Source organism: Nycticebus coucang, chromosome 20, assembly GCF_027406575.1.
Source record: "Nycticebus coucang isolate mNycCou1 chromosome 20, mNycCou1.pri, whole genome shotgun sequence".
In the NCBI taxonomy this organism is placed as follows: domain Eukaryota; kingdom Metazoa; phylum Chordata; class Mammalia; order Primates; family Lorisidae; genus Nycticebus; species Nycticebus coucang.
This window is the reverse complement of record NC_069799.1, coordinates 30,587,224-30,659,312: the sequence shown is the minus strand read 5'-3', so window position 1 is coordinate 30,659,312 and position 72,089 is coordinate 30,587,224. Positions and strand designations below refer to the sequence as shown.

Sequence of the window (72,089 nt, the reverse complement as noted above, 5' to 3'; positions counted from 1 at the left end):
CTGTAATTTATAAAATAAAGAATATTAAATCAGTTCCATCATCAAAAAGAGTAGTGGTTTCTATATGTTGTATGTTATATACAGAATAGCAAGAGCCTGTCATTATATTTAACAATGTGATAGGAAAATCTTCTAATAATAAAATGATGGCAAACAATTCAGGTTTTTGAACAGACTTATATGGTGATAGTAGGACTTTATTAATAGTTCCACACATATATCCAGCTCTGCCTTCTTTGTTAGCATCAGTAAAACAATTTTGAGCTCCAGTAATAGGAGTGGGGGAAACTACCTTGGGAAGAATCCATGATGTTTTTTTAGAAATTGGATTCTTTTATCCTGAGGGTAATGAATACCAATTTCCTCTAAGCAATTGGCTAGAGCAATTTGCCAATCCTGATATAGGATAAACATATTATAGATTTGTTTATTAGTTAAAGGAACCACAATTTTTTCAGTGTCTTGACCTATAAGTTGTCTGAATCTGTGTTGGCCCTTTATAATAATGCTAGAATTTTTTTTTTTTTTGACAATGAGAAAACCACTTTATTATGAGGATTTGACTCCAGACAATAAGCAAATCAACTCAACGTGGCCTAAAGAGTAAGACATTTGCCATCTGACATACCAAGGGCTCTCCAGCTAGAAATTTTTTGAACATAAGGTTGTAGTTTTTTAGTGGCCTTATGTGGTAGGAAACACCATTCAATAAATGCAGTCTGTTGAGCCAATAATCCAGTAGGGTAATGTTCAGATGGAAAAATATATAAAATAAAATTTCTATTTTCCATAATTCTGTCTAATTGGGCACTATATACATGTTGCTCTAACCATTGTAACTCCTTTTCAGCTTCAGGGATAATAGTTCTAAGGCTGTTAAGGTCAGAATCTCCCTCTAATAATGAAAATAAATGAATTAAGGAATATGTAGGAATTCCTAAGGAAGGACGGATACAATTAATGTCTCCCAGTAATTTTTGGAACTCATTAAGTGTTTTTAAAGAATCTCTTCTAATTTGTATTTTTTATGGAATTATCTTTAGAGCTGTCGTTTTATATCCTAGATAACTCCATAGGTCTGATTTTTGAATTTTCTCATTGGAAACATGAAGATCATATTCTTCAAATAAAATGCAAGCACACTGAGTAATACAAACTCATTTGGATGGGCAAGCAAAATGTCATCCATATAATGATAATAAATGCCATCTGGAAATTGTAGAGTTAATTTTTGTAATGGTTGCTGTACAAACATTTGACACAAGGTGGAGCTGTTTAGCATTTCTTGCAGCAAAACCTTCCATTGAAATCTTTTATTGGTGGCACTATTATTTAAACAAGGGACTGTAAAAGCAAACCAGTCAGAATCTTTTTTGGGTCAATGATATGTCAAAAAAGCAATTTTTTAAATCTATTATAAAAATATGAAAATTTCTAGGAATTAAAGAGGGGTTAGGAATTCCTGGTTGAAGGGGGCCCATCAGTTGGATAATTGCATTTATTTTTCTCAAATCTATTAACATTCTCCATTTTCCAGATTTTTTCTTTAACATAAAAACTGGTGAGTTCCACTCACTGACTGAAACCTGAATATGGTTTAGTGTTAATTGTTCATTGACTAATTCATGAAACACCTCTAATTTTTCTTTTGGAAGGGACCACCGCTCCACCCAGATGGGAACATCGGATTTCCATGTTAAAGGTAAAGCAAGGTGCTCAGCAGTGGCCCCTATGGAAAATTTTCTGGAAGAACTGGATAACCAAGTCCTGTCCTATCTTTACCTGTCCTGGTTACTTCAGGTTTTTTTTTTTTTTTTTTTTTTCTTTTTTTTATTGTTGGGGATTCATTGAGGGTACAATAAGCCAGTTACACTGATTGCAATTGTTAGGTAAAGTCCCTCTTGCAATCATGTCTTGCCCCCATAAAGTGTGACACACACTAAGGCCCCACCCCCCTCCCTCCATCCCTCTTTCTGCTCCCCCCCATAACCTTAATTATCATTAATTGTCCTCATATCAAGATTGAGTACATAGGATTCATGCTTCTCCATTCTTGTGATGCTTTGCTAAGAATAATGTCTTCCACTTCAGGTTTTTTTAACTGAGGAAGGCTGGACTGGGTCGTATCCCATGTCAAGCATCATAATTATAGCAGTTGAAGAAATGGTAGGTATAGTGAGCATAGCTCCCCATTGTTTAAGAATATCTCTTCTCCATAAAATGATAGCAATAGGGGCAACATATGGTTGTATTGATGCTGGTTGGCCATCAGGCCCTTGACAGTTTAATATATTAGAACTTTGCTCTATATTGGACATGGTACCAAGACCAACAAAAGTGGCCTGGACATACCATTTAGGCCATCCCTCAGGCCAGGCAAATGAGGCAATGATAGAGATATCGGCTCCAGTGTCCACTAAACCTATGCCAAAAAACATGTGTCCCAGTGCTGCCAAAGCCTCCTGCCCTTTATATGGGAGCGGGTTTTCCTTTATAATATGGCAAAAGTAATAATTGAGTGACTCTTAGTCCAACAGCTAAATCAATGGGCTGACTAACAGAGGCCATAATGAAAATTTCACAATTATAATCAGGATCAATAAATCCCAAATGAACAATTAGCCCTTTTATGGTAGAGATGCTTCTGCCTATAACTAAGCCAACAGAGTCTTTTGGAATGGGACCATACACCCCAGTTGCCAAGGTATAAGGTACATCTCGTGGCTTTAAAGATAAGTTCTCTACTATGAGCAAGTCTAAAGCAGAACTGTTATGAGTGACATGAAATAAATCAGAAACCAAAGTTTTGGTTTGAGGCTTACTGGATGGAGAAGATGGAACAAAGCTTTGATGTAGTGGTGGAATATTTTGTTCAGGAGTGGTTTTTAATTGCTGGGAGTTGCTTTCTCAGCTGAAACTGGGACGGTCCGAACCGAGGCTCCCGCATTGTTCTCCTGGGCCCAGAAGTGGCCCACTTGGGAGTTTTTTGACTCCACAGGAGGAAAGACATTACCATCTTTGTCTTTGATAGACTGCATTCATTTGTCCAATGTCTTCCCTTTCTATACCTTCTTCAAATTCCTTGTGGTAATGGGGGATCTGGGTTTTTCTCTTCTTTCCCCTTATGGCAGTCCTTTTTAACATGCCCAATTTTCCCACAATTATAGCATTTAGGAATATTATTTATCAAGGCTGCTGCCATATGAGCATCAATCTGATCACCAATTAAGGCTGCTTAGAAGGAACTAGAGCCAACATTCTTACATGCTCTCATGAATTTATCTATGGAAGCATTTTCCTCATTCCTGATACTGGCTAAAACTTTCCAACAATGTTCATTGGCATTTTCATAGGCAAGGGTTAAAAGTAACATGTCCTGCATCTCTGGTCCCGGAATTGCCTGCTTGATGGCGGCACAGAGCTTTGCAAGAAACTCAACATAAGGCTCATTGGGACCTTGAATGATCTTGGTAAATAATTTTCTCTCCCCAGGCTCATCTAACTGTGCCCAGGCATGGAGACAAATGTCCCTAATTACAATCAGTTCCAGCTGTCTGTAATGCCATCTGTACTCTCCATTACCTGTCATCTGATCAAAAGAAAGATCTGGATTACTGTGATGCCTTGATTTAGCCTCTTTATTCCACCTTGAAACAAACTGTAAATATTGGGCTGGAGAAAGAGCCATTTCAGCCAATCTTTCCCAGTCTCTTGGTGTCAGAACCGATCTCCACAGTATGATCTAAGCAGCCCTTGAGTGTATGGTGCATTAGGTCCATATGTTATAACAGTATCTTTCAAAGTTTTAAGAAATTTAAGATCTGCCTCTGCATAGTGGACCTGGCTGGCTGGGGCAGGACCAGCTTGAGCAGCTTCACCCACTTTCCTGGTGGCCGCTCGAGTCACCAGCGTAATGATTCCTACATCTTGGTCAAAAGAGGAACTGGGACAAGATATATCTGGCTCGTGAAGAATGCTTAAATCTCATGGGCTAGGAAAATTAACTCTATGCACCATTCTGGAAGTCTCCACACTCCAATATGCATAAGGAGGGGCAGATGGAAATTGGTTACAGACAGGATAAAGCTGTTTAGATATATCCAGAAATGCAGGTCAAGACTGCAAAGATTTAGGTCCTTCATGAAAAGATTTTGGCCCTTCAGTCACAAGAGTAGGTGGTGGAGAAATAGGAGGGAGCGATGGTAAAGCCATGTCACTAGATGGTGCCAGAGGCACAGAAGGTTTATGTTGAGCCCCTTCAATTAACTCATTACATTCTCTAATGAAATCCCTTAAATTAGACATTTTTTTTTGTAAAGACTGCCATGAGGTAGAAAGAAGCAAATTGCCCTCTCCCACTTCTCCCTAAGAAGGGGAAACGTCATCCCCACTGTTAATTTCAATTTTGTCCTCCTCAATAGACAATTTAGACAAATCAGGTTCTGTTGGCTCACCCTCAGGTTTAAGAACACCAGAAAAATCACCATCAACTTGTGTTTGTGTTCTTTGATTAGACAATTTAGACAAATCAGGTTCTGTTGGCTCACCCTCAGGTTTAAGAACACCAGAAAAATCACCATCAACTTGTGTTTGTGTTCTTTGATATTAACAAAGGTCTGCAAAGCAATTTTGATGAGATTATACTCCATCCAAACTTCTGTACTAATAATATTGCCCTGCTAGTGAAATCTTTTCATTTCCTCCCCTACGTTCTCCCGTGTGGAGAGATTTAACTGATGGTGAGACTCAGGAGAAAACCAATAACAACATTCATGAGCAGTTAAAAAAAGACGGAGAAAAGTTTGATTTTTAACATAAACTCCCATAAAGTCTAACAAAGATTTCAACAAATGAATATACTCTTCCTCTTTAGAATGTGTATTGTCTTTCTCATTTTCAATGTCCCTTTCAAAAGTAAATTTCGAAAGTCCTGGGTATTTACAGCCCAGTGGTAACTTTTCCATTTTGTGCGTTCCCAGTGATTCTTATCATAAGGTCGGTGAACCGAAGTTCTGGGACAAATCGACCAGGCTCGGTCCAGCTGAAGACCCTGCGAAGACCCTGCTCACTGCACCAGATGTCGTTCTCCTCAGAACTAGATGCTCAGAGACACAGAGAAAAACACTGCACATAGAATGAATAAGAAAGGGAGACCAAGGCTCACTCAGGCTCTTGATGATTACCCACTTTATTGGGTGTTTTTATACACAGTCAAAAGAAAAAAAAAGTATAGAAATAGAAAAAGGAACATATAATGGTGAAATCATAAAGACTGCTAAAAAATTCTTTGTTCAGCACACATACTGCTAGACACATACATAGTTAATCTAATCAAGAACATTTTGCTCAACACTCTGCTCAAGGCTTAAGCACAACGGTGCCTAGCTGTCTGTTCTGTTTGATTAGTTCCTTAAAACTTCAGAAAGGATAATTTGCTAAAAGGAGAATAGAACAGAGTACCTTCCGCAGGTGCCCAGCCCCCAGCTGCAACCATGCAAAGCCCTCCGGTAACTTTCCTTTCTGTGAACATTTAACTAATTGTTTCTACTAGCCCAGGCATGTCCACAAAGAAAGGAGTGTTTCCATCTTATGGCAATGTTCCTTGGGGAGCACATGAGGCCACGTCACTTTCTTTGGTTGGGTGGGGGCTGGTACCCCTCCACAGGTAAAGTGACTAAAATCTGTAATCCTACCTTTCTTTTAGGCCAAGGCAGGTGGACTGCCTGAGCTCAGGAGAATTAGAGACCAGAATGAGCAAGAGTGAGCCCTCTCTGTAAAAAATAGGTGGGTCAGTCATGGAAAGTGCCTGTTGTTCAAACTACTTGAAGGCTGAAGCAAGTATCACTTGAGTGCAATAGTTTGAAGTTGCAGCAAGTTATAATGCCACAGCACTCTATGGATTTTAACAAAGTGAGACTATCTCATTAAAAAAAAAAAAAAAGGAAAATTCCCCCAAAAAGAGGAAATTAAACATTCTCTTGAAAAAAATTCTAGGTCCAAGATTGGATAATTTCATTTTGTTACAATGGCTATTTTACCTACAGTGATGAACAAATTTAGCACAACCTTTATCCAGATCCCAATGGTACATTTTCTGCCAATTATTAAAAATTTCTAAATTTTGTTTAGAAACTATGACTAGCCAAATGCTATTTATAAAGATCAAAGAAGTGATGGCAGTGTAGTTCACACATATAATCCTAGCACTCTGTCAGGGTGGAGTGGGAGGATCACTTGAACTCAGGAGTTCAACATAGTCCTCAGCAAGAATAAGACTCCATCTCTACAAAAAAAAATAGAAAAAAACCCAGACATGGGACCACACACCTTTATTCACAGCTACACTGGAGGCTGTGGCAGAAGGATTACTTGATCCCATAATTTTCACAATGCAGTGAGCTATGATGATGCCACTGCACTCTAGTTGGTGTGATAGGCAAAACCTCTGCCTCAAAGAAAAAAAATAAAGAAAACATATTTCTTCATTTCAAAATGTATTACAAAGCTACAAAAATAAAAGCAATGTGGTATTGGCACAGATACAGACAAGTAGATGATGGAAAACAAGAGTGTGACCACAAATAAATTCTTAGGTATATGCTCACATGATTTTATATGAGGTGGTCATGAACGCAGAACAGAGAAAAGATTTTCTTCAAGAAATGAGGTTGGAAACTACCTATTCAGACAACAAAATAGATTTGGACTTTTTCTTGCACTGTATACCTTTTTTTTTCTTCTTTGAGACCGAGTCTCACTATGTCACCCTAGTAAAGTGCAGTGGTATCGCAGCAACCTCAAAGTCTTGGGCTTAAGTGATTCTCTTGTCTCAGCTTCTGAAGTAGCTGGGACTACACTTGTACTGTATACAAAATATATTTTAAAAGGATTAAATATGTATAACAGAAGAGATATATATAACTAAAAAAACTGTTAGAAGAACAAATAGGAAACTAGATCATGACACTGATCTTGGCACTGTTTTCTCTTTCATATGGCATCAAATGAAATGAAATGCATTGAAAAACAGAAAAATGAGACTACATAATATTCCAGCATTGGCAGATATCAAAGAAAACATTCAAAAGAGTAAAAATGCCACCTTAGAAATGGGTGAAAATAATTCTAAATCAGATGTATGATAGGAAATAATATTCAGAATGTGTATATATATGTAACATATGTACATAAACAACTCCTAAAACACAACAGTAAAAAGTTAATATTTTGATTTAAAAATTGACAAAGGGGCTCGGCGCCTGTAGCTCAAGTGGCTAAGGTGCCAGCCACATACACCAGAATCCAGGCTGGGCCTGCCAAAACAACAATGACAACTATAACCAAAAAATAGCCAGGCTTTGTGGCGGGTGCCTGTAGTTCCAGCTACAGTTCTCTCTGAGGCAAGAGAAACGCTTAAGCCCAGGTGTTGGAGATTTCTGTAAGCTGTGATGCCACGGCACTGTACCCAGGGTGACAACTTAAGGCTCTGTCTCCAAAAAAAAAAAAAAAAAAAAAAAAACAATTGACAAAGGATTAAACTGACAATTTCCAAAGAAGATATGTAAATGGCTAACAAGCATTTGATAGTGTCCTCAAATTAACAAATTATTGAAGAAATGCAAAGCAAAATTACAATAAAGTAGTACGTCATGCTCAGAGAATGAACCCTAAAAATGTCTGTCCCTCTGAGAATTCTGAAGTGATTATGTGGGCATCTCAAACTTCTCCCACCCATGATCTGAGTGTGGTCCTACTCATCCAGACACTTGGAGGAAAATGCTCACTCATGATCATGGAGACAGGCCTGCAGACCTTGGCACTTTTGTGTATATGTTTATATATCTCCTTGTTTGTATATATACACATAAAACACAGTAGAACTTCCATATTTACCACCTCCCTACAATGACTTCCTCAAGTTGACCTAAACATAGGTGGGACATGCACCACTTGTACATATCAGTATACTATCCCAAGTTCCTTATGCTAACCACCTCTGTAGGTTGACAAGTTTCTTACACTCCCTTGAGTGGTCAACTGACAGAAGTTCTTTTTTTTTTTTTTTGAGACAGAGTCTCAAAGCTGTCGCCCTGGGTAGAGTGCTGGGGCATCACCGCTCACAGATACCTCCAACTCTTAGGCTTAAGTGATTGTCTTGCCTCAGCCTCCCAAGTAGTTGAGACTACAGGCACCTGCCAAAATGCCCTGCTGTTTTTTGGTTGCAGTTGTTGTTGCTTAGCAGGCCTGGGCTGGGTTCGAACCTGCCACTCTACATGTATGTGGCCATCATCCTGCTGACTGAGCTACAGGCACTGCCCAACTGACAGAAGTTCTACCGTGTGTGCATCTGTGTGTGCATGTATGAATAATACAGTCTGGATAAGCATATCCTAACAGATAATTATAATAGTTACTTACAGCAGGCATGGTGGCTCACACCTGTAATCTTTGCACTTTAGGAGGCCAAGGCAGGGAAATCACTTGACCTCAGGATTTCTACACCAGCCTGAACAGGACTGAGATACCCTCTCTACTAAAAACAGAAAAACTAGCCAGACATTGTGGCAGAGAAGCCTTTAATCCCAGCTACTGGGGATGCTAAAAAAGAGAGGATCTACTGAAAACAAAGAGCTTGAGGTTGCTGTGATCTGACACCAATGAAATTAACCTCAGGGTGATAAAGTGAGACACTGTCACAAAATAAAAATAAACAAATAAAATAAATAAGAGGTCCAGGTGCAGTGGCTCACGCCTGTAATCCCAGCACTCTGGGAGGCTGAGGTAGGTGGATTTCCTGAGCTCATGAGTTCAAGACCAGACTGAGCCAGAGTAAGACAGTCTATAAAAATAGCTGGGCATTGTGGTGGGCACCTGTAATCCCAGCTACTCAGGAGGCTTAGGCAAGAGAATCACTTAGGCCCAGGAGCTGGAGTTTGCTATGAGCTGTGTGACGCCATGGCACTCTACCGTGGGTGACAAAGTGAGACTCTGTCTCTTAAAAACAAACAAACGAAAAAACTATGTGCATGGGGGAACCACAAAAATGATTACCAAAGACTCAATGAACGCCAGAGACCTTTGTACATGCCTTTTGGAAGGAAGGGGGTAGAATGTGGAAAGTATAGGCACAGTAAGTGGTTGCTGGGTTGGGGATGTGTTGATGGAGGGAAACAGATTGATTTGTAAATTAACCTTAAGAGGTCGGGTGCTTCAAATGATCTTGGAGCTAGGTTGCAGTTTGGCTACAGTTTTTTGTTGCCAGGGCCGGGTTTGAACCCGTCACTGGTATATGGGCCAGTGCCCTAATCACTGAGCCACAGGCGTCACCCACACATGATATTTTTAAATAAACCTTTCTCTTATTAATCTAATGCAGTTGTGAGTTGATCTTTCAGCAAACCAACCAAAAGGGAAAAGGCAGACTTTGCCACGATTCCTACACTAACAATATGTATCATCCAGAACCTCATGGGAAGGTAAAAGTACTCGAGCTTTTACAGGAACTGTCCTCAAAGATTATTGGAATTCCTTACTGGGCTCCAATAAGCTAAAACATGTAATTGTAGCTCTAGGTCTTCAGGCTAAGTCTAGCTCCTAAAACTAAAGTCCATTCATTCCATACTCATAATGTTTATTATAAGTTTATCTTCCCAGGTGTAGCACAGAGACAAGGCCAATTGTTCTATCTATCCAGGGACATCCACATAACTGATTCTTTCCTCACCCCTTTTCTGTTCAGACATTTACCTTATCCTAAGCAAAATGTAAATTTCTGAAGCTTCACAAGAATTTTGCTTCAGTACTCCTGGCTCTAATTCTTTTTCTTTTTTTTGAGACTGAGCCTCAGGCTGTTACTCTGGGTAGAGTACTGTAGCCTCACAATTTACAGCAACCTCCAACTCCTGGGCTTAAGCGGTTGATTCTCTTGCCTCAGCCTCCGAAGTAGCTGGGACTACAGGCGCTCACCACATGCCTGGCTATGTTTTTGGTCATAGTTGTCATTGTTGTTTGGCAGGCCTGGGCTGGATTCGAACCCACCAGCTCTGGTGTATGTGGTTGGCGCCTTAGCTGCTTGAACTACAGGCATCAAGCCCGGGCTCTAATTCTTTATCCCTCTGTATGCCTTGTCATGTTTAAGTACCCAAGTTCCCAAATTCCCTTTAAGAACAATCAAAGATGTATCTGTGCTTTGTTTTGTTCCAGTAATGACTACAACCTTTGTGTTGATAAATGTTTATTGATTTTTATCTTTGACTTACTCAATTCTTTGGTGGGCCAGTGGTAGAGATAACAGCTCAGGCTACGACATGCATGCTCTGGCTTATTTCTGTTCCATGGATTAAAATGAGGTTATCACTGGGTGGGTGAGAAGCTTGGGTTATGAAGGGCCAGGTTGCTAGTACTGGGGCTAGAGATAAGCCAGGTGTCTTCTGGGCCCAGGTGTGGAGTCTTGCTGGGACACTCTGAAAATACAGATGCTGTGGGCTGGAATCCAGAGGGGGGAGCCTTGCCTAGCAGGGCTATGAGTACATAACTGTCTAGGGCGCATGTGCATAAAAGAGTGGGTCTCTCAGTCTGTCCCTGTAGCTCAGTGGATAGGGCACCGGCCACATATACTGAAGCTAGCGGGTTTGAACCCAGCCCAGTCCATCTAAAATAATAATGACAACTGCAACAACAACAACAAAAAAAATAGCCAGGCTCTGTGCCAAGCACCTGTAGTACTAGGTAGTTGGAAGGCTGAGGCAAGAGAATTGCTTAAGCTCAGAGTTAGAGGTTGCTGTGAGCAGTGACGACACCGCACTCTACTGAGGGTGACATAGTGACACTCTATCTTAAAAAAAAAAAGAAGAAGAAGAAGAAATGATTCTTCCACATGAGAAGTGACAGGAGAAGGGTTAGTACAGTATCCCCTGAAGAGGAAACTGAAAGCTCTTTGTCAGCCAGAACCTCGCAGATTCTAGACTCTGCTAAAAATAAGAATCAACTTTTGTTTACAACTTCAGCTCCTGATTATCTAGACTAGATTAGGACTTCTAAGGTATTGGCTTAGAGGTCCTCACTCAAAAATTCATTTTTCTGGTTGGCGCCAGTGGCTGAGTGAGTAGGGTGCCGGCCCCATATACTGAGGGTGATGAGTTTGTAGTGGCCCTGGTCAAAATGCAACAAAAAATAGCCGGGTGTTGTGGCAGGCGCCTGTAGTCCCAGCTACTCGGGAGGCTGAGGCAAGAGAATCGCCAAAGCCCAAGAGCTGGAGGTTGCTGTGAGCTGTTATGCCACAACACTCTACCAAGGGCAACAAAGTGAGACTCTGTCTCTAAAAAACAAGCAAACGAATAAACAAACAAACAAATGTTTCTGCTTTTGTTTGCCCTGGGGACTTAAAAACAGATAACAGGGAATTTTGCGTGGGGTTCTTGTTATGGTGTTATAAAACAATTTCCATCTGACTGCTGGCTCAGTTTTTCCACAGAAGTATTGAAGACCCTGCCCAGATTTCAAGATGCAGAATTAAGCATTCTGTTATTGACACATGTATGTACATTGTATGTGAAGAAAATATTGAGTGTTAAAAGTCGTCTACATAGATGTTATAATTTACAAATGCTTGGAAGTGACTAATATTAAATTATATTGGATATGCACATATGTAGTAACGATGGAGGGAAAAGTAAAAACAAAATGAAATGACCTTACCCGTCTAGGAACTGACAGAGATAATTAGATCAAATGATATTGCTTTGACTTCATTAGAACCAGTGCTACCAGGTGGCACCTGTGGCTCAGTGAATAGGGTGGTAGGTTTGAACCCGGCCCCAGCCAAACTACAACAACAAGAAAATAGCCAGGCATTGTGGTAGGTGCTGATAGTCCCAGCTACTCATGAGGCTGAGACAAGAGAATCGCCTAAGCCCAAGAGCTGGAGGTTGCTGTGAGCTGTGACACGACAAGGGTGACAATGTGAAAATGCGTCTAGAAGCAAAAAACAAACAAACGAAAAATAACCAGTGCTACCTAAAATGACTGCCGATTCTAGAGGCAGCAAAAAGTCCAGCTGGAGAGGGAACTTCCCCTCTACCTCACTTCAGCCAACCTGGGAGTTCCACTGTGTTCTGTAGAATTTATTCAGCATCCACAATCTCAGCAGATAAATTCAGCTGGATCATTATCATCCCCCGTACACCTTTTGATTCCTTTTTTGTTTTCATTTAAAATGGGCTGTGGGATGGCGCCTGTGGCTCACAGGAGTAGGGCATTTACCCCATATGCCAGAGGTGGCGGGTTCAAACCCAGCCCCAGCCAAAAACTGCAAGAAAACAATGGGCTGTGGATAAAAGTATTCATCATGAGTTTCCAGTCACCTAATGAACCACTTGCCTATGTCATGCCAAAGAATAATAATAATGATAAAATCAAATTTAAAAGACATTATGTTATGGCTTGGTGCCCACAGCTCAGTGAGTAGCACGCCAGCCACATATACTGAGGCTGGAGAGTTCAAACAAGCTCTGGGCCTGCTGAACAGCCATGACAACTGGACCCCCCCCAATAGTCAGGTGTTGTGGTGGGCAGCTGTAGTGCCAGCCACTGGGGAGACTGATGCAAGAGAATTGCTTAAGCCCAAGAGTTTGAGGTTGCTGTGACTCTCCCCGGGCGACATAGTGAGACTCTGTCTAAGTAAATAAAATAAGATAAAATAAGATAAAATGAAAGAAAATAAGTTAGGGCAGGAGTAGTGGCTCATGCCTGTAATCCTGTGGAAGGCTGACACCACAGCATCCATTTTGTAGGCCAAGCGCCATTTCCTATACTAACAGACTTAAGTTTCTATTTCCCTGCAGACACTAGGCCTCTTCTTGTAAATCACATGAGCGAAACTTGGAAACTTGCCGGTGGGAATTTTCCGCTGCGGCCGGGTTGCTTGGATACCTGGTGATGCAAACTTCCTCTTTCACCTACCCTTATATAACCTGAAAGAACATTGTAACAAATGAGACTTGATCAGACTCCTGTCTTATCTCCATTCTTCACGCCTCTTGCCCCTTCCCATTCTCACACCCTCCTCCAGGTATCCCTGTTGACTGACCCGTGGGCCGGGTCATGTGGCGCCCGAACAGGGCCCTGGACACGAGGGAAAACAGTGAAGAAGCTACTGGAGCCAACTAGCTCGAGAAACACCGGGACCTGACCACTTGGTAGCCAGCTGTGTTGGAACGAGGATCTTGGTGAGTAGTAGTAATCATGGGACAAGAAGTCAGTCAGCATGAGTTATTTGTGGAACAGTTAAGAGATGCACTCAAGACGCGAGGAGTAAAGGTCAAAATTAAACAGCTATTTCAATTTTTTGACTTCTTAAAAGAAGTCTGTCCTTGGTTTCCTCAAGAATGAACCATAGACGAGAAAAGATGGAAAAAAGTAGGTGATGCTTTAAATGATTTTTATCAGACATTTGGACCTGAAAAAATACCAGTCACTGCTTTCTCCTACTGGAATCTCATTAATGATATTATTAGTTGTCGCAGTGTTTGTCCCGTGGTGAGGATGTCATAAAAAAGGGAGAAAAACTGTTACATCACCACAAAGAAAAGGATATTAAATCCCAAGATCTGTCCCAGGATGTCGGGGCTGCTGGGGGCACTCCTCCTAGCTGTCAGCTTAATGAGCAAGAAGATCTTATCTCACTAGAGAGTGATGAGGAACCAAACAGAGAGGAAAAAAAGGCTCCTGCTGTCCGGCCAAATGTTAAGCTGGAGAACAAACCGAAAGTAAAACAGCCTAAGGTCAAAGTCCCAGAGCCAAAACGAAGGTTCTACCCAGACTTGAAAGTTTTCAAAATAGACCCTGATGATAAGCTTTCAGATGAGGAATGGAATGAGTTAGAGGAGGAGATGGCCAAGTATCATAATCCAGATTGGCCCCCACTTGGAAAACGGCCTCCCCCATATAGCACAGCACCCTCCGCGCCGTCTGTGGCAATGGCTGCTATAGACCCAAAAAGGGATCTAGAGAACAAAATTGCACATTTACAAGAACAAATAAAAGTCAAGAGGGAACATCAGGAGCTAATCAGTGAATTAGAAAAGCTTAAAACAGGCAAATTGGACTTCAAGGAGCAGAGGCCTCGAACACAAGAATCCATTGGACCCATATCCCAATCTCCCATTAGGGGTGTAGTCATGAGGAGGCCCCCTGTTAACCAGGAGAGAACAGAGGCATTCCCAGTCATGGAGACCACGGACAATCAGGGTCAAGCATGGAGACATCACAGTGGATTTGATTTTCAGGTGGTTAAGGAATTAAAAATGGCAGTGGCCCAATATGGAGCCACCGCTCCCTATACACTAGCTATACTAGAATCAGAAGCAGAGAAATGGCTCACCCCTGGCAACTGGCATACTCTAGCCAGGGCTGCCTTATCCAGGGAAAATTACCTATTATGGAAATCTGAATATGCTGAATTTTGCAAAGACACTGCTAAAACAAATGCTCAGGCGGGAAATGGCTGGACTTATGATATGCTTCTTGGTGAGGGGCATTTTGCTAGTACAATGCTCAAATGCAATATGATCCAGGTCTGTATGCGCAAATCCAAGCTGTGGGAACCTGGACTTGGAGAAAACCCCCAGCGAAAGGGGATTTTATCTCTTCCCTCACCACAGTAAAGCAGGGCCCTGATGAGCCATTTTCAGAGTTTGTCCACAGACTTTTGACAGCTGCAGGCAGGATTTTTGGTAATGCAGAAGCTGGAATGGACTTTGTCAAACAATTGGCTTATGAAAATGCCAATGTGGCATGCCAGGCAGCTATCCGTCCTTACAAAAAAACAGATCTATTGGGATATATTCGCCTTTGCTCTGACATTGGCATACTAGCAAGGCTTGGCAATGGCTGCAGCTTTACAGGGCTATATTGTTAAAGATTTCCTAGCTCAAAAAGCTAAGGGTCGGTGTTTTAATTGTTGAGAACCAGGGCATTTTGCCAAAGACTGTAAAAAGGAGAGGTCCCTTAATCCAAAGAGGCCCCAGCCTCCAGGCCTATGCCCCAAATGTCATAGGAGCCGTCATTGGGCCAATGAGTGTAAATCTAAAACAGATAATCAAGGAAATCCCCTTTTCTCTCAGCAGGGAAATGGAGAGAGGGGCCAGCCCCAGGCCCTGAAACCCAAACAAGTTTATGGGGCAGTCAGCTTTGTTCCAGCCAGCAGCAATCCATTTCAGACCTCTGCAGAGCCACCCCAGGAAGTGCAGGATTGGACCTCTGTTACACCTCCCACACAGTACTAACCCCTGAAATGGGAGTGCAAATTTTACCCACAGGTGTGTTTGGTCCTCTACCCCCAAACACCTTTGGGCTAATTATTGGACGCAGCAGTAGTGCCATTCAAGGACTCCAGATTTTCCCAGGTGTAATTGACGATGATTATGAGGGGGAAATTAAATTAATCGCTGCTTCCCCCCAAAATATCTCCACTGTACCCCATGGCCAAAGAATAGCCCAGTTATTACTATTACCCTTCTTGTCAACTAATAATAAGATTAAAATAAAGCACCGAGGTGCGGGAGGCTTTGGTTCCTCCGATGTTTACTGGGCTCAGCCTATCTCACCCCAAAAATCAATGCTCACTCTAAGCCTAGAAGGCAAGGAATTTCAAGGCCTTGTGGACACTGGGGCTGATGTCACTATAATTAACAAAGAACTATGGCCCAGCCAGTGGTCCCTTTCCCCAACCTTAACTCATTTAACAGGAATCAGTCAAAGCCAAAACCCTGAGAAAAGCACCAAGATACTTACTTGGAAAGATAAAGATGGCAGACAGGGAACCATACAGCCTTTTGTCATACCTGGCCTCCCTGTCAACCTTTGGGGATGAGATCTCTTGTCCCAAATGGGACTCATAATGTGTAGCCCTAATGATGTAGTGATAGCACAAATGCTTGCCCAGGGTTTTCAACCAGGAAAAAAATTAGGAAAAGAGGAATCAGGCATTCCCAGCCCTCTACAAATTACCGGAAAAACAGACAAGAAAGGACTAGGAAATTTATCTTAAGGGCTATTGACATTCCTGCACGCCATGCAGATAGGATCACTTGGAAAAGTGATGAGCCTGTATGGGTTGATCAATGGCCCCTCTCAAAAGAAAAATTAGAGGCCACTCAGCAGTTAGTGCAGGAACAACTAGAAGCTGGGCATATAGAGGAAAGCAACTCCCCATGGAACACTCCAATCTTTGTCATAAAAAAGAAATCAGGGCGATGGAGACTATTACAAGATTTGAGAGCTGTAAACTCCAGTATGGTCCTCATGGGGGCAATGCAACCAGGATTGCCCACTCCTGTGGCCATCCCTCTTGGTTACTATAAAATTATCATTGATCTTAAAGACTGTTTTTTCACTATACCATTCCATCCATTAGATCAAAAAAGATTTGCATTCAGTCTCCCCTCTTTCAACTTCAAGGAACCTATGAAAAGATTCCAATGGAAAGTTTTACCACAGGGCATGGCCAACAGCCCCACCTTATGCCAGAAATTTGTTGCTGCAGCTATTCAGGAAACTAGGTTTCGCTGGAACTCCATGTACATCATTCATTATATGGATGATATTCTTGTCGCTGGACAGAATGCTCAGCAGGTTTTACTATGTTACAGTGACTTATCATCCTCCCTCACAAACCAGGGACTTCAAATAGCCCCGGAAAAAGTTCAGCTAAAAGATCCCTACCTTTACCTTGGTTTCCACCTAACTGGACCCAGAATTACTAATACTCAAGCTGCCCTCAGATTGGACAAATTAAAAACACTAAATGATTTTCAAAAGCTCTTAGGGGATATAAACTGGCTTAGACCTTACTTGAAACTAACCACAGGGGATTTAAAACCTTTATTTGCAATTTTACAAGGCGATAGCAATCCCAATTCCCCTAGAACATTAACAGAAGAAGGCCGTCAGGCTTTAGGATTAGTGCAACAAGCTATTCATTCACAATTTGTTACAGCCATAGATTACACTCAGCCCCTGAGCTACATCATTTGTAAAACTTCTCTTACGCCCACAGCAGTATTCTGGCAAACTGCCCCTATAATGTGGATCCACTTACCTGCTTCTCCCATGAAGGTTATTTCCCTCTATTATCAAGCTGTCGTGGATTTCATCATTATAGGAAGGGAAAATAGTTCAAAAATACTTTGGTAAAGAACCAGATATCATTATACAGCCTTATTCTCAGACACAAATTAATTGGTTATTTCAAACTACAGAACATTGGCCTGTTGCTTGTGCTTCTTATTCAGGTAAACTTGACAATCATTATCCACCCAATAAATTATTACAGTTCATTAGTACACATGACTTTGTATTTCCCACAAGAACCTCCAACTCCCCATTGCCCAATGCCTTATTAGTTTTCACAGATGGCTCCTCTTCTGGTCATGCAGCTTACACCTTTAATACAGAGATTGTACTATTTCAGGTAAAATTAAATTCTGCACAAATTGTAGAACTTCAAGCAATTATCGCAGTTTTCTCCACATTCCCCAATCGAGCTTTAAATATTTATACTGATAGTGCTTATTTAGCTCATTCAGTTACCTTATGAGAGACAGCAGCGCAAGTCAGGCATGTATCAGAAACCTCTACCTTTTTCTTACAACTCCAAAATCTTATACACCAAAGGACCCTCCCCTTTTTCATTGGACACCTTAGGGCTCACTCCAATTTACGTGGCCCCCTAACTGATGGTAACCACAGAGCGGATGGAGCCACTCACTTAGTCTGTACTGCCCAAACCACCACAGAGCCTGATCGGATCGCATTAGCCTCCGCTGCTCACCAATTACATCATCTAAATGCTCACACCCTTAGACTCATGTTTCAAATTACCCGAGAACAAGCTCGCCACATCATAAAGCAATGCCCTTCTTGTGTAATTCTACTCCCTACTCCCCATCTAGGAGTAAATCCTCGAGGTCTCATACCCAATGCCATCTGGCAAATGGATATTACTCACCTACCTGAATTTGGAAAACTCAAGTATGTTCAGGTAACCATAGATAGCTTCAGTGGATTCATTCATGCCACTGGCCAGTCAGGGGAGGCCAGCAAACATGTCATTGCCCATGTACTAGCCACCATGGCTGTACTAGGCACCCCTAAACAAATTAAAACTGATAATGGTCCAGGATACACAGGACATGCATTTAACACCTTCTGTAAACACCTCAATATCAAACACATCACTGGAATACCATATAACCCACAAGGACAAGGCATAGTAAAACATGCCCACCTATCCCTTAAAAACACTCTAGAAAAAATAAAGAAGGAGGAATGGTACCCTGTTAAGGGATCCCCAAGAAATCTCTTATCCCATTCATTACTCATTTAAAATTTTTTCACACTGGACCAAGGCGGCCAGTCTGCAGCAGACCGCTTCTGGCACCCAGATACTAAATGGGATTTTGCTACTGCCCTGTGGAAAGACCCATTAGATAATAAATGGCAAGGCCCCGATCCGGTTCTAATTTGGGGTAGAGGTGCCGTATGCATATATTCCCAGGAGATGGAAGCAGCACGATGGTTACCTGAACGACTGGTCAAACAAGTAGATAACATCATCACCTCTAAATCCAGGGAGCAAGAGACCCCCTGAGAAGGCTTTCTTTCCTTTTCTTTGCAGGTAAAGAGCACTTGGATGTGGCTACTGCTGGGGATCTCTCTCCTGATATGAAAAAATGAAGGTGGTTTCGGTAGTCCCCATGAGGCTCGGGCACTCTTACAAAAATTAACTGGTACTCCTTGAGAGTGCCGTGTTGGCACCTGGGATGGTGAGACGACCCCTCTCCAAAATGTAGATTGTGGTGATAAGACAGCATACTTAGTAATGAAACAAGGTGTTCATGGAGCACAGGCATGGGTCTGTAGCAAAAAGGCTAAAACTATCCCTACCTCTAATAACAAGCCTGGACCATGCCCTTGTATAGAATTCCATCCATCTGTACATAATACCTGTTATGAGCAGGTTCAACTATGCACTGGTACAGATAATAATACCTATTTTACAGCAATCTTGACCAGACATTTTTCGGGGACATTTGGAGGTGAGTGGCACACAGTCCCCCAGGTCCGGGGGACCTCAAATAAATATGCCCGATCTGGCTGTCCCGATACAGTAGGAAAAACAGTTTGCTGGAATAAGACTCCACCTGTGCACGTCTCTGATGGAGGTGGACCCCACGATCAGGTGAGACAGAGAATAGTTCAGAAGCAACTAGAAAACATTGTAAACCACATGTCTCCTAAACCTAACTACCACATCCAATAGCTTTACCCAAAAACAGGGATGTGAGTCTAGACCCCCAAACCCTGAAAATGCTAGACATCACACATAGGTTACTTAATCAATCCAACCCTTCCTTGGCTCAAAATGGCTGGTTATGCCTTCATTTAGGACAACCTATGCCTATTGCTATCAATGTCAATTCCATTGAATTATTTTCTAATAACTGCATGCCCATTATGCCTTCACCAGTACAACCTGTTTTTTCTGAAGCACCCTGTATTGTCTCCCCTTATAGAAACGACAGTTATGCTATTGATATTGGCATACTCTCTTTGACCAATTGCACTGACATCATCAATATTACTTATTCCCCATGTGCTCCCAATGACACGGTATTTGTGGCAATAACTTGGCATATACCATTCTGCCCACTAATTGGACAGGATTATGTTCTATCGCCCTCCTGTTACCCAGTATAGATATAGTCAATGGAAATGAATCTTTACCTATACCATCCTTCGATTATATATCTATATATATATATAGAAGGGCTATCCAATTTTTCTCCCTCTTGGCCACTCTGGGAATCACCGCTGGCGTGGCCACTTGTTCCGCCGGTATGGATGGGCATCGCTCTACATAAATATACTGAACTATCTCAACTTATGGCAGAAGATATACAAGCTTTATTAGGCACAGTTAAAGATCTTCAAGATCAATTAGATTCCTTAGCTGAAGTAGTGCTACAGAATAGAAGAGGTTTAGATCTTCTAACGGCTAACCAAGGAGGCATCTGCTTAGCATTACAGGAAAAATGCTGCTTTTATGCAAATAAATCAGGAATTGTTCGAGACAAAATAAAGAAATTACAAGATAATCTAGAGGAAGGAAGAAGAAAAATTATGGACAACCCGTTTTGGAATGGGCAAATGGCTTTCTACCTTATCTCCTTCCATTTTTAGGGCCCCTCCTTGGCTTACTAATATTACTGTCGTTAGGACCTTTTCTTTTTAACAAAGTCACGGCCTTTATAAAACAACAAATTGATGCTATTAAAATGCAGCCCCTCCATGTTCATTATCACAGACTGGCTATGGAAGATGAACATATACCCACAACCACTTAGGGGACTGGCTAGTCAATGACAGGTAACGAGGACCCTCATCTCAGACTTTGCTTATCCTACCAACCTAAGACAGGAACCCATTCAGATAGCTGCCATGTATCCCATGACGGGTAAGTAGGATCAGCTGAGATGGTAAGGCGGTCCCAACCTAAGACAGACACAGTCACCCTGCCCTCTCGGTTGAGAGCTGGCAAAACTTTAAGAGTAAAATGTACATTCAAAAATATTATTAAAAAGGGGGACCTGTGGAAGGCAGACACCACAGCATCCATTTCGTAGGCCAAGCACCATTTCCTATACTAACAGACTTAAGTTTCTATTTCCCTGCAGACACTAGGCCTCTTCTTGTAAATCACATGAGCGAAACTTGGAAACTTGCCAGTGGGAATTTTCTGCTGCGGCCGGGTTGCTTGGATACCCGGTGATGTAAACTTCCTCTTTCACCTACCCTTATATAACCTGAAGGAACATTGTAATAAATGAGACTTGATCAGACTCCTGTCTTGTCTCCATTCTTCGCGCCTCTTGCCCCTTCCCATTCTCACCCCCTCCTCCAGGTATCCCTGTTGACTGACCCGCAGGCTGGGTCATCATCCTATCATTCTTAGAGGTAAAGCAGGTTGATTGCCTGAGCTCAAGAGTTTGAGACCAGCCTGAACCAGAGCAAAACCCTGGCTCTAAAATAATTAGCTGGCTGGGTGCTTGTACCTAAGTGGTTAGATCACTGACTCCATTCACTTGGTCACTGTGGGGACCACCTTTCAGAAGGCACCATCTGGCAGTGGGCAGTGGTAAGTCCTTGAGCCCTGGAAGCATGCCCTGCCACAGCCTGCTGGGCTGCCTCTTTCTGTGTAGATCATGAATTCTAAACTATCCCTGGAGTATAAAAGAAACTGTTGAAGTTAAAAAGCCATTCTGTGCCATGGAACTTCCACTCAATTGCCATATCTAACTTATTATTCATCTCAGTTGTGTCTCACTCACTCCTGTGTTTCTCTTGCACCTTCTTCCTTTGCTGATAAAATGTCCTCATAGTCAGGGCTTAGTTGGAAAACACAGTTCCTGAAAGAGCCCTTCCTTAAATCTGGGGCTACATGTCTCTCTATAGTTTCCCTCTTTGATAGATGCTCCATTCCACCCTGTAGTTGTTCAGCTATTGTGCCAGATTGTAAATTTGTTGGTGGTGGAATGTGTCATTTTTTGTTACTATTGTGTCTTCATTCCCTAGGACAGCACTTGTCACTTAAGTTTTCCATAAATATTTGCAATGAGTGAATTACTATTGAACGTTAAATAAGCACTTGAATCACTGTGATGCCAGGAATTGTATGTTGCGATAACACAAGGGAAATATTACCATGAGTGAAAAGTGAAAAATTTGCCCCAATCCCCATATTTTTGTCATTATGTAAAATGAAATGAAGTCTTTAATGGAACGACCATTATACCCTCAATATGTATGACGACATTTGAAAATGAGAGCCTTTATGTGGTTCATACCTGTTACAGAAAACTTTACAAAAATATATTTAAACAGGTGGCATGCATAGCACAGTGGTTACAGTGCTGACCACATGCACCAATGGTGATGGGTTCAAACCCAACCCGGGCCAGCTAAACAGCAAAGACAGCTGCAACAAAAAATAGCCAGAGATTGTGGTGGGCATCTATGGTCCCAGCTACTTGGGAGGCTGAAGCAGGAGAATTGCTTAAGCCCAAAGAAGTTTGAGGTTGCTTTGAGTTGTGGCACCACAGCACTCTACCAAGGTTGACAGCTTGAGGCTCTGTCTTAAAAAATATATATATACACATATATATATTTAAACAAATTAAATCCTTAGAAGGAAGTAATTATGTGGATTTTTTTGCATTTTAAAACTAAGTTGGGGGGAATCAGGCAAGATGGAAGCCTAGTAACAGCTTCCTTGCATCTGGGCACCGTGAGTCTGGGGATATAGGACTACAGGTATCTCTGGCTGGTGGGATTTGCCTATCATCACCCCTGAGAGGATACAGGGAGTCAGCGAGAGACTTCTGGACCCCAAGAGGAGGACTAAAAAGGTGGAAAACCAGCAAATGGTAGCGTGTGTTCAATCCGTCTAAACCCGCCCGCAACTGTAAGTTCAGTAGCAGCGAGACTGCAAACCAGAAAGGCCTTACCTGTGAACTGTTTTGGTGTCTTTGGACTTGGCACTGAGTTGAACTGCCTTGGGGAGAGCATGAGCGGGAGTGCGGAGAACTTTGGCCTTTGTCTAGGACCCCAGTCTGAGCTGCTGAGCCAGACAGAGCTAATAGTCTTTGACTCTGGGCCACAGGCAGACATTGTGAGCGATCTGCCCCGGCAAGCTCCACCCTAAGGGTTGCAGAGCTGGAATTGGGTGGGAGCTGGTAACCCAGTGACCAAGTAGCCTAAGGGCGGGGTCTGAGCCGCCTTGCAGCCCTAACCCTCGGGGGCATAGGGAGACCAGTTTTGACACACAGGGTAAGTGGATAGCCACTTCAGCAGTGATTCCAGCGACAAGCACTTCCCTGAGAAAGCTTCTGCTCACTAAGTGAACAAGTTCAAAGTGCCTTTTAAGTGGGCTGAAGAGAGATTTAGGGTGTCTACCTGCAGAGGTTTGAGAAACTAGCAGCCTCCAGTCATATCAGAACTGTGATTAACATCTCATACCCCAGAAGACCACGTGTTGCCCAGACAATATTCAATAACATATACATAGTGCTTTCTTTTTGGTTGTGTTTTTTTTTTTTTTTTTCGGTTTGGTTGGTATTTTTGTTTATTTTGATGTTGTGGATTGTTGTTTTCTTTTTTAAGTTCAACCTTTTCCATACAGATCCTTTTTCTTTCTCAATTTTTCTAGTTTATTATAATTTCCACTTGCTGCCTATTTCAATTATTAGAACTTCATTTTTGTCAGTGTTTCTACTGCTATTATTTGTTTTTTACAGCCAATTTTATCAGATAAAGTTTTCTGTTTGCTTGTTTTGGTTTGATTTATAGCATTTTTGTCTTTCCTCTCTACTTGGTGGAGGTGGGGTACTGTGTCTGATCAGGTTAGCAAAGAGCTGCTGACCTCAAGGGAACCACCCAACTGGGCAAACCCAGAAGGTGGTTTTTTTTTAAGGTTGTATCAAAGTAACCTACTGTACACCTATATTGCTCTGTCTCCCTCTTTCTGTGACTCTCTTCTTTTTGTCAATATCCCTTTTACCCACCCCCTCTCCTTTCTCTATTTTTCTCTTTTTTTTTTTCTTACCAGTTGGTCCTCCTTTCTTTCATTCCCTATTTTGCTCTTAAACCTTCTCAACATTCTGGTCCTGTAAACCTTAGTCCACAGGCACAAGAACTTAAAGAGCAAGAGGAAGTGAAAGGAAAATTAGGGAAAGGAAACAGATAAAAGAAATCACCAATGAGGAAGAATCAGCAGAAAACTCCAGGCAACATGAAGAAACAGTCCAGAACAACCCCGCCAAGGGACCATGAGTTAGCTACTGCAGAGGATTCCACCTATACAGAAATGTTAGGAATGACAGAAAGGGAATTTAGAATGCACATGTTGAAAACAATGAAAGAAATGATGGAAACAATGAAGGAAACTGCTAATAAAGTGGAAAATAACCAAAAGGAAATTCAAAAACAGAATCAAATCAGAGATGAACGATATGAAGAATATAAAAAGGATATAGCAGAGCTGAAGGAAATGAAACAGTCAATCATGGAACTTAAAGATGCAATGGAAAGTATCAGCAACAGGTTAGACCATGCAGAAGAAAGAATTTCAGAGGTAGAAGACAAAGTTTTTGAGATAACTCAGATAGTAAAAGAGGCAGAAAGGAAGAGAGAGAAAGCAGAATGTTCACTGTCAGAATTATGGGACTTTATGAAGCGTTCCAACATACGAGTTATAGGAATTCCAGAAGGGGAAGAAGAATGCCCCAGAGGAATGGAAGCCATACTAGAGAATATTATAAAAGAAAATTTCCCAAATATCACCAAAGATTCTGACACACTGCTTTCAGAGGGATATCGGATCCCAGGTCGCCTCAACTCTAACCGAGCTTCTCCAAGACACATTGTGATGAACCTGTCCAAAGTCAAGACAAAAGAAAAGATTCTGCAAGCTGGCAGGAGTAAGCACCAGTTGACCTACAGGGGCAAATCCATCAGAGTGACCGCAGACTTCTCTAATGAAACTTTTGAAGCAAGAAGACAATGGTCATCTACCTTTAATCTACTTAAACAGAACAATTTCCAGCCCAGAATCCTGTACCCTGCTAAGCTAAGCTTCAAAATTGACGGAGAAATCAAGTCATTTACGGATATACAAACATTGAGGAAATTCGCCACAACAAGACCAGCTCTATAGGAAATACTTCAACCTGTTCTGCACACTGACCACCACAATGGATCAGCAGGAAAGTAAGAACTCAGAAATTAAAGGACAGAACCAAACCTCCACACTGATGCAAAAGATAAAACTAAGCAATGGACTCTCACAAAATAAGACGAATAGAATACTACCACACTTATCAATTATCTCAATAAGTGTTAATGACTTGAATTCCCCCCTGAAGAGACACAGATTGGTTGACTGGATTAAAAAACACAAGCCATCCATTTGCTGTCTGCAAGAAACACACCTGGCTTCAAAAGACAAATTAAAGCTCTGAGTCAAGGGTTGGAAGACAATTTTTCAGGCAAATGGAATTCAGAAGAAAAGAGGAGTTGCAATCATATTTTCAGATACATGTGGATTTAAAGCAACTAAAGTCAAAAAAGACAAAGATGGTCCACTTTATATTGGTCAAGGGAAAAATACAACAAGAAGACATTTCAATTCTAAATATATATACACCCAATTCAAATGCTCCCAGATTCTTGACACAGACCTTACTCGGTCTGAGCAATATGATATCTGATAATACCATAATAACAGGGGACCTTAGCACTCCTCTTATAGAGCTGGACAGATCCTCTAAACAGAAATTAAACAAGGATATAAGAGACTTAAATGAGACCCCAGAACAACTGTGCTTGATAGACGCATATAGAACACTCCATCCCAAAGATAAAGAATATACATTCTTCTCATCACCCCATGGAACATTCTCCAAAATTGATCATATCCTGGGACAGAAAACAAATATCAACAGAATCAAAAGAATTGAAATTTTACCTTGTATCTTCTCAGACCATAAGGCACTAAAGGTGGAACTCAACTCTAACAAAAATGCTCGACCCCACCCAAAGGCATGGAAACTAAACAATCTTCTGTTGAATAACAGATGGGTGAAGGAAGAAATAAAACAGGAAATCATTAACTTCCTTGAGCATAACAACAATGAAGACACAAGCTACCAAAACCTGTGGGATACTGCAAAAGCAGTTTTGAGATGAAAATTCATCGCTTTAGATGCCTACATTCGAAAAACAGAAAGAGAGCACATCAACAATCTCACAAGAGATCTTATGGAATTGGAAAAAGAAGAACAATCAAGCCTAAACTCAGTAGAAGAAAAGAAATATCCAAAATCAAATCAGAGATCAATGAAATTGAAAATGAAAGAATCATTCAGAAAATTAATGAAACAAGGAGTTGGTTTTTTGAAAAAATAAATAAAATAGATAAACCATTGGCCAGACTAACTAGAAATAGAAAAGTAAAATCTCTAGTAACCTCAATCAAAAATGATAAAGGGGAAATAACAACTGATCCCACAGAGATACAAGAGATCATCTCTGAATACTACCAGAAACTCTATGCCCAGAAATTCGACAGTGTGAAAGAAATGGATCAATATTTGGAATCACACCATCTCCCTAGACTCAGCCAGGAAGAAATAGAGCTTCTGAACAGACCAATTTCAAGCACTGAGATCAAAGAAACAATAAAAAATCTTCCAACCAAAAACTGCCGTGGTCCAGATGGCTTCACTCCAGAATTCTATCAAACCTTCAAGGAAGAGCTTATTCCTGTACAGCAGAAATTATTCCAAAAAATTGACGAAGAAGGAATATTCCCCAACACATTCTATGAAGCAAACATCACCCTGATACCAAAACCAGGAAAAGACCCAAACAAAAAGGAGAACTTCAGACCAATCTCACTCATGAACATAGACGCAAAAATTCTCAACAAAATCCTAGCCAATAGATTACAGCTTATCATCAAAAAAGTCATTCATCATGATCAAGTAGGCTTCATCCCAGGGATGCAAGGCTGGTTTAACATACGCAAGTCTATAAACGTCATCCACCATATTAACAGAGGCAAAAATAAAGATCACATGATCCTCTCAATAGATGCAGAAAAAGCATTTGATAAAATCCAGCATCCTTTTCTAATTAGAACACTGAAGACTATAGGCATAGGTGGCACATTTCTAAAACTGATTGAAGCTATCTATGACAAACCCACAGCCAATATTTTACTGAATGGAGTAAAACTCAAAGCTTTTCCTCTTAGAACTGGAACCAGACAAGGTTGTCCTCTGTCACCTTTACTATTCAACGTAGTGCTGGAAGTTCTAGCCAATACAATTAGGCAAGACAAGGAAATAAAGGGAATCCAAATGGGAGCAGAGGAGGTCAAACTCTCCCTCTTTGCTGACGACATGATATTATACTTAGAGAACCCCAAAGACTCAACCACAAGACTCCTAGAAGTCATCAAAAAATACAGTAATGTTTCAGGATATAAAATCAATGTCCACGAGTCAGTAACCTTTGTGTACACCAGTAACAGTCAGGATGAGAAGCTAATTAAGAACACAACTCCCTTCACCATAGTCTCAAAGAAAATGAAATACCTAGGAGTATACCTAACGAAGGAGGTGAAGGACCTCTATAAAGAAAACTATGAAATCCTCAGAAAGGAAATAGCAGAGGATATTAACAAATGGAAGAACATACCATGCTCCTGGATGAGAAGAATCAACATTGTTAAAATGTCTATACTTCCCAAAGCAATCTACCTATTCAGTGCCATTCCTATCAAAATACCAACATCGTACTTTCAAGATTTGGAAAAAATGATTCTGCATTTTGTATGGAACTGGAAAAAAACCCGTATAGCTAAGGCAGTTCTCTGTAACAAAAATAAAGCTGGGGGCATCAGCATACCAGATTTTAGGCTGTACTACAAAGCCATAGTGCTCAAGACAGCATGGTACTGGCACAAAAACAGAGACATAGACACTTGGAATCTAATTGAAAACCAAGAAATGAAACTAACATTTTACAACCACCTAAACTTTGATAAACCAAACAAGAACATACTTTGGGGGAAAGACTCCCTATTCAATAAATGGTGTTGGGAGAACTGGATGTCTACATGTAAAAGACTGAAACTGGATCCACAACTTTCCCCACTCACAAAAATTGATTCAAGATGGATAAAGGATTTAAACTTAAGGCATGAAACAATAAAAATCCTCCAAGAAAGCATAGGAAAAACACTGGAAGATATTTGCCTGGGGAAAGACTTCATGAAGAAGACTGCCATGGCAATTGCAACAACAACAAAAATATACAAATGGGACTTCATTAAACTGAAAAGCTTCTGTACCGCTAAGGAGACAATAACCAAAGCAAAGAGACAACCTACACAATGGGAAAGGATATTTGCATATTTTCAATCAGACAAAAGCTTGATAACTAGGATCTATAGAGAACTCAAATTAATGCACATGAAAAAAGCCAACAATCCCTTATATAAATGGGCAAGAGACATGAATAGAACTTTCTCTGAAGACAACAGACGAATGGCTAACAAACACATGAAAAAATGTTCATCATCTCTGTATATTAGAGAAATGCAAATCAAAACAACCCTGAGATATCATCTAACCCCAGTGAGAATGGCCCACATCTCAAAATCTCAAAACTGCAGATGCTGGCATGGATGTGGAGAGAAGGGAACACTTTTACACTGCTGGTGGGACAGCAAACTAGTACAACCTTTCTGGAAGGAAGTATGGAGAAACCTCAAAGCACTCAAGCTAGACCTCCCATTTGATCCTGCAATCCCATTACTGGGCATCTACCCAGAAGGAAAAAAATCCTTTTATCATAAGGACACTTGAACTAGACTGTTTATTGCAGCTGAATTTACAATCGCCAAAATGTGGAAACAGCCTAAATGCCCACCAACCCAGAAATGGATTAACAAGCTGTGGTATATGTGTACCATGGAATACTATTCAGCCATTAATAAAAATGGAGACTTTACATCCTTCGTATTAACCTGGATGGACGTGGAAGACATTATTCTTAGTAAAGCATCACAAGAATGGAGAAGCATGAATCCTATGTACTCAATTTTGATATGAGGACAATTAATAACAATTATGGTTATGGGGGGGGAACAGAATGAGGGAAGGAGGGAGGTGGGTGGGGCCTTGTTGTGTGTCACACTTTATGGGGGCAAGACATGATTGCAAGAGGGACTTTACCTAACAATTGCAATCAGTGTAACCTGGCTTTTTGTACTCTCAATGAATCCCCAACAATAAAAAAAAAAAAAAAAGACAAACTAAGTTGAGATATGGATGCTTTTCTCAAAGTATAACTGGCTTCTGGTTTCTTCCTTTTTCTGTCTTTTTTAACATGTTTCTGTTATCCAATTATAATATGTTATGTCATGTAGAATTTTAACTATGCTTCAAACATAGTTTTCTTCTGCCATATTACATGTTGTCTGCATTGCTGTTCTTTCTGGTCATACAGGAATCAGTGCTGTAATTCTTACTTCATACATTCCAAAATATTCATTAAATACAGATATCTTTTATCTTGGAGGGAATAGAACTTCTTAGAAAATGAGTAATGGGGCTCGGGGCCCATAGCACAGTGGTAATTGCACCAGCCACATATACCGAAGGTGGCGGGTTTGAAACCTGCCTGTGCCAGCTAAACAACTGCAACATAAAAATACCTGGGTGTTATGGGGGGTGCCTGTAGTCCCAGCTACTTTGGAGGCTGAGGCAGGAGAATCACTTAAGCCACAAAGTTTGAGGTTGCTGTGAGCTGTGACACCATAGCACCCTACCAGGAGCAACATAGTGAGACTCTATCTCAGAAAAAAAAAAAAAGAAAAAGATAAAGAAAATGAGCAATAGCCTCCTTCTTTGGGTATCTCATTTACAATATGCTCCTGATCTGTGTGGGCCTGCCAAACAACAATGACAACAAAAACAACAACGACAAATAGCTAGGTGCTGTGGTGGGTACCAGTAGTCCCAGCTACTTGGGAGGCTGATGCAAGAGAATCACTTAAGTCCAGGAGTTTGAGGCTGCTGTAAGCTATTATGCCATGGCAGTCTGCCAAGTATGAAAAAGTGAGATTCTGTCTCAAAAAATAACTAACGAAATAAATTAAATAAATAATCATTGTCTATGAACTTTTATCAGCAATAAATATCTTCAATTTTATCACTTGAAATTTGTAAGCTAATTTTTTTTTATGTAATGTGTAACGTAGATCAGGTAATTTCTATGTTTGTAGAACTCTAGAATTTTAATTACAAAAATTAATGAAAATATAATAATATTTGATTGGTTTTTATTTCATATGAAGAAATCATTTAGGCTGGGCACAGTGGCTCTTGCCTGTTGGGCCCTGCCATGTGCCTGAGGACTAGTGCAACTTCCCGAGCTTGACTAGAAGTAGATCCATCGAGCTACTTCCGCGTAGCAATGACAGCAAGGCCCGGCCTGAAACTGCCTCTACCTAGATACAGCCAACGTGGTACCATGCCATTGGCCCAACCCTGTTATACCACCCATCACACCATTTCACGTACCTCATGCCCCCCCCCTTCCTTTCCCGGCACCTTCCTCACGCTCTATATAAGCAGCTGCTTGAGGCAATAAAGTTGAGATCCTGCTTCGACAGCCTCCCGGCTCCGTGTGGTTTTCTTCGAGCCACCGACACTCGCCATCCCGCTCAGCCCCTGGGACGAGGTCGGGCTGGCCCTGATCTTCCCTCAACTGCGACTGCCAGAGGACCCGGCACATGCCCATAATCCTACCACTCTGGGAGGCTGAGGCTGGTGGATTGCCTGAGCCTAGAAGTTCAAGACCAGCCTAAAGAAGAGTGAGACCCTGTCTCTACTAAAAATAGAAATACTTGTCATGCATAGTGGTGCACACTTAGAGTTGCAGCTACTAAGGAGGCTAAGGAAGGTGGGTAGCTTGAGGCCAAGAGTTTGAGGTTGCTGTGAGCTATGACAGCACAGTGCTCTGCCAAGTGTGACAGAGTAAGTCTTTGTCTAAAAAAGAAATAGAAATTACTTATTTTTGTAGATATGATAACATTGTTTTCCATAAGAATTTTTGAAATCGTTAGATACAGTGAAATATCTACTAACTAAATAATTTTGCCTGTTATACTTACTTTAAAATGTGACTAGGGAGAGTAAAGTTGGTTTTTCCAATTAATATCAAGATGATAAAATTGTGAAAACATGGGTGGCACCTATAGCTCAGTGGGTAGGGCGCCAGATACATACACCGAGGAAGGTGGGTTTAAACCTGGCCTGGGCCAGCTAAAACAACAATACAATTGCAACAAAAAAATAGTCGAGTGTTGTGGAGGGCACCTGGAGTCCTAGCTATTTGGGAGGCTGAGGTAAAAGAATCACTTAAACCCAAGAGTTTGAGGTTGCTGTGAGCTGTGATGCCATGGCACTCTACCGAGAGTCACATTGTGAAACTGTGTCTCAAAAAAAAAAAATTCTTTACCTATCAAATGTAATCAGTGTAACCTCGTTTATTGTACCCTCAATGAATCTCCAACAATAAAAATAAAATTGTAGAAGCATCTTGATTGGTATTAGTTGTGATGGGTTTTATTATATAATTATTCCCACTATTGTGGAAATGTGTGCAGGTCTATCATAATGCTCAAGTAAAGAAAATTAAGTGTTTAGATAAAAAAGTGTAACAGAGTGCTCATCATCTGTTTTACCAATAATTTCTTTCTTGGAACATTGTAATAGTAAATTTTGGTGTTTTATCACCAGATCAGGTTGTGACAATTGCAGGTGAATTAGTAGGAGACAATTTGGCATTAGCATTGAGAGGAAAGATTGTCTATGTGGGTGGTACTGAGAAATATCATTCTTACCATGGTGACCCATTATATTTTCCTAAGAATCTGTGAGTTAGGCTCTGTGTCTATAGCTCAAGCTGTTAGGGACCACCCACATACACCAGAGCTGGCAGGTTCGAATCTAGCCCATGCCTGCCAAACAATAACTACAACCAAAAAATAGCCAGGCATTGTGGCAGGTGCCTGTAGGCCCAGTTACTTGGGAGACTGAGGCAAGAGAATCGCTTAAGCCCCCTTAAGTTGGAGGTAGCTGTGAGCTGTGATGCTACGGCACTCTGTCTTAAAAAGGGCAATAGCTTAAGGCTCTGTCTAAAAAAAACAAAACAAAACAAAACAAAAACTCTGAGTTTTTTTTAACTCACACTGTGAGTTAGAACAGTGTATCTTCTAGAAGGTAAAGTAGAAAGACCCCTGTGATGGGTTAGTCGCACACCAAGGTGCTGAGCCCTGGCCAGGTGCAGGGCCAGCCCAGCCTTTACCTGTCACTTCTCCTGGCTCTCCATCCCTGCTTAGCCAGCTCAGCCCCCAAGTGTCTGCTGCTTGGTGCCATCCACAGGAAAAGAAGAATCTGTTGCTGTGCCCATCAATAATCAATTTTGGGACTCAAAGCCTGGAAGTGACTTAAATAGTGAAAATGACTAATTTCCGGAGGTTGTAGATGTGCTTATCAGACTTCAGGTATCTCTCAGAAACCTAGATCTCACCCCCAACCTGCCCTTTAGTCACAGGGATGACAAGTCTTATGTGTATAACCCAGGCTTTGTAGTGTATTTGCAGAGTTATGTAACCAAAATACTGAGATTCCTTCTTGGAGTGTCACTAACATTAGTTCAGTGTATGATTTCTGGAAGACAGATAGGCATCCATCAAGCAGTGTATGAAGTGTGTGTCTACCGGTAGACACTTTTTGCACTGAGGCCCCTTCTTTCCATTGAGACAATATTTCTCCCACCTTTGGGCTTGAGGAGAGATGATAGGGAGTAGAATGTTCCCTTATTTCTGACAACAAAATAGTATGGCTCCCACCAGTGATGTCTCTGAGTTTAGTAGAGTCAGAGCCCTTAGAGCTGCACTGCAATGTGGCAGCAACTGGCCACATGGTGTTCTGAATTTAGCTATGCTCTACACTTAGTACATAGAATGAATTTTAAAGTTATATAACAAAAGTAATTAATTTTTTGAATGATCAATTATGAGAACAAAATTGTTTTTGGATATATTGGGTTAAGTAAACAGCAATCAATTTAACCTTTTCTTTTATCTTTTCTTTTATGTGGGTTCTAGAAAATTGGAAAAGGCACACATGTCTCTCATTTAATTTCTTTTTTTTTTTTTTTTTTTTTGTAGAGACAGAGTCTCACTTTATGGCCCTCGGTAGAGTGCCGTGGCCTCACACAGCTCACAGCAACCTCCAACTCCTGGGCTTAAAGCGATTCTCTTGCCTCAGCCTCCCGAGTAGCTGGGACTACAGGCACCCGCCACAACGCCTGGCTATTTTTTGGTTGCAGTTTTGGCCGGGACCGGGTTTGAACCCGCAACCCTCGGTATATGGGGCCGGCGCCCTACCGACTGAGCCACAGGTGTCGCCCTCTCATTTAATTTCCTATGGACAGGGTCCTTTAGAGGACTGCCTCCCCTTTCAAAGCTCAGGCTGCCTCATCATCAGACTAGAATTCAGAAAAATTAAACAGAATCTCAAACTTTAAAATAATTTTGCTTTTCACAAGATGGTGCTGAAGGTGAAGAAGGAAGCTCCTCCCCCTCCCAAAGCCAAAGTCAAAGGAAAGGCATTGAAGGCCAAAAAGCAGTACCAAAAGGCAACCAGAGACACACGAAAAAGAGTATTTGTACATCACCCACATTTTGGTGGCTGAAGACACTGTGGCTCCTCCAGAGGCAGTGCAAATATCGTAAGAAGAGCTCCCCCAGGAGAAACAAGCTTGACCACTGTGCCATTATCAAGTTCTCCCTCACCACTAAGTTCATTGTGTAGAAGAGAGAAGAAAACACCACACTTGTGTTCACTGTGGATATCAAAGCCAACAAGCACCAGGTCAAACAGGTTGTAAAAAAGCTCTGTGACATTTCTGTGGTCAAGGTCAATACCCTGACCAGGCCTGATAGAGAGAAGAAGACATATGTGCCACTGGCTCATGTTTATGATACTTTGGATGTTGCCCACCAAATCGGGATTATCTATATCAGGTGCAGCTGGATAGTTCTAAATACAGGGTAGACTTAAAGTTCATGTGCAATTTATATAATTAACTATTTTAAATTAAAAATAAAATATAATTACATGTAAATTTAAATAGTAAAGTTTTAAGTTTAAATAGGAAACTATTTTAAATTGCACATAAACTTTATGTCCACCCTGTATATAACTTTCACCATAAAAAATACACATAATTGTTAATATGTTGTTTCCAGGAGTGGAAACCCTGTATTTACTGTGTGTGTATATATAAACACATACGTGTATGTATATAATTAAAATGGATAAATGGATATAATTTATATTAAGGATTAAATACAAATATCCCTCTGGCAGAGCTGTAACCCAGAGATAGTACAAAGCTCTGTGTAAAAAGAGCCACAGAGTTGGTTAGCTAAAGCCCACGTTGTAGCTGAGCCCTTCATCTGGGAGGTGCATGGTGTACTCCTAAGTTGTGCCTGTGAGTTAAGAGGTCATATGCCACCTCCTGCACGAAGCCTCCTGCAATGCCGCCCCACTGACCAGAGACTAGAGGTAATTTCACCCTGCTCTGAACCGTTATGGCCTGTCCTTTTGTGACTCCCAACGTCATTTAATCTATTAGGTTACTAAGTGACTTATGTGCATGTTTTTAGCTAGACATCAATGTATATTGAAAACGCCTTCAAAGCAAACTCTAACTCCTATTGAAATAATAAGTGTCCAATCCTAGCGCAGAGTAAACACTAAGTAAGTAATTTTTGATTCCTTTAGTCGAAATTTGTTAAACAGCTACTCTGTGGCAAGTATGGTGTTCCTGGAATGTCAAAATGAATAAAGTTATTGTCCATGTACCTAATTAAAAAAAAAAAATGTTGGGGGGTTGTAGTGAAGAAACTGTTAGCGTTCTTGCCTCTTTCCAGCCTCTTGTTGGACGGCATTCCTGTCTCTCAAGGTTAGGGAGGTGGGGCCTGAGGCCCTGTCCAATCAGGGATGCTCCAAAATGAACTGTCCAATCAGATGCACAGCCAGAAAGAAGAAGGCGTCTCCGGGAATCCTGAGCAGCATTCCTCTTTTTCACTGGCCACTGATCTGGGGTACCCTCTTCAGCTTTTGGTTGTCCTGGAGAATCCAGATGTCTCTAGAGCCGCCTCTGTCACCCTGTGACCTGCAGGTGCCGGAAGATTTGTAGGGACGACACCGGGACATCCCAGAAGCTGGGAAATGGTGAGTACAGGAGACTGGGTGTCCTGAGGGGGGAGGGGCGTGGTTGGTGCCAGAAGTGACTGTGGCGGAACCGGCAATTTCTCTTCAGTTTTACAGTCTTCAGGGTGAAGTTTGCCTCTGGTACCTTTGGCCCTCAGACCCCGTGAGCAAAAGGTGGAGGGGCAGGCAGCGGGGACTCTGTTTCTCCAGCCCCTTACCGGATTGGTTAATTAGACCACACCCCAGAGCTCTCTTGGAGCAGCTGTGTGCCTGGAGCGCCGGGTGTTCCTTCCACTTGGCCTCAGGAAGAATCCCAACCGCGTGTGTGGGGCTTGTTCCCAGGAGGGGCTGTAGTACCTTGGGCCCTAATCCCTCCATTCTGTTAAAAATAAATTTAGGGCCGGGCACGGTGGGTCAAGCTGTTGCCAAACCAAAAGTGGCTCGGTTGCCTGTAATCCTAGTTAAACACAGAGACAGGAAGTGGATTCTGAAAAGGCTTCATTATCTGAAAGGCTGGCAATTGTGGAGAGCAGTGAGAGAAATTTTTAAAAATGGTTTGTCTAGGGCGGCGCCTGTGGCTCAGTGAGTAGGGCGCCGGCCCCATATGCCGAGGGTGGCGGGTTCGGACCCAGCCCCGGCCAAACTGCAACAGAAAAATAGCCGGGTGTTGTGGCGGGCGCCTGTAGTCCCAGCTGCTCGGGAGGCTGAGGCAAGAGAATCGCGTAAACCCAAGAGTTAGAGGTTGCTGTGAGCCGTGTGACGCCACGGCACTCTACCGAGGGCGGTACAGTGAGACTCTGTCTCTACAAAAAAAAAAAAAAAAAAAAAAAAAAAAAAAAAAAAAATGGTTTGTCTATGTAACACATTTTAAGAATTTGTATAGGGGATAATTTCCAAAGTATATTAAAAATCTACTTATGTGATTAACAGCATGTAGGCAAGTTAAAAATATGTACCAATCAAAAACTAATCAAAAAACATCATCAAAAAAAATCATTAAACATGCTATGAACTTGTTCTATAGTGCCTCATTACTTCGTCGGTTTTTTTTTTTCAAGTTTTTTTTTTTTTTTTTTTAAATCTTTATTCCCTATTTCTGGTTTAGCCTGACTTACTGTTCCTGTTTTCAAGTGCATTCTCAGTTCACAAATAGCTAAGAAAGGTTGTGGGGGTGTCTGTGCCTATCACATTCTCTACTTTTATTATTTAATTTTTTGCACTTTTTTGCCGGGGTCGGGTTTGAACCCGCCACCTCCGGTATATGGGGCCCTACTCCGTTGAGCCGCCCTCCCTTTTTTAAATTTATTTTCATGTCTATGAAATTGATTTCAAATGGAAATAGTTTCTCGGGACCCAGTGCGAGGAGGAGGAGATAACCTGAGTGGAAATGGTGGGAAATTAGAAAGAAAGACACACAAGAAATATGCTAGTGAAATATATAAAACACAGAGGAAGGTAGAGATAGGATAGGGTCAGAAGGTCTGTCTGCAGCCAGCACCGAACTGTGGAAGCAGCTTTTATAAAGTATCTTTAACAAGGTAAATATATTTTTTTTTTTTTTGTGGTGCTGTCCAGTTATCTTTGTGTTTTTTTTTTCTTTTTTTTTTATTAAATCATAACTGTATACATTGTAACAAGGTAAATATTAACATCTGGGGTGAGGATTAACGTTAAAGAGGAAAAGCTGTAGTAAGAAAAGTATGTAGGAGCCATGTGACTTCTGGTAGTTGCAAAGAATGTTAATCTAGGAGGAGAAGTGGCTGGGGTGGGGGTGGGGTGGCGTATTCTTCCGTAAAGGCTTCTCCTGGCTGTGATAGGCCCTGCCACGTCACAGCCCCAGGGCCCCTCACAGCCCCTTCCCCACAATAATTGTTATGGTTAGTTAAATTCACATGAGTATTGTGCTTTTAATTTTGTTTTTTGAAATTTGTGAAACAGTGGGTACATATGAATGGTATGCAATGTATTTTGTAACATAGTACAAAGCTTGCAACGTATAACATAAGATTAACTGTAGGCTAAAAGGCATCCACAGTCACAAAAAAAAGATCCATACATCACCCACCTTCCAACGGCCAAAGACTGAGACTCCGGAGGCAGCCCAAATATCCTCGGAAGAGCACCCCCAGGAGAAATAAGCTTGACCACTATGACATCATCAAGTTCCCCTTGACCACTGAGTCTGCCATGAAGAAGATAGAAGACAACACACTCATGTTCATTGTGGATCAAACAGGCTGTGAAGAAGCTTTATGACATTGATGTGGCCAAGCTCAACATCCTGATCAGGCCTGATGGAGAGAAGAAGGCATATGTTCAACTGGCTCCTGATTATGATGCTTTGGATATTGCCAACAAAAGTGGGATCATCAAACCAAGTACAGCTGGCCAATTCTAAATATATAACTTTTCACCGTATTAAAAAAAAAAAAAAAAGATTAACTGTAAAGATTTAGATTCAGGTAATGTTGGGTTATTATGAGAATACTTTAGATAGGAAGTGTTGGATATTCTGAAAAATGTTATTTGTTGTATTTTTTCTACTCTGTCTTGTTTACACTTTAACTTATTTTTATTTTTAGAGACAGAGCCTCAAGATGTTGCCCTGGGTAGACTGCCGTGGCATCATAGCTCACAGCAACCTCCAACTCTTGGGCTTAAGCAATTCTCTTACCTCAGTCTCTAAAGTAGCTGGGACTACAGGTGCCTGCCACAGTGCCAGTTTTGGTTGTTTTTTTTTTTTTTTTGGTTGTAGTTGTCATTGTTGTTTGGTAGGCCCAGGATTTGAACTTGCTGGCTCTGGTGTATGTGGCTGGTGCCTTAGCCTCTTGAGCAGGGGTCCTCAAACTTTTTAAGCAGGGGGCCCGTTCACTGTTGGAGGGATGGACTATAGTTTTAAAAAAAACTATGAACAAATTCCTATGCACACTGCACATATCGTATTTTGAAGTAAAAAAACAAAATGGGAACAAATACAATATTTAAAATGAAGAACAAGTAAAGTTACATCAACAAACTTACCAGTATTTCAATGGAAACTATGGGCCTGCTTTTGGCTAATGAGATGGTCAATGTTTGGTTTCATATTTGTCACTATTAGTCATAACAAGTGATGCAAGTGTGCATCCGTTAGTCTAGATCTGGTTGGAGATTTCAGATGTTTCATTCTGGAAAAAGTCTGTTCACGGACATTAAGTGCTACCAAAGATGATTGCCATTTTGAGTGCATGGTTCCTGAGATTACAATATGTCTCAGAGGGAAGAGATGCATAGAAATTAGGAAGGCTGCTTGACTTGAATACATCTTTCAGAGAGTCACAATTCTGCAGTTCAGCCAGTTCCATTTGGTAAATGGTATCCACATTTTCAATGTCAATAGAAAATGGGTTACGGAAAAGCTGTATGTCCTGTTCATGGAGATGAAGCTCTTTAAATTGGAACTCCTTTTGCAACTTTTCCAGTGAATTCACACATGTTTTATTTGGGAATGCAACCAGTGGATTTTCCACTAACAGATTTTGAGTTGTGGGGAGATGGCAGAAATTTTCCTCCTTCACTTGTTTAATGAGGAGGCCTAATTTTAATTGAAATGCTTTCATATGTGATTGCATAGTACGGATGAGCTTCCTCTTTCCTTGAAGTTGCACATTGAAACTGTTGAGTAGCTCTGTTACATCTGTCAGAAAGGCAAGGTGCCATTTCCATTCTGCATCATTGAGCTCTGGTACTTGTTTTTTGAAAGCAGAAAGGCTGTAATCTGTGGAAGTAGGTCATAGAAATGTTTCAAAATTCTCCCTTGACTCAGCCAATGGACTTCTGTGTGGTAAGGAACATCTTCACAGGCAACATTTAGCTCAGACAGAAGTTCCTGAAATTGTCTTGTGGTTTAGTGTATTACCTCTAATGAAGTTAATACAAGATACCACAGTTTTCATAACAGAGTCCCACTTCAGTGATTTACTACACAGCGCTTGTTGGTGGATGAGGAAATGTATGGCTATTGGATGAGAATGGTTATGTTTGTCCATCTCTTGGTTAATGTGAGCAATTACTCCTTTCTTAGACCCCACCATGCTAGGAGCACCATTGGTTGTCACACTGGCTAGTTTTGCCCAGTCCAGCTCCAAACTATTCATGGTTTGGCAAACCTTTTCATAAATATCCTCTTCTGTAATTGTACCTTTGATGCTTAGCAGTGCAGAAAGCTCTTCTGTGACTTTGAAATAGTCATTCGTAACACAAATAAAAATTAATAGTTGTGCAAAATCACGAACATCATTACTTTTATCAAGTGCCAAGAAAAATAGGAAAGGTTTTTTGTGGAGTTTTGCAAATGCTGATGCAAATTATCTCCCATTTCTTCAATCCTTCGTGTAATTGAGGGTCCTGAAAGACTCACTGTACTAAATAAATCGGCCTTCTTTGGACACATCTCTTTGGCAACAGAAAGAAGGCATTCTTTAACAAATTCTCCCTCCACGAATAGTCTGCCAGTGCATGCTATTATCTTGGCAACTTGAAAAGTTGCTCACAGTGATGAAGTATTTAGCTGTTTCTGCTTCACAAAAGTATTTTGCTGAGTTGTCAATGTATGTTTCAGTTTTAATATTTTATCTTTTCTTACTTCTCTGACCAAACTATCATATTTATCTTTATGTTGATTTTGATAATGTCGACCCAAATTGTATTCTTTGAACACAGATGCTATATTCTGGCATATCAAACACACAGCTCTTTCCTTGTACTGCATAAAGAAGTATTCATAAGTCCACTGTTCTTTGAATATCCTACACTCTGAGTCAATTTTTTTCTTTCTTGATATCATTGTTTCCTAGGGATTCCAAATTGCTATTAGTAAAATACATATATATATATGGTGCTCCAAAAACAGTATACCAGCAATAACTTTGCCCACATAGAGACATATAGACTGCACTGCCCATCAATGCAGTCTGATCAGTGCCCATCAATGCAGTCTGATCAGCGTCCATCAATGCAGCCTTGCCAGTCCACATTATTTCAACCTTACCAGTGCCCATATGGTGGAACTCTGCTTTTACCTCAGGCTCACACTGGTGTGGTGAGGGAACAGGCATGATTACAGAGCCAGTTCCTCCACCACCTTTCCAGTTCACACTACCCTGTGCGAGCTGCACTGCGATCTGTGAACTCACACAGGAATCTCATTACAAGAGTGAGAAGACCCATGTGATCGGATTCCACTGCAAAAAAAAGAAGGCATATATGCCTTTTTTCTTCCGAATCTAATGCGAGTTCAGCCATACAAGCATATGGCTGAACTCACACTGCTCAGAGGTTGCAACAGTGTGAACCGGGGCTTACACAGCACAGAATATACAACATCATACACAATTGAATAGCAATCAGAATATAAATGCACTTACTGGCAATTAAATTGGGTTTCTTACTCCTCAGCTGTCTGCAGAGCTGGATTAATTTCCCATGGGACCCTAGGCAGATTAACAGTTTGGGGCCCCCGTGAGATAACACCGAGCATTGACCATTTGCATTAACATTGACCACTGACCATTTGTGATAACACTTGACTGCTGACAATTTGCATTAATACCAAGCACTTACAATGATCATAATCACTGAGCACTGACTATTTGCATTACCTCTGAGCTCTGACCATTGCTCTGTTCCCACTGAGCACTGACAATTTGCATTAGCACTGAGCCTTGACTATTTGCTTTATCACTGTGATGCAACCCCTCTAGAAACTACGCCCAACCAACTAACCAACTTAAAAAAAAACGGTTTTCCTAACTTCAAAAAAAAGGCTCTTCTAACCTCAAAAAAAGGTGCCCCATCTGCAAAAAAAAAAAGACCTCCTAACTTTAGGAAAAAAAGGCCCCACTGTACTGCAAAAAAGGCCCTACTACCAGCAAAAAAAAAGATCCTAACTTGTTCTTACCTCTGTCCTTAGGCAGCAACAGGCTCCAATTACACCAGAGACTGAGATGAGGAGTCCAGAGACAGAGAGAAGGAGCAAAGTCGGAGAGTAGGAGGGGAATTGGAGAGTGTGGGGCACATTCCACACATGCACACTGCAGCCCAGACAGTGGGTTGCTAAGCAGGACGGCAGTAACACCTGGCAGGGAGAGACAGAGGGAAGGAATGGAGTTGGAGAGTTGGCACACATTCCACACAAGTGCACTGGGGCCTGGGACAAGTCCACTACTAAGCAGGACAGGAAGCTGTGGCAAAAACACGTGGAGGGCCAGATAAATGTTCTCAGAGGGCCGCATGTGGCCTGCTGGCCATAGTTTGAGAACCCCTGCTCTTGAGCTACAGGCGCTGAGCGTTTTATTTTATTTTTTTAATTAATCAATTTATTTTTGCAGTTTTGGGCTGGAGCCGGGTTTGAACCTGCCACTTCCTGTATATGGCCGGCGTCTCAGTTCTTGGAGACACAGGCGCCACCCCCAGCGTTTTTTGTTTGTTTGTTTGTTTTTGAGACAGAGTCACACCGTGTCACCCTTGGTAGAGTGCTGTGGCATCATAGCTCACAACAACCTCAAACTCTTGGGCTTATGCGATTCTTTTGCCTAAGCCTCCCGAAGGCCGGGACTACAGGCGACTGCCCCAACCCAGCTACTTTTTGTTGCAGTTGACATTGTTGTGTAGCTGGCCCAAGCTGGGTTCGAACCCACCACCCTCGATTTATGTGGCTGGTGCTGTAGCCACTATGTTACGGGTGCTCAGCCCATTTCACCTTATTTTTAATGAGTTGGTAACTGTTAGATAAATTGAAGCAGTATATATATTGACGCTACAGCACTCTACCAAGGGCGACAGAGTGAGACTCTTGTCTCTAAAAATAAAAAGTAAAAAAAAGGTCTTAAATAACTCAGCCTCTGGGCTTGACCTCTGCTTTTGTATAAAGATTTGGTTCTAAGATTTTTTAGTTTCTTTTACAGGCCAATGGCTCAACCAATACTTGAACAAACTCTGCGCTCTCTCATGGGTCCGTGATAGCTCCTGTCTTCTGATTATTTTCGTTCCATAAAACGTCTTTCATGCTGTCTCTGTGGTGGCTGTCAGTGTCTCATGAAATTATGTCCAGGAGTTTAAGGAAGTGGCCCTAGACCTGTGTGATGTAAGAGCAGATGGAAATTAGAAATACCAGACGAATACCCCAATTTGAATGTAAAGATTTAGCTCTATCCTTTTTCTTTTCTTTCTTTCTTTTTTTTTTTTTTATTGTTGGGGTTTCATTGAGGGTACAATAAGCCAGGTTACACTGATTGCATTTGTTAGGTAAAGTCCCTCTTGCAATCATGTTGAGCAGAAGGTGTGGCACACACCAAGGCCCTACCCCCCACCCTCCTACTCTCTCCCTTTTTCTTAAAGATTTTAATTTAGAAAATTTTGTATGTATTTTTTTCTGCCTCTTTGAAATATAAGTATATAATTTTATCAGATAAATAATCTTCTTAAAGCCTTTTCAAATTCAGGTCAAATTCAGGTTCCAGGATTCATTGCTTTGGAATATAAACAGTCCAGGAGATAGTGACCTTTTTGAGAGCTCCTGTTGTGGTGCAGGACTTCCCAGTAGTGTGCCCCTGGCTCCTTGTTTGAAACTATCTTCCATCATGTAGACAAGTGAAGATTTTTCTGTCCTTTGAATATAGTCCAGTACAAACACAAAAGGCCTTTCCAAGTATAAGGTGAAATTTAGGGTGAACTATATATAACCAATGGTGCTGTCAAGTCTTCCAAGTGAGGACTATAATACGGTGACTTCGTTGATCTTTACAATCTCGGAGATGAACATCACACTTTGTTTTAATTATGTAATGTGGCAGTTCTTTTTCTGTCTACCATTTTGAAGGCTATTGGAATTGCGAATAATTCTCTTTGTAATTATAAAGTATTTTTACATACCATCCAGAGTTACCACATATGATATAAACACAGAAGAGTCCCATGGAGTGTTACTCTAGGGGGCGCTTTTCATCTCAGCCTTCCTGTCACAGCTCACAATTGTACAGCAGAGTGCATGGTGTCCCAAATAATGAAGCCACAATGGTCCATCTGCCTATTTCCAATATCTATTCTTGAGCAGTTATAGTACACAGTGTTACAAAAAGTGCCCCTACAGTCACAATAGATAGGGAAAATGCAAAATTACAGCTCTATGTTATATCTTTATTTACAAAATAGTTGTTAAAAAATGTCACAAGATAGGCTGGGCTCACACCTGTAATCTTAGCACTCTGGGAGGCAAAGGAGAATGGATTGCTTGAGCTCATGAGTTTGAGACCAGCTTGAACACAAAATGAGATTCTATCTCTAGTAAAAATAGAAAAACTGAGGCAAGAGGATCACTTGAGCCCCAATTGCAGGTTGCTGTGAGCCATGATGCCACCACACTCTATCCAGGGCAACGGCTTGAGTCTCTGTCTCAAAAATTCCACAAAATGTTTACACAGTGTTCTGTATGGCTTGGCCACCTCTTTGTTAAATTGATATTATTAGACTTGCAACTGATCCAGAGAGTATGAGGCTACAAACTCAAGCTGGATCACATATGTGCATGGAGTACACTTAAAGAATTTCCACTTCCCCATTTCTCCGTTTCCATACTTCCCATGTATGTACACAGAGTTCTAGCTGCATCCATATGTGACCAAGACTCAAATTTGCAGTTTGCAATTTTCAATTCAGGTTTTTATTCAGATACTACTTCCTTCAGTTGGCATTAGAAACTTTAAAGGGTCAGCATAGAATGCTATGTTTCAAGACTGGTGGGTGGTCTTCCCTGGAAAAAGAGGATTTATGTTATTACAAAAGTGCTGGGAAAAATAAATAAATAATTAAACGCTGTTGGCCAGCGAGGTGGCTCACACCTGTAATGCTCACACTGTGGGAGGCTGAAGGTGGTGGATTGCTTGAGGCCAGGAATTCCAGACCAACCTCAGCAAGATCCAGACCCTGTCTCTGGCCTCTGTAGTCCCAACTACTCAGGAGGCTGAGACAAGAAGATCATTTGAGTGCAGGAGTTGGAGGTTGCTATGGTGGCCAAGGCACTCTATGGAGGGTGACAAAGTGAGACTCATTCTCAAAAAATTAAATAAATAAAAGTGTTGAGCAGAAGGGAATCTATGGTGTGTTTACTTTCTCCAGCTGAGTGTTACTATAGTCTAGGAGAAGTAACACCAGCAATATGTGAAATTGTCAAAGAAGCCACTTCATACACACTTAAAACCAGCAAAATCTGAGGCAAACCCAAGGTTTACAAATCATTTCTGAAACCAAACTCAACATACAAGAGTTGATGGAAGAAAATGCAGTTTATTCAAGAGCAACATGGGGAGATGGCTGAAAACTGTTGGAAAGACCACCCCATGTTTCTCAGCTGAAAGAGTTTACCACTTTCTTTTACCAAAAGGTGGTAAAAGAAACAAAACCTTGGGAAACTGTGCAGGAGCTTTCTATGTGTAGGTCCCCCTGGCCTGTTACAAAGGTTACTTGCCATCTGTCAGTCTGCTGGACGAGGACAGAAGTGGAGGTTAAGTGCTCAGCATTTTCCTTCACCAGTAGTTCTGTAATCTTGGTTCTTTGGTCAATTGCTAAACACCCATTCCTGAAATTGTTAACAAGTGCATACATAGCCATTGTAAAAAAAACTATTTGCTTCTAGATAGAGTAATTGCTGCTCTTGCGGGATCACATACTTAGAGGGGCCCAGAATGTGGAATACCTTGTGTGGGTAATAAAGCCTGGGAGGTGATACTTACCTGAGTGGTTATCAGCCCAGGCTTCCAGGTAGGATTCCATGGCCAGTTGCAAGAAATGCCATCATCTGTGATTCCACCTTCCCAGATTCTATTAGTCTGGATTGTGTCATCCACATGGTTTTAATTATTACCCCCATGTGATGCTAAGGTTAGACCAGTGTCAAGCATGAAGTTTTAAAATGTGTTGAGCCTTTTCTCCCAAAGGAGGTCACAGGGCATGCCCTGCTTGTGCTTCATGGGGACAGGACAGCACCACCAACATTCCATTGCCATAGCCGAAATTGCTAGCAGGGGAGGGCACCTGAGGGCAAGAAATAGGAAAGTCACACTTTGGTCTTTATGTGGAAGCTCCTTGTTCCCGATTGTCTCCTGTAATAAAGAACAGGAAAGGGTAGAGATGTGTATATATTTCTTTTGCTTCAAGGTTTCTCAGCCTGTGGATGTGGTGGGAGCAGGTGAAGGGGTTGTGCTGATGCCTTTAAAGCCGTATTATCAAGATGCAGGTGGAATATACATCCGGGTAATCTCACCTGAGAAGGAAATCAAGGCCAGGCAGGGAAAGAGGAAGAACCGGTTGCTTCTCAGCTAAATGTGTCCTAACACAGGGCTGTGACTGCCTTTTCTCCTGCAATGTCTCGTGTTTCAAAGTTAGAAATCTTCTCTACTTGTGATGTTCCTGCCTAATGAGCTTGTTTCAAACACTCGTTTGCCCAGTGAAGAGGCTCTGAGAAATCCTCCTCCTTCCCTCCCTATACAGCAGTGTCTGCTCTCCATTCTCTCCATCCAGATTCCCATGTGCCCTGGAGAATTTTCATCACAAATTTATGTTTATAAAAAATTATGTCCTGTAATTCTGCAAATGTTCCCTTGTGCCTATTTTAAATGGAAATAAGTGTATCCCCACATTACCCGGTGTGGATGATGTTGGGTCAGTCCAGAAGCCCCCTCGGTGCTGTGTAAAATAAGGTGACACACATGCATATTACAGAAGATGGCATGAACGGCCTAAAGTGACTCAAGGTTCTCAAAATCAGAATTATTAGAAAAGCCTTGCTTTCACGGATGCTAAAGAAGAGTTTTTAAAGATAGCATTAGAGATTAGAAGGTAGGACAGATATCTGTACCTTCAGCGGGTTTTTTTTTTTTTTTGAGACAGAGTCTCAAGGTGTCACCCTGGGTAGAGTGCCTTGGTGTCACAGCTCAGAGCAACCTCTAACTCTTGGGCTTAAGCGATTCTCTTGCCTCAGCCTCCCAAGTAGCTGGGACTGCAGGCGCCTGCCACAATTTTTTGGTTGTAGTTGTCATTGTTGTGTAGCAGGCTCAGGCTGGATTTGAACCCACCAGTTCTGGTGTGTGTGGCTGGTGCTCTTGCCACTGAGCTACAGGTCACAAGCCTGTACTTTCAACTTTGAAAAAATAATTTTTTTTTTTTGAAAAAAAAGTTTTTTTAAGTGGTTTTTATCAGAATATGATTAAGTACTTAGGGGAAGAGCATCAACTCATATGCACCTTGTGAAATTTTCTTTTTATACATTGTTTGGAAAATAAATGCTCTAATGGTTGTTTACTGGGCGAACACTCCACTGGTATAAATCCAGTCTCACGTGTGATTAAAATAATATCATGGGACAGAAATTTTGGCATCCCTGTTGAGCTTGTTGGAAATTCAAAAATAAAGCCTCACCTAATATCTTCTGAATAAAAAACTGCATTTGAGGCTTGGCGCCCATAGCACAGTGGTTACTCACCAGCCACATGCACTAAGGCTGGCTGGTTGGTGCCCGGCTCAGGCCAGCTAAACAACAGTGACAACTGCAAGAAGAAAATAGCCAGGCATTGTGGTGGGTGCCTGGAGTCCCAGCTACTTGGGAAGCTTAGGCAAGAGAATTGCTGAAGCCCAAGAGGTGGAAGTTACTGTGAGCTATGACGCCATTGCACTCTACTGAGAATGACATAGTGAGACTATGTCTCAAAAAAAACACAAAAAACTGCATTTGACAAGATCTCCAGTTCATGCTTTCACACGTTAAAATCTTCCATTTACCTCACCATGATATTTTCACGTAAGAAATACGCACAGCTTATAGTGTGTGATGTAAGTAGGCGCAAGAATCCACATGCCTGTATCGGTGGCCTTATTTTTGCATTGTAAAGCCAAAAAGCAGTGTCTACACTGGGGTTGTAGATGTTATCCCATCATCTTTCCTCATTGTTAGAGAGCACATGAGTGACTATCTCTCTGCTACACTTATCATATAATACCATTCAGTCATGTAAGTCAAAAGAAGTTCTCACCCACTCATTTAGGTAAAAATGAAATTAAGTCTTCCCATGGCATCATGATATTGGTTTTTTTAAATTTCTAGTTTTTTTTTTTTTTTTTTTCAGGAACTCTTGACATTCAGAGATGTGTCTATAGAATTCTCTATGGATGAGTGGGACTGCTTGGACCCTGCTCAGCAGAATTTGTATTGGGATGTCATGTTGGAGACCTACAGACACCTGGTCTTCCTTGGTGAGGATAACTTACATACACATTTCTTAACTGCACACTAAACATTTCATATTATTTCTCTGTAGGTGGGTTTTGTGGAGATATTTCTTTGACTGCATTAGTTTGAGATTGTTGTTTCTAAGAAAAACATAAATTCTTGGTATAGAAAAGAAAATATTTCAGATGTTATCTTGGCATTAATCTTAGTCTTTCTTGAGCTGATAAATATCCTTCCCTACACTGATGGTAATTTCAAAAATGTAGAGGCTTATAATTGTTGCCCATACCTTTAAGTCTAGTTTCTAGCCCCAAATTTTATTTCCATTATACTGGGTAGTGAAGCTCTTAAAATGTTGTAAAGTTTCTGTCAGAAACCTCTATTTTTAGATTATTCTTTTAGGATCTCTAAAATGTTGTGTTCTCTACTCTATGAAGGTTCTAGATTATTAACTGGTGAAGCCCAGTAAGTGTCATGTTATCTTTTTTTTTCCTAATGAAACAGGGCTTGCTGTCTCCAAGCCAGAGCTCATCACCTGTCTGGAGCAAAGGAAAGAACCCTGGATGGTGAAGACTCACCAGACAGTGGTCAAGCACCCAGGTACGTTGGAGTGAATGAAGCAGATAACACTGGTCAGAGGTCCAAAGTTGAAGGAGGAAACCACACAATACAATGTAATTAGCGAAGCTCAGCTTAATTGAAAATGAGTTCTGGGAAGCCTTGGTTTCTTTCTCTTGTTACATAAAGGCAATTCTGTTCTTTTTTTTCAGTTCTTATGTTTATTTGCTCATTGAGACAAAGGCTCACTGTGTTGCCATCAGACCAGTGTGCCATAGCATCAGCTTAGCACAGAGCAATCTTAACCATCTTGGTTCAAGTTATTTTTCAGTCTCAGCTTCTGAAGTACCTTGGATTACAGGTTTCTCCACAAGGCCTGGCTAATATTTTTCCTGTTTTTTATAGAATCAGAGTCTTGCTCTTGCTCAGGCTTGTCTCAAACTCATAAACTCAAGCAATCCTCTTACCTTGGCTCTTAGGTGCTGGGTCTACATGTGTGAGCCACCATGCCTGGCCCTAGACTTCTTTTAAGTAAAATTAAAATTAAATTAAATTAATTTATTAATTTATTAAATTAATTAAATTAAATTTTAATTTAATCCAAATTTATGTTTGGAACAGAGTCTCACTTTGTCACCCCGGGTAGAGTTCTGTGGTATCATAGCTCACAGCAACCTCAAACTTTTGCGCTCAAGGAATCCTCTCGCTTCAACCTCCCAAGTAGCTGGGACTACAGGTTCCTGCTACAATGACCAGCTAGTTTTTCTTTATAAGAGATGTAGTCTTGCCATTGCTTGGACTGGACTCCTACTGGTTAAGCTCAAGCAATCCACCTACCTTGCCTTTCCAGAGTGCTAGGATTATAGCTGCTTGAACTTTTCTTTTTAATTTTTAGAAGAAGTTTAGTTTTTGGTGATGTTCTTTCTAGTTTATAGTGAAAAGAAAGAACTTTCCATTGCTTATCCAGTACTGCAAAATCTGCCTGCTGTTTGGTTGATTTTCAGAACATAAAAATACTTGTATATTTTTGAGGATCTCTGAAACATTTTTAAAAATTTTTCTTTAGGCTCAGTGCCTATAGCTGAAGCGGGTAAAGAGCCAGCCACATACACAAGAGCTGGCATGTTTAAATACACAGCTCTGGTGTATGTGGTTGACCCCCTAGCCACCGGACTGGAGGCAGTGAGCCCAATTTCTCAGCTTTTTTTATTTTGAAACAGATCCTCAAGTGGTCACCCTGGGTAGAGTGCCCTGGCATCATAGCTGACAGCAACCTCCAACTCCTGGGCTTAAGCAATTCTCTTGTCTCAGCCTCCCAAGTAGCTAGGACTAAAGGCCCCTGCCACAATGCCCAGCTATTTTTTGTTTGTAGTTGTCATTGTTGTTTGGCAGGCCCTGGCTGGATTCGAACCTGCCACCTCTGGTATTTGTGGCTGGTGCCTTAGCCAATTGATCTACAGGTGCTGAGCCCCAATTTCTCAACTTTAATATAGTTAAAGGTATCTACTCTGTACATTTCTTATGTGTACTATGTCATTGGGAGTTACAGAATTCCCAAGCATGTATTAAATTCTCTCTTGTTACAAAATCACTCTTGGAAACTTTTCTGAGACAGTTTCTCACTCTATCACCCTGGGGTTAAATTCAGAGGCATTGTTTATCACAGCAACGCCAAACTCTTGGTACAAGTGATCCTCTCTTTTCAGCCTCCCTAGTAGGTAGGACTAGAGGCATCAACCACAGTGCCTGGGTAGTTTTTCTGTTTTTAGTAGAGAAGGGGTCTTGATCTTTCTCAGGCTGGTCTGGAACGCCTGAGCTCAGGTGATCCACCTGCCTTGGCCTCCTGAGGTGATTAAGATTAACAGATATGGGCCATCATACCTGTCATAAAATACCCTTATTTTATAGCTATCTTTTGCTTAGGTTATGCTTATCAGCACTGTATTATGCACACACATAACACGGAAACACAGGAGATCTTTATAAGTTAACCACTCAAGGGATTGTAAAAATCTTGTCGACACACATAGGTGGTTAGCATAAGGAACCTGGCCTAGTGTACTGATACGTACTTGTGGTGCATGCCCAGTCTGTGTACATTAGGTGAACTTGGGGAGGTGGTCATTATATATACTATATACAGACAATATATGGTGTCTGTATATATGTACGTATACACACAAATAGGTATATAAACATATATACACACACAAAAAAAAGTGCCAAGGTCTTCAGGCCTGTCTCCTTTGTCATGAGTAAGTATCTCCCTTCACATCTCTGGATAGGTGGGACCAGCCCCAGATTATGGCTGGGAGAAGTTGGAGATGCCCACATAATCACTTCAGAATTCTCAGTGGGGCTTGTTGCCCGTAGCCTAATGGTTATGGTGTTGGCTATGCACACCAAGGCTGGCGGGTTTGAACCCACCCCAGGCCAGCTAAACAACAACTGCAACAAAAAAATATCCAGGCATTGTGGGAGGTGCCTGTTGTCCCAGCTACTTGGTAAGCTGAGGCAAGAGAATCATTGAATTCCAAGCGTTGAAGGTTGCTGTAAGCTGTGACGCTGTAGTACTCTACCTAGCACAGCATATTGAGACTCCATCCCCCCCCAAAAAAAAAATTGTCAGTGGGAGAATTTTATTTTATTGTTCATTCTGAGTATGATGTATTATGATATTTCATTGTGATTTTACTTTTCATTTCTTCAGTAGTTACTAATTTTGAGTACCCTTTCTAATACTTGTTGGCTATTTATATATCTTCTTTGAGAAATGTCAGTTCAATCCTTTGTCACTTTTCTGTTTTTATTCATTTATTTTTTTTATGAGATAGAGTGTCACTTTCTCACCCTTGCTATAAAGTCCTGTGTCATTACAGCTCACAGCAACCTCCATCTCTTGGGCTTATTCGATTCTCTTCCCTCAGTCTCCGGAGTACCTGGGATTACAGGCACCTGTCACAATGCCCGGCTACTTTTTTTTTGTTGTTGTTGTTGTTGTTATTGCAATTTACCTGGGGCTGGGTTTGAACCCGCCAGCCTCGGTATATGGGGCTAGCTCCCTACTCACTGAGACACTGGCGCCACCCTTTCATTTTTTTTTTTTTTTATTCACACAGAGTCTCAGTGTTGCTCTCGGTAGAATGCCATGTCATCGTAGTTCACAGCAACCTCAAACTCCTGGGATAAAGCGAGTTCCGCCTCCCAAATACCTGGAAGTACAGGTGCCCGCCACAATGTCCAGCTATTTTTTAGTGAGGACTGTCTCACTTTTGCTCAGGCTCTTCACAAACTCTCCTGGCCTCAAGCAATCCGCTAGCCTCATCCTTCAAGAGTGCTAGGATTACAGCCCTGAGACAATGTGCCCAGCTTTATTTTGCTACTTTTGACTAGAGAGTTCTGTCATGTTTGTTAGGTATAAGTAATACACAATGTTCAAGTCGTCTGTTATCTTATTACTCTTTTTTCTAATCTTTCAATTGATTATTAAAAATGGTATCTTATGTAAGGGAATATGACACATCTCCTGGGTGAGAGACAAAAGTATAAGTGGGACATTACCTAACAAATGGAAACATTGTAACCTAATTTTTTTTTTTTTTTTTGAGACAGAGTCTCAAGCTGTTGCCCTGGTAGAGTGCTGTAGTGTCTTAGCTCACAGCAACCTCCAATTCTTCAGCTCAAGTGATTCTTTTGCCACAGTTATTCTGGTTTTTTTTTTTTTAATTTTTTTTCTTTTTTTTTTTTTGAGACAGAGCCTCGAGCTGTCACCCTGGGTAGAGTGCCATGGCATCACAGCTCACAGCAACCTCCAACTCCTGGGCTCAAGAATTCTCCTGTCTGACTCCCCAGTACCTGGAACTACTGGTGCCTGCCACAATGCCCGACGATTTTTTGGTTGCAGCCGCCATTGTTGTTTGGTGGTTCTGGGCTAGATTCAAACCCCCCAACTCAGGTGTATGTGGCTGGCGCCTTAGCCACTTGAGCTATAGGCACCGAGCCCAGTTATTCTATTTTTAGTAGAGATAGGGGTCTCACTCTGCTCCGGCTGGTCTGGAACACATGAGTTCAAGGTATCCACCCTCCCAGAGTAGTATGATTCTAGGTGTGAGCCACTGTGCCTGGCGTGTGATCTAATTGTTTGTACCCTCATATTAATCTGAAATTTTAAAAAAGAGAGAAGAAAAACCTAGGGTCTAAAATTAAAATGACCATGTGGCTGTTTCTTCCTTTGCTTTTGCCAGGATTTATTTCTTACGTTTGGAATCATTGATGTTATACGTACTTGTTTATATTGTACAAGATATGTAATATACCTAAATGAGGTTTGTGAGTATATGTAATAAATAGTGAAAATTCTTTGTAAAGAGGCCTGTTCTATTAGTAGTACATTTTTCTCTTGTCTATTTAGGTCACAAGTGTATATTGTCTGATATAATAATAGCTACTTCACCCACTTTGAGTTACTATTTGCTTGGCATACAGATTTTTTGTGTTTTTACTTTTAGCCTATTTGAGTCCATAAAACTACAAGGAGTTTTCTCTAGACCTAATATTGTAGAAACTCATTTATTGTAAGTCTATTCAGCCATATCATCTTTTTAGATTATTGAGTTAATTACATTAAATATAAATGAGTTAAAGTTACTTTTACTTTATTTGTTCAAGATATTTTCTCCTCATTTCTTCTCTTGCTACCTTCATTTCTATTTTATTGATTTTTGTAATTAGTCTGATTGCTTTCTTAGTTTACTTCACATGAATTTATAGATATTTTCTTTCTGAACACCTTGAGGAATGGAAATTATAAAAAGTTCTTAAAGATATAACAATATTATTAATATTCAGACTCATATGAAGCTAACTTCAGTTGAATGCAAAAATTATAACTCATTATATTCCTGATTTTGTTATTCTATGGTTTTTGTTTTGTTTTGTTTTTTGTCAGAGTCTCAGTCTGTGTCCCTGAGTAGAGTGCTGTGGCATTGTCATAGCTCACAACAACCTCAAACTCTGTAATTAAAGGGATCGTCTTGCTTCAAGTCTCTCCAATAGCTAGAAGTACAGGGGCCTGCCACAATGCCTGGCTAGTTTTTTTGTTTTGTGTTGTTTTGTTTTCTTTTTTGAGACAAAATCTCACTTTTCTCATCCTTTATTAGAGTGTCTGGCGTAGCAACCTACAACTCTTGGGTTAAAGCAGTTCTCTTGCCTCAGACTCCCTAGTAGCTGGGACTACAGGTGCTAGCCACAGTGCCCGGCTATTTTAGAGATGAGGTCTCTCTATGGCTCAGACTGGTGTGGAACCTGGGAGCTCAGAAAATCAGCAGCCTTGACATCCCATGTGCTAGGATTATAGGAGTGAGCCACTCACCCAGCCTTTTTTTCAACTTAGTGATGTCGCCAATTTCATCTTGTTACATTGAACACCTATACCATTAACAGAAGTTTCATGTTAAGATTCTGTTTTTGTCTTTGAATTTTAAAGCATGATTAAAAGAGCTTTCTGGGCTCATTGCATAGCTCAGCAGCTAGGGCATCAGCCACATACACTGGAACTGGCAGGTTTGAATCCAGCCCTGACCTCCCAAACAACAATGAAAAATACAACCAAAACATAGCCTGGTTTTGTGGCACGTGCCTGTAGTCCCAGCTACTTGGGAAACTGAAGCAGGGGAATCGCTTAAGCCCCAGAGTTTGAGGTTGCTGTGAGCTGTTATGCCATGGCACTCTACCCAGGGCAACAGCTTAAGATTCTGTCTCAAAAACAAAAAATAGGGTGGCACCTGTGGCTCAGTGGATATGGCGCTGGCACCATATACCAAGGGTAGTGGGTTCAAACAAGGCCCTGGCCAAAGTGCAATGAAAAAATAGTTGGGGACGGAACCTGTGGCTCAAAGGTGTAGGGCTCTGGTCCTAAATGCTGGAGGTGGTGGGTTCAAGCCCAGCCCTGGCCAAAAACCACAAAAAAAAAAAAAGAAAAAGAAAAAAGCGTTGGGTGTTGTGTCCGGGCCTATAGTCCCAGCTTTTTGGGAGGCTGAGGCAAAGAGAATCACCTAACCCCAGTAGTTGGAGATTGCTGTGAACTGTGTGACACCATGGCACTGTACTGAGGGCAATAATGTGAGACTCTGTCTCTACAAAATAAATAAATAAATAAATAAATAAATAAATAAATAAATAAAAATAAAAGTGCTTTCAGCCTTGTCATTATATAATACAATATTTTACTTAAATGTATTTAGTTTTTGTTTTAGATTTACTTATTTTTACCTATTTTAGCTTTGTTATAAAGCATAATATCATTTCCAATGAAAGGGACTTCCTTTGACAATTCTTCCTTGCCAGTTTTCAGCATTCATTTATCTTGATAAATGTTTATTTTTTTCTTTATCTTGAAGGGATGTTTTGGTGGATACAGTGTATGTGTTCTGAAATTTTTGTTCTTTCAGCACTTTGACTTTATCATCCAACTCTTTGATAGAGAATGTGTGTGTTGAAACATCCACTAGTGATCTCAGAACAGCATGCTTTGAGATGACACATCTGTTTACTCTCATGGCTTTCAAGATGCTCTTATGTGGCTTTCAAATCTTTGATCTTCACATGTCTTTTTATGGGTTCTTTGTGTTTCTCCTACCTGAAGTGTGGTGAGCTCGATGTTCTGTATTGTTTTTCTTACCTTTGAAAATTTCTCAGTCTTCCCCCCCACCCCCCATGTTCGTTGACTTAGGAATTTCTCTTTTTTTAAAGCTTGTCTTTTTTTGTTGATGTCTCCATTTTTATTACTTTACTTAGTTGTTTGTATCATTTCCATTTCACCCAACTACCATCATAAAGATAAAACTCAAGTAATTTAAACATCTTTTTTTTTTTTTTTCAGTTTTTGGCCATGGCTGGGTTTTAACCCGCCACTTCCAGCACATAGGGCCAGCACCATACTCCTTTGAGCCACAGGTGCCACCCAGACATCTTTATTTTTTATGGTTGATTCTACAGTATTTATTTTCTTTCTTCAGGTTATGTCTCCCTATTATTGTTTGCATGTTCTAATCTTTCATTGACTTTTGAAGATCACAAAAGGCACCTTTCTTTTTTTTTTTTTTTTTTGAGACAGAGTCTCACTTTATTACCCTGGACAGAGTGATGTGGTGTCAGAGCTCACCGCAACCTCAAACACTAGGCCTTAAGGGATTCTCTTGCGTCAGCCTCCCCGGTAGGTGGGACTATGGGCACCCAGCACAATGCCTGGCTATTTTTTTGTTATAGTTGTCATTGTTGTTAAGCTGGATCAGGCTGGGTTCTAACCCGCCAGCCTCGGTGTGTGTAGCTGACACCATAATCACTGTGCTATGGGCACCGAGCCGAGCCACATAAGGCACCTTTCATAAAATTCATGATGTGGCTTTACCTTACAAGACTCTGAACCAAATTATACTAAAGACTTGAGGCAATTCAGTATACATTCTGAAATTGTTTTGCCTGTGGAGTTGTGTGGCTATTTTCTAGCTGAAGCATTTTCCCCCCATTTCCTCCTAAGAGCTTGTAATCACTTGCTAGACCTGAATCTGTCTGTTGTCTTGGAGTCTCTCTGGTGCTGTAACAATATTTCGCCTTTGGTTTCAGCTCCCCCCATCAGTTTTATAAAAACTGCACCATTCTCTGGCAGCGCCTGTGGCTCAAAGGCATAGGGCGCCAGCCCCATATGCTGGAGGTGGCGGGTTCAAACCCAGCCCATGGCAAAAACTGCACCATTCCCTTCAGCACTCTCCCTCTTGGGAGACATAATCTATCTTTAGAAAAATCCTGAAAAGCCAGTAGAGTTAATGCAGGTCTCTATTTTTCTTTTGAGGAAAAAGTTTACTTTCATATGGACAATGCTGTTTTTAGATGGGGGAATGTCTGTGGTCTATAAGTAGAACAAACTTTTTTTCCCATATTTTGCACCTTTTGTCATTATCATTTTTTTCTTATTTGATTTTATATAGTTATATATTTTTGAGACAGAATGTCTTTCACCACAAATAGAGTGCTGTGGTATTATAGTTAACAACAACTTCAACCTCCTGGGCTCAAGAGATACTCTTGCCTGAGCTTCCTGAGTTGCATGGACTACACGTGTCTGCCACTCACCTCACTAATTTTTTCTATTTGTGGTATAAACAGGGTTTCACTCTGGTTCATGCTGCTCTCAAATGCCTGTGTTGAAGCAATCCACCCACTCACTCTTCCAGAGTGCTACATTAACCACTGTACCTGGCCTTTATATGACACTTTACATTGTGCTCACCTGGTGAGCTGAAAATTCTCACTTCGTTTTTATAATCCCTAAAATGCAGTATATATTACTTACTTATATGTATCTCAAAAATTATTAGGGCATTTGTGCTGTCCTATGCCATCTTGCTACTGTGCTGGGCATAATTTTCTAGACAAAATTTGTAATGTATATTTATTCAACTGTGATGAAACTCAATGGAATAATTTTGTATTTTTAAATTTCTTTCAGTTATATCTAATGATTCTACCCAGAGTAATTCACAAGTGCTGGGCATGAATATTTTATTACCAGAGATAACCCTGAGAAGATATGAAAATGATAGCCCTGAGAATTTCAACTCAATAAAAGACTGGGATAGGGTATATGAATATAAACAGCAGAGAGTATGTTACAATGGACTAAACGTAAGTTTAACAGCTATGCATGGTGAAATCTACCAATGCAGTAAACATTTCAAAGTTGTCAGAAAATTATCAAATGTAAATACACATAAGATGATATATACCAGGGAAATAACATTGGAATGTAAAAAATATGGGAAAGCCTTACAACTATGCTCAAACGTTGATAAACATAAGATAACCCATTTTGTGGAAAAGCAGTACAAATGTAAAGAATGTTGTAGAGTCTTTAAATCTTGCTCAAGACTATCTAAGCACAGGGGACCTCATACTGCAGAGAAAATCTACCATTGTGAGAATGATGACAAGTGTCTTAGCCACAGCTCAAAATATTCTAACTATAGGACAATTTATAATGTAGAGAAACCCTACAAATGTAAAGAATGTGACAAATTCTTTAACCATTACTCATCCCTTTCTGTACATAAAAGAATTCATTCTGGGGAAAAACCCTACAAATGTGAAGAATGCGGCAAAGCCTTTAATCAGTACTCATCCCTTTCTAGACATAAAAGAATTCATTCTGGAGAGAAACCCTACAAATGTGAAGAATGTAGCAAAGCCTTTAAGGATTCCTCAACCCTTTCTGTACATAAAAGTATTCATTCTGCAGAGAAACCCTACAAATGTGAAGAATGTGGCAAAGACTTTAAGAATTCCTCAAACCTCTCTGCACACATGAGAATTCATTCTGGAGAGAAACCCTACAAATGTGAAGAATGTGGCAAAGACTTTAAAGATTCCTCAAACCTCTCTGTACACAAGAGAACTCATTCTGGAGAGAAACCCTACAAATGTGAAGAATGTGGCAAAGCCTTTAACCGGTCCTCAACCCTTTCTGTACATAAAAGAATTCATTCTGGAGAGAAACCCTACAAATGTGCAGAATGTGGAAAAGCCTTTAAGAATTCCTCAGCCCTTTCTGTACATAAAAGAATTCATTCTGGAGAGAAACCCTACAAATGTGAAGAATGTGGAAAACTCTTCAATCAGTACTCATCCATTTCTGTACATAAAAGAATTCATTCTGGAGAGAAACCCTACAAATGTGAAGAATGTGGAAAAGCTTTTAACCAGTACTCAAACTTTTCTGTACATAAAAGAATTCATTCTGGAGAGAAACCCTACAAATGTGAAGAATGTGGAAAATCATTTAAGGATTTCTCACACCTTTCTGTACATAAGAGAATTCATTCTGGAGAGAAACCCTACAAATGTGAAGAATGTGGAAAAGCCTTTAACCGGTCCTCAACCCTTTCTTTACATAAAAGAATTCATTCTGGAGAGAAACCCTACAAATGTGAAAAATGTGGAAAAGCCTTTAAGAATTCCTCAGTCCTTTCTGTACATGAAAGAATTCATTCTGGAGAGAAACCCTACAAATGTGCAGAATGTGGAAAAGCCTTTAAGAATTCCTCAGCCCTTTCTGTACATAAAAGAATTCATTCTGGAGAGAAACCCTACAAATGTGAAGAATGTGGAAAACTCTTCAATCAGTACTCATCCATTTCTGTACATAAAAGAATTCATTCTGGAGAGAAACCCTACAAATGTGAAGAATGTGGAAAAGCTTTTAACCAGTACTCAAACTTTTCTGTACATAAAAGAATTCATTCTGGAGAGAAACCCTACAAATGTGAAGAATGTGGAAAATCATTTAAGGATTTCTCACACCTTTCTGTACATAAGAGAATTCATTCTGGAGAGAAACCCTACAAATGTGAAGAATGTGGAAAAGCCTTTAACCGGTCCTCAACCCTTTCTTTACATAAAAGAATTCATTCTGGAGAGAAACCCTACCAATGTGAAAAATGTGGAAAAGCCTTTAAGAATTCCTCAGTCCTTTCTGTACATAAAAGAATTCATTCTGGAGAGAAACCCTACAAATGTGCAGAATGTGGAAAAGCCTTTAAGAATTCCTCAGCCCTTTCTGTACATAAAAGAATTCATTCTGGAGAGAAACCCTACAAATGTGAAGAATGTGGAAAACTCTTCAATCAGTACTTATCCATTTCTGTACATAAAAGAATTCATTCTGGAGAGAAACCCTACAAATGTGAAGAATGTGGAAAAGCTTTTAACCAGTACTCAAACTTTTCTGTACATAAAAGAATTCATTCTGGAGAGAAACCCTACAAATGTGAAGAATGTGGAAAATCATTTAAGGATTTCTCACACCTTTCTGTACATAAGAGAATTCATTCTGGAGAGAAACCCTACAAATGTGAAGAATGTGGAAAAGCCTTTAACCGGTCCTCAACCCTTTCTTTACATAAAAGAATTCATTCTGGAGAGAAACCCTACAAATGTGAAGAATGTGGAAAAGCCTTTAAGAATTCCTCAGTCCTTTCTGTACATAAAAGAATTCATTCTGGAGAGAAACCCTACAAATGTGCAGAATGTGGAAAAGCCTTTAAGAATTCCTCAGCCCTTTCTGTACATAAAAGAATTCATTCTGGAGAGAAACCCTACAAATGTGAAGAATGTGGAAAACTCTTCAATCAGTACTCATCCATTTCTGTACATAAAAGAATTCATTCTGGAGAGAAACCCTACAAATGTGAAGAATGTGGAAAAGCTTTTAACCAGTACTCAAACTTTTCTGTACATAAAAGAATTCATTCTGGAGAGAAACCCTACAAATGTGAAGAATGTGGAAAAGCCTTTAACCGGTCCTCAACCCTTTCTTTACATAAAAGAATTCATTCTGGAGAGAAACCCTACAAATGTGAAGAATGTGGAAAAGCCTTTAAGAATTCCTCAGTCCTTTCTGTACATAAAAGAATTCATTCTGGAGAGAAACCCTACAAATGTGAAGAATGTGGAAAAGCCTTTAAGAATTCCTCAGCCCTTTCTGTACATAAAAGAATTCATTCTGGAGAGAAACCCTACAAATGTGAGGAATGTGGAAAACTCTTCAATCAGTACTCATCCATTTCTGCACATAAAAGAACTCATTCTGGAGAGAAACCCTACAAATGTGAAGAATGTGGAAAACTCTTCAATCAGTACTCATCCATTTCTGTACATAAAAGAGTTCATTCTGGAGAGAAACCCTACAAATGTGAAGAATGTGGAAAATCCTTTAACCAGTACTCAAACCTTTCTGTACATAAAAGAATTCATTCTGGAGCGAAACCCTACAAATGTGAAGAATGTGGAAAAGCATTTAACCAGTACTCAAACTTTTCTGTACATAAAAGAATTCATTCTGGAGAGAAACCCTACAAATGTGAAGAATGTGGAAAATCCTTTAAGGATTTCTCACACCTTTCTGTACATAAGAGAATTCATTCTGGAGAGAAACCCTACAAATGTGAAGAATGTGGAAAAGCCTTTAACCGGTCTTCAACCCTTTCTGTACATAAAAGAATTCATTCTGGGTAGAAACCCTATGAATGGGATCGGTGTGGCAAAGCCTTTAACCAGTACTCACACCTTTCTGTACATAAAAAAAACAAAATTATTCTGGAGAGAAACGTTACAAATATGAATAGTGTGGGAAACCATTTAACTCAGGGTCAAACCAGCCTGTATATTAAAAAATAATGAGATAACATGGAAACCCTAGAAATGTGAAGAATGTGTCAGTACCTTACTTGGTGTTCATAACTTATGAAGCTTATAGGAATTTATTCAGGAGAGAAATCCTACAACTGTGAAGGGTGTGGTGATGCACTTTATCAGAGCTCAAACTTAACTACACGTAAGAAAATTCATATTGGAATGAAATCTTACAAATGAGAATAATATGGCAAACGTTTTAACTGATTCTTGGCCCTTACTAAACATAAGAGAAAACATGTCAGAGAAAAATCACAATATGAAGGTGTGTGGAAGCTTTATGTCAGAAATCACAGTTTTCTGTACACAGTAGAATTCATGTTGAACAGAAAGGCTATAAATGTGAAGAAGGTGACAAGGGTTTAACCTCTACTCAAACATTTCTCTATGAAATTTATGACAGAGGAAACCCCTACAACTGTGAAGACAGTGTCGAATCCTATAACCAGGATTCACACATTTTAGTACAGAACAGAATTCACAGAGATACTCCACATATGTGAAGAATATGACAGTGTCTTTAAATATTTCTCATACTTTTCTAATCATAATTCATATGGAAGAAATTCTCTACAAATTTCAATGATGTCTTAAAGTTGTGTTTATCCTCTTTGATAGGGCTGGAGAGAGATAGGGGCAGATGATTCTAAGGCATCCCTTGTCCATAATAATAAGGAACAAAAATGCCAGAGTGGGCTGCCAAGGAAGAAAAGCATTTCAGGAAGGCTTTCAAAAACTGAACTGATGTTTGCTCTACAAAAATGACTGTCATTTGTAGAGAGACGCCAGTGTGGAGATACGGCCAAGGTCACAAAAGTGGGTCTTTGCAGCATGCATACAAGTAAGATGACAATAACCTGAAGGGACCCATTTTTATAAACACAGTAAAATATTCACCACTTTTATCACAGTTTAGAAATAGAAATTGCTTTACAGGGATAGAAATTGGAGGATTCTCCATCTCTCCATTTGAGAATTTTCCCGTTTCCAGTAAAAATAGTAAATATATTACCCCCGCCACCACTTAACATAGATTTGGAAAATTATCATGAAGGGGAAAAAATCTCACTAACCCAGGGTGTTCCCCACTTGATAAGGTAGATGTCTCCCTTCTCTGGAGTGTACTGTGCTTTAATAAACTTTGACCTTTTGCTCACTTGTACCTACTTGTTCTGCCCATTTGTTCCACTGTCTTGGTACCAGTAACTATGCTGTGTCACCTGGAACCAAAAACCAGGGATCACACACTTGACATCTGTTCCCCGTATGTGACATTTTAGTTCCAAAATCTGAGAGGGAAGTGTACATTTTCAGCAAGATAAGGTAATGGAACATTAGACATTCTGAATTCACGCTGCCTGACGCACAGTACTTATCACACTTACAGCTCTCACTCTCTTTGCTTTCCAGGTAATGTAGCTCCTTACCTACCCCTGATCCATTTCCTTCTTTTTTTTTTTTTTTTTTTTATCTCCACAATGCACATCATCCCCCAGTTCATCCTGATATTCAAAAACATACAAAAGGGTGTCTGGCTCCACAAGGAGAACATTAAACCAGACTTTTAAGGTCTTGATAAGGAGAATTGGGATGAAGAGAGAGCAAGAGAAAGCCAGGCCAGCATCAGTGCCCAAGAACAGAAGGAAGCTTTTGAAATGGTTGCTGCCACTAGGGAAGAAGGTTGTCAGGGAGAGAGTTACTCTAGGGTCAGGCAAGAAACCACCAGGACAGAGCCCTTCCCGCACCATGACTATGGGTTCCTAGAATCAGGAATGGCTCAGGAAGCAGCCTGTGCTGGGACCATCACCTCACTACTAGAGAGATGCCCTGGAAGTGACATTTCCCTCTCCTGAAGATGGAGGATCAAACTTCCATTCTAGACCCTGTGAAATCTTGGAACCAGCTCTGACTCTCTGGAACTCTTTTGATTTGGTGGACACACTGCAGCTTCTGAACAAGGTCCACTTTCAGACTCTGGGAAGGCTGGTTTTTGGGTAGCTGTCTCTCTGTGTCACAGTAAATAAACTGATGTTCATAACATGAAAGCCACCCCTCTGCTCTCTCCGAATATTCAGGGCTTCTCCTTCCCTCTCATATCTTTCATAAAATGGAAGGTAAAATATAAGCCTACAGGGTGCTATAAATTCCCTGTGGTCCCTGGTTGATGATGACTTGTTTATTTTTTTTAGTGCTAAAACCACCTTCCCAGGCCTTTTAATAGAAAAGACTTAACTGGGATCGCATTTACTTTCAAAATAACAAAAAAACTTAAAGCAAGGAGGAACAAGTATGTAGGAGAGAGATGTGAAGAAACTCATGAATATGAAGAAACATTGGTGGCAAGGAACACTAAAAGGAAAGAGAATGATTTTGTGTAGGACAAAACTTAATGACAATATTTCTCTTAAAATAAGTGATGACTTAAAAAATAAATATGCCTTTTTGTTTTTTTGAGACAGTCTCAAGCTGTCACCCTGGGTACAGTGCCATGACGTCACTACTCATAGCAACCTCAAACTCTTGGTCTGAAGCGATCCTCTATCCTCGGCCTTTTAAGTAGCTGGAACTAAGACCCTCACCACAACACCCAGATATTTTCGGGTTATAGTTGTCATTGTTCGGCAGGCCCAGGTTTGATTTGAATCCGCCATCTCTGGTGTATGTGGCTGGCACCTTAGCCGCTTGAGCTACAGGCGCTGATCCAAGAAGAAAATTTTCTGACAAACAGAACTTCAGCATGTCAAAAATGGTCTATGTAAGGGATAACATTTGCAAAGGCAAATTTATGAAAAATTTTGTATGCGAACAGGTTGGCCTAACTGAAAAGGGAATGTCCAGGTAAGTGTTAGTTTTGTTTTGATAATTTGTTTAAAACCTCATCAGATTTCTGTGTATTTGCTGAAAGTGACAAACATCAATTACTCAGCATCAGTCTGCCACAATAGTGTTAAATCTGCTGCTCTGTATTTTCTTCTGCCTGCCTGAAGCTGTATTTCCTTAGTTATGGGTTTTGAGATCACTACTCAAGGTTATGAGTCACTCCTTTGAAAATGAAGCAAATTAAAACTGGAGCCAACTTTATCCTTTAAAGCACTAGCCTCTTTTTCTTACTGCCTGACATTTTCACTTCTTCCTGTGTATCTTTAATTCACTCCGCACACCTCTTGGCTTTTTGTTGCTAAGATAAGGTGACGGACTATGTATGTGTGACTGCTGCCACCCTTGAACAACACATTTTTTCTTTGACAAGAAATGGCCAAACTGGACCATTTCTGGTTGTGGTACAAACTGGGGACTGCCTGCTCTTCTTGCTGCCCTTTTTGTGTTGTGACTTTCTCAATCAAGTAACATGTTACAAATGGATTTTTCCCTGCTGCATCAGTGGTGTCTCTTACAAACCTGTGGCTTTCATCTGCTCTTGGCTTAAAGCTCTAGTTTGCCACCCCTCAAGTGGAGGCATATGGTCCATGTAAACCTCCTCACAGACTCCCTGAAAAGATCCAAGAAGACACCCCAGATTCCTCTCAGGCTGAATCAATGGGCAGCTCTTTCACTGTGGTCAGTAGTAAAACTCCAGGAAGAGAGAGAGGTCGTGTGACCAAGAGGACTTATTGAAGCAAAAGCCAAAAAGAGGTACCCAGGCAGAGGTAAGTCTGAAACTCGGGAATTGAGGGTAGAAAGTGGGTGCATGCTTGTGAAGAGATACCACCTCCCACTGACCTTGGGACTTTGAGAAAATGCAGATCTCAGCCCACTCTGGCAACCTGAGATGGGTACAACATTGTCCACAGGTAATACTTGGTTCATGACAATAATGCCTTCATGGGCAGCCAACTGTTCTGTACAATGTCTCTAGGGATGCCCAGCACAAAGGGTAGTCTAAAATCTCTACCTATGGAAAGCTGTGGGCCAAGGCTTTGTAGTAAATACTGGGGCTACGTATTCATTGCTTAATACTTCACTCTCCCCTCTGACTAAACAAGCTGGTTCTGTAGCAGCAGTGACAGGACAGCTGGAACACAAATACTTTCTTTAACCTCTTACAAGCTAGATTGGAGAAAAAGTTGAGTCATCAGTTCCTTTCAATGCCTTATTCCTTGTCTATTGTTGGGGAGAGAATTATTGTCTAAATTAAATACTCAGGATTACGGATTCTCTAGAAAACAATAGCCTTCCCATGAAGGTACTCCCTGAACAAACCTGGTAGGTGTTTAGTGACTGGAGGATGAGGAGAAATGGCCAGAAGAAATCAACATCCAGGTAAATTTCTCTATCTGGGAAGAGCTTCCCCCCTGAAAAATCTCAGGACTCACTCAGTAGAGACTCACTTAATACCAAAAATGTTCACACCCTCTGAAACAGAAGGCATTAGTAGAAATAGCCCATTTGACAAATTTATGAGATACAGATTTCACAAGTCTGTGCTATGGAATAACATGCTACAAATACAGATGAAAGTCAGCCTGTTACCCAAATAGCAATTGGTAACAACACTTTCTAATCTTTTTTTTGCTTGAAGTTACTGCCTTTAATTTATAATGTGTCTTATATACATTGTTTAAAATTATTTTGTGAATTATTTTATTATAGCTAAGTCAGTCATACAGTACCTCAAAGACTGACACAACATCTTAATTACTATGTATTTCCAAACTGAGCTGATCAAAAAAGCTTCTATTTGCACAGCCTATGGGGCCAAAATGTATTTTATATCTTTAATGCTTTCTTGGAAAATAAAAAAATAAAAATACTTAATTCCCAAACATCAATTAACAAGTTCAGAAAATACCATTTAATTTTCTACTCATAGAGTAAAACACAGAAACTTTCTTTAACTGTTGCCAGAATAGACAATTTTTAGTAAAGGATTACTGTTCAGTGGTGAAACCACTGGCTGTATAAGATTTGTAGGGCAAGCACAGATTATATATTTACATGAGCAAATTTCTAATATATAATTCTGATTTCTAATATCTGGTTAGAATAAATGGGTAGTCATTAGAAAAACCTGAAGGTGATGGGCGGCGCCTGTGGCTCAAGGAGTAGGGCGCCAGTCCCATATGCCGGAGGTAGCGGGTTCAAACCCATCCCCAGTAAAAACACACACACACACAAAAAAAAAAGATAAAAGAAAAAACTGAAGGTGGCACTAATTAAAATATGTTTATAATAACTGTGTATAATACATATGATTTAGATATAATAAATATACCTAAGCATGCACATATAAATGACCTTTCTAAACGAAAGTAATAAACTAAATCTAAAATTTAATTATAGGGTTATAGGTTAATTTATAATTGAATTATATAGTCATAGATTAACTGATGACTCCATGCTAAACCTCAGAATCAAAGCATTCTACAGTGGACATACTCTTATTTGACAATGTGAATGTTGCTTTCTTGAAATTGTTGTAGTTATTATTGCTTGATGTTTTGATGCAGCAATTGTCTGATTTGTTTTCTGAATGTGTTTATCTTCATTCTTTGCAAGGTTTTGTTTCTAGTCCTCATCTTGAACATTGTTATTGTTGTTGAATTTTAATATGCTTTTGTTTTGTGAAGGCAAAGAGTGGAACCTAATAAACACATGTATATGTAAAAGGAAAAATAAAAAAGTAAGTCAGAAGACTAACTCATTCATTCAGCAAATATTTAGTAGAGTTTTACCCTGAACAAGATTATCTGCTGAGTATTTTGGGATAACAGTAAAAAATCAATTTTGAACCCAATACTCTTGTGTGATCTGATGTAAACATATGCTCAAAATAAGCTTTTTAAAGTGATGTCATCTTTACTGGGTCAATATTTACATTAAAGCAATGATGAAAAATAAAAAAAAAATTTAATTGTGCATGTGTTAATTTGAAGATTCCTCAATATTTTTTATTTTTATTAATTCCCTAATTAACCTTCATGATAGTATTCTAACTATGAAGACATTGGGTTTTCTCCTGAGGCTACAGTCTTCTATTTGTAAAATTCTCCAAATCCATTTTCCATCAGGATTATCCTTATTTTTGAACAAAACCAAGCTCTTCTGGACGAAGAGAAAATAAAGCTCTGAATTCAGGTGTGAAATGAAGTGTCCAAAGAAGGAAATGGAGATGACAGGATCCACCCTGATTTCTGATTCTGCTTAAATTGGTGAATTATCTAGGACCAGGTGGCTCCAAAACGTTAGTCTTTAATTTTTTCTCTTGTCCATACTGATTATTTGTCACACTTGAGTAATCCTCTCCAAATAGATCCCCAAAATTTTAGAACTAAATGCTACCTGGCTAAAGCCCAGCCCCTGACCCAGCCAGAACACAAAGTGGATGAACTGGCCCCAACTTGGCACCGCCGTGTTGGTGAGGTATGTGTTCAAAATGTGATTTTCTCAATTTTTATTTTTTTTTGTTATTATAAAGAAATTTATTTGAGATATGAGAATTACGTTTGTGAACTTACCACTGTGAGCTTACAGTGGCAACACTGTACAAACCACTCAGCAAGGTTCCATAATCTTGGTGTATCAGTGTCTCACAGTTGGGTTTCTCATTGACTTGTGATGCTGTGTTGATGCATTGTTTTATTTTTGTTATTGTCTGTTTCTTTGTGTGTTCTTTTTTTTTATTATTTTTATTGTTAAATCATAGCTGTGTACATTAGTGCAATCAAGGGGTACAATGTGCTGGTTTCATATACAATCTGAAATATTTTCATCAAACTGTTCAATGTAGCCTTGATGGCATTTTCTTAGTTACTGTAGGTAGGGATTTGTATTCTGAATTTAGTAAGTTTCGCCTGTGCCCATTCTAAGATGCACCATAGGTGCGGCCCCATCGATTACCCTCCTTCCCCCCTTCCTCCCCCCTCCCTTCCCCTTTCTTGGCCTTTTCCCCATAGTCTTGTGCTATAGTTGGGTTATAGCCTTCATGTGAAAGCTATAATTTAGCTTCATAGTAGAGCTGAGTACATTGGATACTTTTTCTTCCATTCCTGAGATACTTTGCTAAGAAGAACATGCTCCAGCTCCATCCATGTAAACATGAAAGAGGTAAAGTCTCCATCTTTCTTTAAGGCTGCATAGTATTCCATGGCATACATGTACCACAATTTTCTAGTCCATTCGTGGGTCGATGGGCACTTGGGCTTCTTCTACGACTTAGCAATTATGAATTGGGCTGCATTAAACATTCTGGTACAGATGTCTTTGTTATATTGTGATTTTTGGTCTTCTGCGTATAAACCTAGTAAAGGAATTATAGGATCGAATGGCAGTTCTATTTTTAGGTCTCTAAGTATTCTCCAAACATCCTTCCAGAAGGGATGTATTAGTGCGCATTCCCACCAGCAGTGTAGAAGTGTGCCCTTTTCTCCACATCCACGCCAACATCTCTGGTTTTAGGATTTTGTTATGTGGGCTACTCTTACTGGGGTTAGGCGATATCTCAGAGTAGTTTTGATTTGCATTTCTCTGATGATTAAGGATGATGAGCTTTTTTTCATGTCTTTGTGGATTGTGTGTCTGTCTTCTTTAGAGAAGTTTCTCTTCAAGTCCCTTGCACACCCTGAGATGGGTTCACATGTTCTTTCCTTGCTAATACGTTTGAGTTCTCTGTGGATTCTGGTTATTAGACCTTTATTGGAGGTATAACCTGCAAATATTTTTTTCCCATTCGGAGGACTGTCTGCTTGCTTTAATTACTATGTTCTTGGCTGTGCAGAAGCTTTTTAGTTTGATCAGGTCCCAGTAGTGTATTTTTGATACTGCTTCAATTGCCTGGGGAGTCCTCCTCATAAAATATTCATTCAGGCCTATTCCTTCCAGAGTTTCCCTGCACTTTCTTCAAGTATTTTTATAGTTTCGTGTCTTAAATTTAAATCTTTTATTAAGTGAGAGTCTATCTTAGTTAATGGTGAAAGGTGTGGGTCCAGTTTCAATCTTCTACGGGTTGCCAGCTAGTTTACCCAGCACCATTTGTTAAATAGGAAATCTTTTCCCTACTGAATGGTTTTAATTGGCTTGTCAAAGATCAAATTACGGTAAGTAGCTGGATCCATCTCTTGGTTCTCTATTCTGTTCCAGACATCTACTTCTCTGTTTTTGTGCCAGTACCATGCTGTTTTGATCACTATCAATTTATAGTACAGTCTCAAGTCTGGTAGCGTGATTCCTCCTGCTTTGTTTTTATTGCTGAGTTATATTTTAGCTATTCGAGGTTTTTTCTGATTCCATATAAAATGAAGTATTATTTTTTCAAGATCTTTAAAATATGACAATGGAGCTTTAATAGGAATTGCATTAAAATTATATATTGCTTTGGGTAGTATGGACATTTTAACAATATGATTCTTCCCAGCCATGAGCATGGTATGTTTTTCCGTCTGTTAACATCTTCAGCTATTTTTTTTCTTAAAGTTTCATAGTTCTCTTTGTAGAGATCTTTCACATCCTTTCTTAGGTATACTCCCAAATATTTCATCTTCTTTGGCACTACTGTGAAAGGAATAGAGTCCTTGACTGTTTTTTGGGCTTGTTATATATAAAGGCTACAGATTTATGGGTGTTGATTTTGTAGCCTGAGACATTGCTGTATTTCTTGATCACTTCTCACAGTTTTGTAGTAGAATCCCTAGTGTTTTCCAGATATACGATCATATCATCTGTGAAGAGTGAAAATTGGATCTCTTCTGACCCTATGCGGATACCCTTGATCGCTTTTTCTTCTCTAATTGCAATGGCTAAAACTTCCATTGCAATGTTAAAAAGCAATGGAGATGATGGGCAACCTTGCCTGGTTCCTGATCTAAGTGGAAATGATTTCAGTTGAACTCTATTCAATATGATATTGGCTGTGAGTTTGCTGTAGATGGCCTCTATTAGTTTAAGAAATGTCTCTTTTATACCAATTTTCTTAAGTGTTCTGATCATGAAGGGATGCTGGATAATCGAAAGCTTTTTTTGCATCAATTGAATATGGTACTTATTTTTTAGTTTGTTTATGTGTTGGATTACATTTATAGATTTACGTATATTGAATCAGCCTTGACAGCCTGGGATAAATCCCACTTGGTCACGGTGTATAATTTTTTTGATGTGTTGTTGGATTCTGTTTGCTAGGTTTGAGTATTTTAGCATCGATATTCATTAGTGATATTGGTCTGTAATTTTCTTTTCTTGTTGGGTCTTTCCCTGGTTTGGGGATCAAGGTGATGTGTGCTTCGTAGAATGTGTTGGGTAATATTCCTTCTTTTTCTATATTTTGGAAGTGGTTTAGTAGTATAGGTACTAGTTCTTCCTTAAAGGTTTAGTAGAATTCTGACGTAAAGCCATCTGGTCCTGGGCATTTCTTTTTAGGGCGATTTTGTATAGTTGATGCTATTTCACAACTTGATATAGGCCTGTTCAACATTTCCACTTCATTCTGGCTAAGTCTTGGTAGGTGGCGTACTTCCAGGTATTGGTTGATTTCTTTCAGATTTTCAGACTTCTGAGAGTAGAGTTTCTTGTAGTATTCATTAAGGATTTTTCAAATTTCTGAGGGGTCTGTTGATATTTCATCGTTACCATTTCTGATTGATAAAATGAGAGATTTTACTTTTTTTTTCCTAGTTAGGTTGGCCAGAGGTTTATCTATTTTATAGATCTTTTCAAAAAACCAACTTTTGGATTTATTGATCTGTTGTATAATTCTTTTGTTTTCAATTTCTTTTAGTTCTGTTCTGATTTTGGTTATTTCTTTTCTTCTGCTGGGTTTGGGTGTTCTTCTTTCTCCAGTTGCTTGAGATGTCCCATTAAGTTATTAGCTTCCTCTCTTTCCGTTTTCCTGAGGAAGGCTTGCAGTTGTATAAATTTCCCTCAAGGACTGCCTTTGCAGTATCTCAGAGGTTCTGGTAATTTGTCTCTTGATTGTTGTTTTGTTCCAAAAGTTTGGTGATTTCCTTCTTAATCTTGTCTATAACCCATTTATCCTTCAGCATAAGGTTGTTTAGCTTCCATGTTTTTGTGTGGGTATGCAGGTTCCTGTTGTTAATGAGTTCAACATTTATTCCATGATGATCTGAGAAGATGCAAGGAATAATTTCTATTTTTTAAAATTTGCTGAGGTTAGATTTGTGGCCTAGGATGTGGTAGATTTTGGAGTATGTTCCATGGGCTGATGAGAAGAATGTGTACTCAGTTTTGTTGGGATAAAATGTTCTGTAGATGTCTGTTAAGTCCAGATGTTGAATGGTTCGCTTTAAATCTAAAATTTCTTTGCTTAGCTTCTTTTTGAAGGATCTATCCAGCACTGCTAAAGGGGTGTTAAAATCTCCAACTACTATGGAAGTGGAGGAAATCGAGTTGGTCATGTCTGTTAGAGTTTCTCTTATACATTGAGGTGCATTGTGGTTGGGTGCATAAATATTAATAATAGCGATCTCATCATATTGAGTATTACCTTTAACAAATATGAAGTGTCAATCCTTATCCTTAATTATTTTGGTTCGTTTAAAGCCTATTGCATCTGCGAACAGGATTGCAGTGCCTGCTTTTTTCTGCTTTCCATTTGCCTGGCATATAGATGACCATCCCTTCACCTTGAGTCTATAATTGTCTTTTAATGTAAGATGCGATTCTTGTATGCAGCAGATATCTGGCTTGAGTTTTTGTATCCAGTCAGCCAACCTGTGCTTCTTTAGAGGACAGTTTAAACCATTCACATTAATTGAGAATATTGATAAGCCTTTTGAAAGTCCGGTGGACATTTTTAATCCTTATGTGACTGTGGAAGTTGGAATTTGATCAAAATTTTCTGAGTGGGTTTAATTTTGTGGTGGAGGATTACACTGGTCTTTATGGAGGATGGGTCTGAGAATATCCTGGAGAGCTGGTTTAGTTATGGCAAATTTCTTCAACATGTGAATGTCATTGAAGTATTTAATTTGTCCATCATAAATGAAACTCAGTTTAGGTGGGTATAGGATCCTGGGTTGCAAGTTATTTTGTTTTAGGAGATTAAAAGTCGATTACCATCCTCTTCTAGCTTGAATGGTTTCAGCAGAGAGATCCACAGTTATTCTAATATTCTTCCCCTTGTAGGTAATGGTTTTCTTTCGTCTGGCAGCTTTCAGAATTTTCTCCTTCATATTAACTTTAGTGAAATTGATTATGTGTGGGGGGGATGTCTTATTTGGGTTGAGTCATTCTAGAGTTCTGAAACTGTCTGCTATCTGAACTTCAGAATCTCTTGGCATGTCTGGAAAGTTCTCCTTCATAATTTCATGAAGAATAGATTCTGTGCTTTGTGAAGCCACTTTGTCTCTTTCGGGTATCCCTATAAGATGAATATTGGTTTTCTTCAAATTATCCCAGAGCTCTCTGAGAGATTGATCTGTTTTTGCCCTCCATTTCTCTTCCTCTTTGAGAGTTTGGGAGCGTTCGAAAGCTTTGTCTTCAATGTCAGAAATCCTTTCTTCTGCTTGCTCCATTCTGTTACTGAGGGATTCTACTGTGTTTCTCAGATGTTTGAGGGATGCAACTTCTTGTCTCAATGTGTCAAAATCTTTGGTCATTTGGTCTTTGAATTTGTTGAATTCTTGAGATATCTTTTGGGTTACTGCTTGGAGTTCTAATTTGATCTTATTTGCTATCCAGATTCTGAATTCGATTTCTGACATCTCAGCCATTTGTTTGTGCATGGGATCTTGTGCTGTGTCTGCCCCATTGATCCTTGGGGGAGTTGATTTACTCTGATTGTTCATATTGCCAGAGTTTTTCTGTTGATTTCACCTTATTATTGTTTTTCACCATTGCCTCTGGCTGTCCTAAGAGTTGGGGAGGTGTCTCTTCATGATTAGACCCTAGCGGGATCACTTTATTGTTGCTGGATCTTTGTAGGGAGTGATCCTGTGTAGTTACTCTGGGGCTGCCCCAGCTAGGGAGTTCTGGTTTGGGAAGCAGCTCAAGCATGTGACACACCTGGATCCAGCAACAGGGTGGGAGGTGGTGTGCACGGTTCTGGGAGTGCCTGGTGCCCAGTGACTTTGGCATAGAGAGCCGAAGGCTCAGCAGTCTCTGGCTAGATGAAGGGTTCTGTGCAGAGGCAGGGAGGGCACCAGAGGGCACACAGCTACCAG

The 72,089-nt window shown here is 40.3% G+C and overlaps 1 protein-coding gene and 1 pseudogene across 1 annotated transcript; one reads left to right on the top strand and one right to left on the bottom strand.

Moving 5' to 3' along the window:
* Positions 1–34,789: 34,789 nt before the first annotated feature.
* Positions 34,790–61,264, top strand: LOC128572720 (zinc finger protein 208-like). The gene is made up of 5 exons (XM_053572783.1): positions 34,790–34,940; positions 47,075–47,201; positions 47,683–47,778; positions 56,243–57,994; positions 58,079–61,264. The coding sequence occupies exons 1-5, from the start codon at positions 34,938–34,940 to the stop codon at positions 59,800–59,802; spliced, it is 3,702 nt and encodes a 1,233-aa protein (XP_053428758.1). The 5' UTR covers positions 34,790–34,937; the 3' UTR covers positions 59,803–61,264.
* A 10,818-nt stretch (positions 61,265–72,082) lies between these two features.
* Positions 72,083–72,089, bottom strand: part of LOC128572557 (52 kDa repressor of the inhibitor of the protein kinase-like) — a 3,077-nt pseudogene continuing 3,070 nt past the window's right edge.

Bases quoted from the DNA above. Each gene is read 5' to 3' on its own strand.
- LOC128572720 (XM_053572783.1), top strand. The intron at 47,779-56,242 runs GTACGTTGGAGT...AATTTCTTTCAG, and splicing joins GACAGTGGTCAAGCACCCAG to TTATATCTAATGATTCTACC. The intron at 57,995-58,078 runs AGTACTCAAACT...AATCATTTAAGG, and splicing joins ATGTGGAAAAGCTTTTAACC to ATTTCTCACACCTTTCTGTA.